Here is a 72,089-nt window from a genome sequence, read left to right on the forward strand (position 1 = left end):
GAAGTTGGGATGTGGGCAGTTCCTGAGGGATTTTCGACGGGATTTTCATTCGAAGATGACTTTGGCACATCGCAAAGCAGTTTCGGCAAGAAAAGAAAAAGCAAAAGAGAAGCAAATGAAAATTGCTTTTTTTGGTAATTGTGGTTCTGCCCGTTAGCCCCTTGTAATTGGGAGAAATGGCTTTCAGCCACATCCTGATTGACAATAGCAGGCTTTACTAATGTTCAAGGAAATCTCGATTGCTTGGTTTTCACCATTGCTGAAAATCCGAGTATCATTGACTGTAGGTCAAACCACAATTCCGTAAATAGAAATTCTTTATCTATGCATGTTTATCTGAGAAAAGCTCCATCATTCGATTTGTATGTCGAAGAAACAATATTGTCACATCCAATCTACTTGCATCATCACCCTCGATTGTTTTAAGATGTTCTTTGTATGCCTTAAAAAACACCAAAAATCTATATAAATTGTAATTATATACAAATTATAAAAACTGTTGATTTCTAATAATATATCAAACTTTACAACTCCTTTTTCATTCTCTACCTGATTTAGGTATATTATGATCGGACCCCAGTAGGTCCGATTAGCAAATATGATACCCAGTGAGACCGTATATTAAAACTTTCAATTATTCACCAATATTTATTTTTGCAAATATGCTTGCAACAAATGCTACATAATATAGATAAGCTTTATTCTTTTTACTGAGACTATAGCAATGCCTATGGGTTTATTGCATTGAATTTTCCTACGAAATTGGCATACTCCTGCAATATATAATTACCATCATTAGAAATAGCATCTTCTTGTCTAAAACATCCTCAGGCAATCCATTTCTCATCCTCAAACTAGAAGTGAGATTAAAATGGTCTTTCAGCCGCTTATGAACGGGAATGGAATTACTCGTCTGATCCCATGAATACGCTTCATTCCAATGACACCAAAAGATGTTCTTTCTATTCTTTGTAAGCATTCTTTTGCCATTATTTGAACTTTTCTCAACATTATTTTGCAATTTTTTAAGTTGTGCTACAGGGATAAACAATACTTTTAATTAATTAAAAAAAGTGTTTATGCAATTATTAAGTAGATGTCAGTATGTCAGTTTTAGGATCCATTATCTGGAGAATTTATACATGAATAAGGATATTCATGCAGACAAAGCATTTAATGTAGACCCTGAATCAGATTCGTATGACAAGTATGATTTGGAATTATAGACATTTTTAAAACCAATTAGCTTTTTAAAACCACACTGCATGTAGTTTCTGCACCCACTTTCTTTAATTAACTTTACTATAATCACTATATCATATACATACCAGATTTAATTCCCTCCATTGCGTTATGAAAACCGCTGAGTGCGACGATCCCGGTTAAATTATGTTTTCCACCCTTAACAGTCATTTGCAGGTCGTCCGATAGATAAAAAAATTTTTAGATACAAATTGTCATCTAAATGCATTAACAGCAATTGACAAACCTGGATTTTCATTTCATCAATGACGAAACCTCCCCAATAGCCATGATCTTTCAAGTTTTGCCATTCAGCTTCACGCTTGCACCATGAAATTATTTCGTCATGCCATCCTGGCACTTGATTCACAGAATTTTTGTATTATCTAGTGTAGGTTAATAAAAAATATTAACCTGTAGTCATAGTTATGATTGTTGTGAGCAGTTAAAACAAAACTTTGGCTCCCTGACAGAAGGAAAAAATCATTAAATTCAGCATGTAACAAATTGTTTTGACATTACAGCGCTCTCACCCCTGTCGTGACGATCCAGTATATTTGCAGTGGAGATCCAAAGCAAATATAATCCTAAAATTGTTCAACTAAGAACGTATCAGTAACATATCGTTTCTCTATATAATATGACAGTCACACAAATGATTGCCATTGGTGATACAAATGTTGTTAGTATGTCATGTACTAGACATGCATGCATGACAATGTTCAACTTTTAATTACAGCATATATAGTTAACTACACTGACACCACAAATCTGCCCTTTGTGATACAGTACCTTGGATCCCATCTATATCCCTTAGGAGAATTTGTTGCCAACTGTTTCATCTGCATATCCCACAACAATTTCATTTGTGAAGGCAAACAGGTTGTGTCGATGTTCTTGACAACTTCCAGGAGATCGGTATTATCTTCATCAACAAACTCCATGTGATCTTCCTCTCTTATTCTTTGGATCTTCTCTTTCTTCAACCTGTTTTTATGATCAGCCACTTTATTTTCCAAACCTTTTCTTGCCATAAAAGGTTAGTTGCACTTAGGATGAGGAGCCCGCTCATAGTTGTTGCTGTTATGTTGTTTCTACATCCTTTGTTTAAACAATCTGTAGACCATAAGAACACTCTTTGAAAGAGCATACCTCGGTGGTAAGATTAAAAAGTGAGGGGTAATAATGAACAAGACTGTGACATGGAAACTTTCTGTTTGTGTGTGCCAAACATAATCTCTGAATGTGGCAGCACACTGATACAAACTTGAGACACCACGCACTGCCATCAGCATATCTGTTATCGATTTCGTTCTCCCTCTTCATCAGAATGATGTGCTGCTTTTCAAAACTCTTGGTCGCAATAAACCAATTTGGATGCTTCATAGAGAGAAACTGTGAAATCGACTCCAATGCCATGTCATTAATCAGCCAAATGGCTTCCTCACTACAAGTCCGTTTTGCCAGACTCCGATAACCTGAGCCATCTTTGCCCCAGGAATTTTCTTTCGTCACTCTTCTGTTCCAAATCCGCTTTACAGTCTTTCCTAAAGTGACCAAGTTAACGATGTATCCAGCCTCAGTCGCGGCTTCCAGAATTGTTGACATAAAAATAAAATCCATCTCAACGTATTCATAGTTAGTTAGCAACCTTAATTAAAAACAATTAGTAATTAGGCTAATCTTTCATGCAGGTAAGATCTAGATGTACCAAGAACTAAGTTGGATTCCTATAGCAAGATAAACCACTGATTGACACCCTACTTTATTTCTAGTAATTTTTCTCAAGCACCTTAAAATTCTAGTAAAAGACCATGCACGTCTCTCTTTCATGCACTGTAAATTACAGTACTGGCTATACCGGCCACACATATCAAAACAAATGCATTCTCTCACTTCCAACCATCACCATCAATAGGTATCATTACATTTTTGAGATATCAAATTATTTGCTAGGAATTAGAATGGTGTGTATTTTTCAGATATCATGTTGAAAAATTTGATATCTATACACATAATACTGCATGCCGGATATATCAAGGAAATATATCTGGTGTGGCACTGCACTTGTGAAAATTGCATAATTTCGAAGTGGAAATTTCGATTGTGGCAAAAATCGCTTCTCATTGGCCCATAATTAATAATTATTGGATGAGGTTGAGCGTGATATTGAGAATTATTAGGGCAGAGGTTGGCATAAATGTCCAATACTGACGATCGGTATCCAATCGACAAACCACTCTTACAGATGGTACGGATGGATCAACTGGACAATCTTGCTTACCGTCGGACAATATTTTGCAAATATTTAAGTCTAAGCCTTCAAAACATTAAACGTTTAACTATGAGCGGCAAGAGACAATGGGTTTTCACATAATATTAAATATGGCATTAAACTTTGGCTCGATAGGCAATCCAATGAGCTTGGATGTATGTTAGTTATTTTTAAAAACATAAATCTCAAAAGATCATGAGCTTAGATAAATAACAACCCACTGTCCCCTGACCGTTCATGGTTAAACGCTTAATGGTTTAGGAGGGCGACCTTCATTGAATTAGCTGTAAATTAAAACATGAAACTGTATTATTATAATACATGCCAATGGACAAATACGTCATCCCACTTAGGCATGAGGCTTATGTGAACGCTTTGTAAATGCGTATGCATTGTAGCCTCGTTCTTGTAACACGCTTTATAAAGAATATATAATAAACAAGAAAGCGTTTATTAGGGTTAGATACCTAAAAGCGTGTTGATAAGCGAGGCAACAGCCGAGTTTTTTGGCACACTTCATTTGAAGTTTATTATCTAATGGTAATAAGCAGTTTTTGAGTTTATTATATTACTTCTCGAACGACCTTAAATTTAAAGAGAAATTTAACATGAAAATTGAGACCGTTTATTACTGTGTATCAAGACAACGAAGCGGTGCTGATTTTCTTTGTGTTTTTCTTATGAGTTATGAATTAGCAGTCTTTAATTAAAACGAAGGCGCACTAAAAATATTGTCATTACTTTCATGATTGTATTAATGGAAATACATTATATTTGCAGTGATGACAATTTTAAATGAGTCTCCGCAAAAATGTAATATTAAACGAAGTTGAAGTAAACATCATTGCATCATTTGCATGCTAGAACAATAATACTACAAGGTTTCGTCAGTATGCATCAGACAAAGAGCGTTGCGGCATTAGCGAAGGTGAGCTGAACTGACCAAGATGTAGGCTTACCGAGAGTCAGTAGCCTGAGTCACAGTAACGCTTAGTTTGTAACTTGTTAGACAAATATATCAGTTTAACATTGCAGGAGTATAACAAAATGATTTTCTACTTAGAACTTGAGTCTTGAACAATGGCGCGATGTTTAGCCATGAGTTCGGCTATCATCCTGTTGTTAATGTGACATTTCCGATTCTCAGTTTTAAGGCTAAACACAGCAAGCATTCATGCGGCACTGCGCACTGCTTTAATGTTTATAATTTCGGCCTTTAAACTTTGTAAATTTTTGTCCGACCGTAAGCACATTTATCCAATGGATCCGATCCATCGATCAGACCGTCTGACATTTCCACTTTCAATGAGGCATACCTTCCTTCCCAGGCTTTTTATTTCCTAACCGTTTGCTTTTCAAATGACCTCCTTTTCCCACTGGTAAAATTTTTGTCCGACCGTAAGCACATTTGTCCGATGGATCCAATCGATCGATTGGACCGTCTAACATTTCCACTTTCAATGAGGCATACCCTTCTTCCCAGGCTTTTTATTTACTAACCGTTTGCTTTTCAAATGACCTCATTTTTCCATTGGTAAAATTTTTCTCCGACCGTAAGCACATTTGTCCGATGGATCCGATCGATCAATCGGACCGTCTGACATTTCCACTTTCAAAGAGGCATAGCCTCCTTTCCAGGCTCTTTATTTTCCAACCGTTTGCTTTTCAAATGACCTCATTTTACCATCGGTAAAATTTTTGTCCAACTGTAAGCACATTTGTCCGATGGATCCGATCGATCGAGTGGACCGTCTGACATTTCCACTCTCAAAGAGGCATAGCCTCCTTTCCAGGCTCTTTATTTTCCAACGTTTGCTTTCAAATGACCTCACTTTGCCATCGGTAAAATTTTTCTCCGACCGTAAGCACATTTGTCCAATGGATCCGATTGATCGATCAGACTGTCTGACATTTCTACTCTCAAAGAGGCATAGCCTCCTTTCCAGGCTCTTTATTTTCCAACGTTTGCTTTCAAATGACCTCACTTTGCCATCGGTAAAATTTTTTTCCGACCGTAAGCACATTTGTCCGATGGATCCGATTGATCGATCGGACCGTCTGACATTTCCACTTTCAAAGAGGCATAGCCTCCTTTCCAGGCTCTTTATTTTCCAACCGTTTGCTTTTCAAATGACCTCACTTTGCAATCGGTAAAATTTTTGTCCGACCGTAAGCACATTTGTCCAATGGATCTGATCGATCAATCGGGCCGTCTGACATTTCCACTTTCAAAGAGGCATAGCCTCCTTTCCAGCCTCTTTATTTTCCAACCGTTTGCTTTTCAAATGACGTCATTTTGCCCTCGGTAAAATTTTTCTCCGACCGTAAGCACATTTGTCTGATGGATTCAATCGATCGGACCGCCTGACATTTCCACTTCCAAAGAGGCATAGCCTCCTTTCCAGGCTCTTTATTTTCCAACCGTTTGCTCTTCAAATGACCTCATTTTCCCATCGGTAAAATTTTTGTCCGCCCGTAAGCACATTTGTCCGATGGATCCGATCGGTCGATCGGACTGTCTGACATTTCCACTAGCTTCCACTGAGGCATAGCCAATCTCTCTACCCATACTCTTTATTTTTCGCCATTCACTTTTCAAATGACCTCATTTTGCCATCGGTTAAATTTTTGTACGACCGTAAGCACATTTGTTCGATGGATCCGATCAATCGATCCGATCGTACCCGCTTGTCTTTGAAAAATGGACACTTAGAAAAAAAAGTGCTTTAAGATATATTGGTCCAGCTTTTCATGCTGGACTGTTGTAATAGTCTGGATGTCATAAATGAAGTTATGCTGTATTTGTTTACGTGTATACATGCATCGTACAAACGTTTTCCGACGGTAAGCAAGTTTGTCCATCGGATCGATCGGTATTACATGTATGATAGATTTCTCCATCGGACACCGATCGCACTTATTGGACATCAATCGAGGTTGGCTCTTTTTGTGGATTTTTTTTATTAATCATACCTTAAAATTGCTTTCTTAAGGTAAGACAAAGATTGATATTGATAAAACAACACTTCTAGTTAGGTTTATAATTTTTTTTGTGCTTGAAAAACTAGTTTTTCTATGTTTTTTTTCAAGCATCTCGCGTCTCGTTTTCCACATGTATTTCGGCCCCTTTTTTTACATTTGTACAGATTTCACTAAATGAAAAATGATGAATCATTGCCTTTGCAGAGCGATGAGTATGTTGGAAAACACAAAGATTAAGATTAAAATACAAGAGATATAGCTACTTCAGTGGATCATCTACTGCATTATACCATAAAAAGCACATGTCACGTATACTGTTGCTGGGTTGGATGGTCTATATTGTTTTATTAAGACCGATAATATAGCGGCCGGATGCGTATTAATTTATAATATGGTGAGTTTTCAAATACAGCATTAAATAGTTTGCCTTTTAGTGTCCTACGAAGCTCAAAAGATGCCTGTGAGCCATACTCGGTTGTTTTTATCCAATTTTTTACTATTTTAATAGTTTCTTTTCACGTAACACACTAAGGAGAGTCATCATTCATCACATATTCAAGTTGTTTATATAACTCGTCCTGCCTATAATACTATAGGTTTATATATTTTTCATTCATGGTATTCTCAATTCACAGCTGTAAAGGCAGTATAAAGATGCATTAAAAGTGGTTGTAACATGTAAATAACATGCATTCACAGGCAAGTGAACAGTCACGACCTAAAACATCAGCAAAATAGCGTATGTGCACAATACTTTTAATATACCCCTTCACAAAAACGCTAGCTTACCTACTGAATCACTTCAAACTGTGTAGAATTAAAGCATTTACCTCTTATATTTAAATCTTCCTACATTGTCAAGTAATATGTATCCTCTTTTAAAGAAATTAAAACAAAGAAATACCTTTAATGTAGTTTTGTGTTTCTTTTAAAAGTTATGAAAAATATCACAAAAATGACAAGTGTAAAGGTTTTTAGCATAAAATAATACAAAATAACACTTACTTAACTCAAAATACTGCTTTCCTTGTCTCTTTATAAGCTTCCTGTTTGTCACACAGGCGAGGTAACAGTATACGACAAAAGCCAAAACACTGACGTAGGGCTCTATATGTATTTTTAATTTTTTGTCTCGCTGTCTTTAACATTTAACGATAAAATCCCCCCTGTTTATGCTTTTTTCAGTTAAAAACCTCATACACAAGAGCCAATCATCTCTTTATTTGCAATTCAAAATGATGAAGACACCCCAGGGTAGGTGCCACTAGCAGTTTTGAAAAAAATTTGTCAAAATCTTGATAAACATTTGTGTTTTTAGCATTCTTAAAAATAACCTTTGAAGTTAAAACTTCAGGAGAATGTAGTCAATTCAAAACCAGCGTTTAAACCAATGTAATTTTTATATTATTTTTACTTGTAATTAGCAAGATATTCAGGCCGTAGCAAACATTGTAGTATATTTTAGTAAAAAAACTTGGGAGCAATTGCAGAATACCCGTCCATTTTTGAAGATATATGCTAGTAATACGCAGTGAATGAAATAGTCTTACATATTCTAGCTGCCTAACAAATTAAAAAATAACAAGGGGTTTGTTATAAATGACGTAATTAGTAAGGAAGCTATATTTTTCAGTGGCTACACGGCTACGCAGTAAGTTTTTAAATAACGAAGGATTGATATAGATTACGTAATTAGGAAGGGATCTATGTATTTCAGTGGCTACACGGCAAAGGAGTGATAAAACTATTGAGAACGAAGCATTTGTACAATGACTTAATTAAAAGGTAGTTATATCTTTAGTGGCTACACGGCTACGCATGAAAGTGAGAGGTAATAAGAAGGAAGCATTTTATTTAGAAGAAAGAATACGTATTTTGCGGTATTTGTTGGGCGGTTTGATGAGAACCAGGAAAAAATTTTTTATAACACTGGTAAGTTTCTTAAAGATCATACTGTTCTTGCGTGATTAAATCTTGCCGTAAAAGAAAATCCTTTATATTTTTTTAAATGGACTTGTTGAATAGGCAAAGCAAGACAAAGAGTTATTGGCACAGCGACAAGAAATCGATCTATCAATCCTTGGCCCTGATCTTTGCAATTAATTTGGCACCATTGGGCATTTGGGTGCAATCAAGAACTGAAAAAGGCGTGTTGGTGGGGAATCTCTCAGGTTTGTTCTGTAGAATACGTATAAGAAGTAGGCTCTCTGGAAAATAGTTTGCATAACAACATGGCATCACCACTAGCGTTTTCGTTATAATTTTTCAGTAGCTTATTCAAAACATTGTAGATTTCAGGCAATACAAGAAACGCGGCTTGTTTGGTAGCGAGATGTTTCACAAAGCCCGAGGAAGTGCATCTGTCAAGTACTAAATTGCCATGCTCATCTTCATGTAATGAAGCAATTGGTTGTAGGTAGCCATGGTGTATGGCCGATGATTTTCCAGTCCCAGGATGACTGACAAATATTGTGAAAAGATTAATTCATTGCTCGCGAGTTAATGTTTCAACTATGCAGCCATTTTTTGCAGATAGGAACACAGTTGTAGTAAGTAACAATGGCATTATATATCCAACACAGCTATTGAGGGAGGTAGCTTTATGACGAAGGAATGTTTCGATTTCTTCAGGGAATAGTTTGTCAACAGATATTCTCTTGTGTAGCTGGGTCCATGTAGTTTCGTGTTGTCTAGTGATTTTTCTGATGGGATTTTTCGTTGCAGACATAGCTGAAAGTGTCACGTCAGTCTTGTATGCAGCGTAGAACAGAGAGAACTTGGCATACAATGCACGCCGCTTTTGCAGGTTGGTCATTAATAACACCTAACTCATATTACGATTGATGGAATTTTTTTGTGATCTGTTTTTTTTTTAATTTTTAGTGGTTAGTTATATTTATGTAAAAAGTAATTGTAATTTTGTCTTGTATTATTTTTTTATTTATGAGGATTGTTGTAGATACACATCAAAAATGGTAAACAATTCTTCAAAATTGTATGCCTAAGTATCAATTTTAAATACTTAGCAGGAGCCATGTAAGGTTGTAACAAATTGTATGTATTCATTTTTAAAAACTTCGTAATTTTAAAACTTTTTAACGTCCGAAATGTTAGCTTTTTTATTTTTTGTCATAGTTTTATTATTCGTGTTTTTAATTTCCACGCGCGGTTCGCGCATTTTATGCTTCGTGGGGGACTGGTTCGGTACCCAAGCAGCCTTCATGATCCGCCATGTTTGGCTTCACACTTTGAACTGGAGCGAGCCTTCCATATATATAGAGTTCACTGGGCATTTCTGATTACCAGCCCATTTTAAATTATCTCTCTTACTGGATTAATGATCATTAAGTGAGAACGATGTGTCTAAAATGACATTTTTCATTTAATTTTACTACGCTATATGTTATGATCCGTCTATATTATTATACTTGTATTACTACGCTATTATATGTTATGATCCGTCTATATTATTTTGTTACTGTTCGTCCAAGAATGATGTATCGAAGTTCTCGATGGCATCCCAAAACCTCTGTTCAGGAGTACCCACGTGGATTTCCTCAAATTTAAATACTAAATCGATGTTCTCCCTCATCATGTATAGGTAAAAGTCTATGTATTTCTGTAGTTTTTCTTTCTTTTTCTTCTTTTGCCTCAACTCTAAATATGCCTAAACTAATATTAATGAGCTAAAGTCTTTCTTTAACTTCCTTTGCATTCAATCGGTATATAAAATAGGGGTTTTATGTGACCATACATCCCGCAGGTCACGAAATTAAAAAATTTTAGCAGTGTGATACCTAAAGGTAAATTGTGTAGAATCAAAAACGTTAGCGGGACGAAATAGTTATATTTTAAGCGTATTTACGCATGGGAATGACGATTTACATGAACAGATATTCTGCACGAGTGACAGTGTATATACGCGTTAAATTAAAGATGCATGGCTGTTGATCATCATATCAATTGTCAACAACCATATGTGTCAGGGTGTGTGTGTATATACGTATTAAATTAAAGATGCATGGCTGTTGATCATCATATCAATTGTCAACAACCTCATGTGTCAGGGTGTGTGCGTATATACGCATTAAATTAAGATGCATGGCTGTTGGTCATCATATCATGTCAACAACCTTAGGTGTCAGGGTGTGTGCGTATGTACGCATTCCTGTGATATTATGTACAAACAAACTGCTGATGTTTAAAAACGGATTATCACGAACTGCATGATCGTGAGAGTATAAATTTAGGTTACAATATTAGCAAAATTGTCAGTTACACAACATTAGAAGAGGACATTGAGCATTTTCATTTTGCGCTTAAAGGTACGAGTCTTCCCTTTTTGCATTTTTTTTTCTGCTTGCATTTATCATTGTAAATAAATCAATTAAAGATTGTTTCATCAAACCACACCGCTTGTTTTCTGTTTAGATATGAATTTGATAGATAAAATATACGAGAGTCAAACGGTTGATCAACTTTCGGAGTTGGAGAGACGTTATACCTTGACTGATTTTGAGAAGGATATTCTTTTTAAAAAGAAGGCCGAGATTATAAGTCGCTTGATGCGATGGAGGTTAGAGAGTGTTCGTCTCGGTATCGCTGTGGACCTTACAGATTCTTGGACCCTAGAACAACACAAAATGACATTGGGGAGCTTGCTTCAGGGCTTACCGATACGCTTGAACAAGGAGGGAATGCATTGACAAATTGGCAAGATGACAGATATTTGTCACAGATTGGTCGCAGACAGAAAAGAGCCGTCGATGTAATGAATCAGGGCGCAAGCACATCAAATGAGTTGGCGATAGTAATTATTTTACCCTGACAAATGTGAAGCAAGTATATGTTAAAAAGTTTAAAACCAGTGGTGTCGATTACGCTGTGCAATTTAAGGATACCTTTGCTAATTTGGAACTCTATCAATTTCATAATCAGCTGCATGACATTTTTGGGAGTTTGCTACTTACTCAGGATATTCCAGAGCAGGATCAAGTTCGTTTTGTGTTGCAATCGCCTCAGCTTGAGACTCCTATCTCCCTTCCATTCATGCCACGTTCTCGTCTTACGACCGAACGCGTTTTAGCCGAATTCGAGCATGTCGTTCAATCTAATAATCGTTATAAAAGTATAGTCGACCATCGCTGGCCAATGCAAACACAATTGGCGTACAAATTGCATGAAAAAGCTGGAGTCCCAATTGGCGCATGTGGTTTAGATGAGGTGAAACGATATCAAACCTATTTGTCTGATTATCAGATCAATATCGTTTCGAAGAAGCATCAAAACACCATAATCTATTCCGGTCCCGAGAAAGAAAAACGAATTTATCTGTTTTTGCACGATAGCCATTACGATGTAATCACAAGTATGCCGGCATTTTTTGCTCGGAAAAAGTTTTGACATACCTCTGTAAAAAGGGGTACGATAAATTGACTGATTACTCGTGTCCCGACTCGTGTAAATTGTGTTATTTTTCAAATTGTCCAATTGTTTCGTGGGTTCCCTGTGCTTGTTGCATGCGTGTTTTTAAAAGTCAAGAGTGTTTTAACCGACATAAGCAATATGTAGGCAATGCAAAATCCATATGTGATGTACATCACAGATATTTGAGTAAAGCACAATTTTTCTTTTTTTTTCCTTTTTTTTTTATTTTTGCTATTAATGACATCATTTTTTATTGTGACGTCATAAGTATGTGGATTCCACAAGCCTATATCCCTGGGCAAATAAGACAACACGAACGGTCGTCGGTCATCCTCATATCATCACAGAGAATTTTAACGAAGATATCTCCAACTACTTTGTGTTGATCAAGTGTACAGTTCTGCCACCTCATGGTCTCTTCCACCCTGTCCTGCCTTATTGTACACGGGGAAAGTTGATGTTCCCCTTTTGCAAGTCATGTGCAGATACGTGTAACCAATCCCCATGCACCCATTCCGACTCCCAAAGATCCATTCAAGGAACCTGGTCCAGTGTGGAGTTGCAGAAAGCCTTGGAGAAAGGTTACATAATTCTGAAACTCCACGAAGTATGGCATTTCCCACAACAATCTGATGAACAGTTTAAAGATTATATCAATACGTTTCTGAAAATCAAACAGGAAGCAAGTGGTTACCCAAAGAATTGCACTACAGAGGAACAGAGACGCCTTTATGTTGAGGAGTACTACAAGCGAGAAGGAATCCGTTTGGACCCGTCCAAAATTGAACATAATCCCGGGCTTCGTGCCCTGGCAAAACTGATGCTTAACTCATTTTGGGGTGAGTATATTGCTGCAAACTTTGCTGTACCCTCTAAACGATTTTTTTTCTCTCTTTTTCAGATCAGTAACCTATTTTGTCTTTTAGGTAGAATTAATCCCAAGTTTACTTTGACTACCTAACTTCAGATGAAATCAATGTTCTTGATGCAAATTTCGTCAATGATGAAGTGATTGAAATCCACTATGAAAACGACGAAAATTTCATCGCGCCAAATTCAAAAACAAACGTGGTCATCGTTGCTTTCACCACTGCCTACACTCACCTCAAACTCTACGATGTTCTGGATCAACCTCAGGAAAGAGCGTTGTATTACGATACTGACTCGGTGATCTTTGTCAGTAAACCCTGTGATCCAGAGCCTCCTACGGGTCCGTACCTCAGCGAACTTACAGATGAATAAAAAGGAGACTACATCACCACGTTCATCTCCCATGGCCCAAAGAATTACTGTTATCGCACAAATTTGAACAAAGTTGAGACAAAGATACGCGGTATCACGCTGAATTGCACCGCTAGGCAAAACGTTAACTTTGAGGTGATTCGTGCTTTGGTATACCTTCATGCAAAATGTTATGTTATATCATTTTGTGTGCACACTTGGCTGGCATATTGCAAACTGAGGATTTGTTTAAAATCATGTCATTTTATACATGTGATTATCGCAATCACAGCACTTATTACAAATACCTAAAAGTCTCTTCTTTTAGCATCTGTGCAGCATCCGTTAGCAGTCTCTTCTTTTAGCATCCGTTAGCATGTAAAGTACAAATTTAAGATTGGTGATCAAGTTAGAATTAGCAAATTAAAACGAAAGTTTGAGAAAGGTTACTTGCCAAATTTTTCCAAAGAAATATTTACTATAAGTAAGCAGGTACCTTGCAATCCTCGCAGGTACCTCGCGATCGAAGTTGAAAAGATTCTTAAGAAACGTGGGAGGGGTGATAATATACAATACTTTGTAAAATGGTTAGGGTACCCGAAGAAGTTTAATTCATGGGTACCTGCTTCAGAAATAAATAAAAACCTTTAATTGTGTACTTTCGTTGTTATATTTATCTGTATTTCACGATGAGCAGAGCACATTTTTATCTTACGCTTCCCAACAATGCATCCTTAAATATCTTTCCTGATAACAAAACTACCAGTTACCGTGTTAAATTACCACAATCTGTTGATTTGAAAGGTGATTGGGAAGTTGGTTTGTACTCCATTTCCTGTATTCCAGATCTAAACTTTGTAATAGATATTTCTTCTTTCAAATTAGTTGGTAGCAAGTTAAAAAGTTTTGCTCCTTGAAACATGAACGATTTTCTGCCACACTCAGTTTTCACCTTAGGTAGCACTATATTTTTTCCGTTATTTCGTGTATTAATGTTGTGATTAATCCGTTTAAAGTAGTCTTTGTAGGTTTCTGGAACAGTACCATTCAAGTATTTCCATACATCCAAAATGGATAATCTATCGCACAACGTTTTAATTGAGATCCATTTACTAATTGATTTTTCTCCGAACGCAATTTTGAAAGAACGATCTTGTATTTTCTGAAATCTATTTACCACTGTATCAGAACCGAGTAGCAAGGGGTGGCAGTAAAGGAGAATCGATTTTATCATTACTTTAAATATCGACTCCGCTACATGTGTTGTAACCGTTGATCTGATTAATGATAATAATCTAACCCTTGACATTGCCTTCTTGAACAACTTGTCTGTTTGTTGTTTAAACGTCAAAGAGTTGTCCATTAAGACACCCAAGTATTTGTAAACTGTTTAATTTTCTACTTTTGTTTTTTCGGCCATTATACTTATCTCAGATGATATGGATAGTTTCTTTTTAGTTCCATATAGAACAGCCTCGGTTTTTCCTTTCTTCAGGTTTATAGTTAAGTTATTGTGTTCAAGCTAATTTATTACACAGTTGAATTCTTCATTTATAGTACCTTCTATTTTCTTGGGATCTATATCTGAGTAAAATATTACCATGTCATCAGCATATAATAACATTTTACATTTGTTTATTTCCATTCCAATATCATTTATATGAAGTAAAAATAACAATGGCCCCAATATTGAGCCCTGGGGAACTCCACTTGTCACGAGTCTTTCGTCAGAATCTACACCGTCGTATTTCACATATTGTTTTTGATGAAACATGTAATCTTTGATCCATTCCAATTCTTCATCCTGAATGCCATACGCTGGAAGCTTGGATAGATGCCTTCCGCAGATCTACATATACCACTCCTGTATAGTTGCCTTTATCCATATGCATACGGATGTGGTCAGATAATAAAGTTACGGCTTGGGTTGTACACCGACCCCTGCGAAAACCATATTGACTTTGATTGAATAGCTTGTTACTTTCCAAGTATTCGTAAATTTGTCGATGAACTAGTCGTTCTAGTACTTTCGAGAAGGTTGGCAGCACAGAAATCGGTCTGTAATTGTTGAATGAGTCTCTGTCATCAGATTTGAAGATTAGTGTTATTTTGCCACACTTTTCAGGTGTAGGAAATAAGGATTGTTGAAGTGACATATTAGCAAGGTAGCAAAGGGTAGGTGATATCTCTTCTGCCCCATCACGGATTAAATTTGAAGGTAATTTGTCATTCCCAGCGGCTTTACCTTTCTTTATTCGGCACAGATCATTGCGTACTTCCCTCAATATCTGAATTTGAATCTTTCTTTGTTAATATTCACTGAGTTTTCCAGTTCAATAGAGAAATCCCCATTTTCCCTCCATATACTGATTTTTCTCAGTTTTTCACTTACAGAGCAGAAGTAAGAGCAGAAACTATTTGATATCACCCTTTTGTCAGAAACCCTGATTCCATCAATTTGAAACGTTTTTACATTATTCTCAGATTTCGACATTGTTGGAAAACAAGCCTTGATGTGTTTCCAGAATTGTTTTGGATCGTTCACTTGCTCATACAATATATTTTTATTGTACCTTGATTTACTATTCCTTATCATGTTTGTTACTGTGTTTCGTAACCGTTTATAAGTTGACCAGTCATTTTCCGCATTTGACTTTCTGGCATGCTTAAGATAATAGTCACACTCTCTCATTTTGTCCCTTATTTCAGTATTCATCCATTGACAACCCTTTCCTCTCACTGTTTTTTGCTTAACTGGTGCATGTTTATCAACAATTGATGTAAACAAGTTCTTAAAAATACACCAGGCATTATTTAAATTTGACTCGGAAAGTACGTGGTCCCATGGGGCATCATGTAAATCTTTCTTGAACCCAAGTTTATTATATTTAGAGTAATCGCGACAATGAATTTTTCTTGGCTTAAACTTCATAGCATTTAGTTTTCTTACAACCCCCCGTTAGATCGTGATCGCTGAAGGACTTTGCTTCTACTATGGTTTTTTCTATTCTGTTCGGGTGAGTCGTTGCTATAATATCAATTAGCGTTTTGGAAGTTGACGTTATTCTGGTCGGCTGGTCAATTAATTGCTTAAATCCATTGAGATTTATAGCATCTTTAATTTCTTTTTGGTTGTTCTTTATCCGGTAATTACAATTTAAGTCACCTGCAATTATCGTTTCCTTATTTTCATTTACCCCAGCTTCTAACATTTCCCTAAACTTGTTAGCGAAATTGTTATCTAAATAGGTCGATGATTCCGGGGGTTTGTATGCTATGCAAATTAGGATAGGCTTCGATAAAACTATAAACAGTTCAATCCAAATAGATTCAATTCCCTCAACCTCAAGGTCATAGCGCCTTTGCCAGTTCAAGTCATTTCATAAATAGCACAAAACGAGAATGCAAGACCTTCTCAAAGCCACCAACAAGACTCTGAAAAAAGAAACCCGTAACGATAACATCAATTTAACGTTCGATGCTGTAACCGGAAAAGTGACAGTTCACTTAAAAAGTGGCCATTGGTTGGTTTTGGCAGGAAGAATGTCTATTATCTTAGGATTTTGGGGAAAGGAAGTAAAATTAACAAAAAGACCATTAGTCCTTATGTTGCAGACTTGTTTGATATGTCAACAATATACATTTATTGTGACGTTGTTCAACCTCAGATTGTCGGTGATTCCAACGCAAAGTTACTCCGAAGCATTCCAGTCGAGGGAAAGTCTGGGGACATCATTACCAAAACGTTCACAAATATACAATATGTGCCAGTCCAAACTAAATGATTTGAAGATGTGGAGATTCTTTTAAGGACAACACAGGCGATCCCATGCCATTTGAACGCAGAAAGGTGGTGATAACACTACATCTCAGACAGCACAGTTATTTCTAAAAATGAGTAACGCGTATGTTCGTTACTATCTTGATCAGCAACAAGGGCGTGGTATGGCTGTTTTCAGAGGCAGACCATGGCAGATGGGTCATGGACAAGTCGGTTTTGGACTAGGTGGTCTGTTTAAAAGTGTTGCTAGGGCAGTCATGCCAATTGTAAAAAGTGGAGCAAAAGCTCTTGGTAACATTGCCCTGAGTACTGGAGCTAATCTATTAGGAGACGTTGCCTATCGGGAAAAAATCTGAAGACCACGATAAAAAGTCGAGGGCGTGAAGCCATAAACATTGCTAAGGGAAAAGCCGTTAATCATCTAAAAACGTACGCTCAAACAGGAAGTGGAAAACGGAAAACAAAGAGAAACGCATCAATTAACATGAAAAGTCATCCTAAGAAACGCAAAACGACTAAAAAGAGAAAAGCATCAACATCCACAGCCAGAAGCAGACAGACCAAGAAGCGGAGAACAACTTGTGCGGAAGATATATTTGGTTAAATGTGAACCTTGTGCATTCAAAATCTCCTGAAGGAATGAAAAGTGAACTTGATTTATTTGGAATACCAATTACATTGATGCAGACGAAAAAGTCGGAGTTGTGAACAATTTTCTGAACAGCCTTTTCAAACAAGTTGACGTCTTTTTGAAAGAAAAGCAAGTGACACAAGCTACGGGAACGTATGCATACCGCTTGTATTTGGGGACACTGCTTAATTTCGAACTCACCGCGGCTTTGTTTTATAAAGATACAGCAGGAAAATTTGATGTGTCCGATCCTACAGTAGCGGTTGCTGCTAATACCAACTATGGTCTTAAAAAGAGATACAAATTCAGCAGCGCGAGTAAAACAATTGAAATGGCTGGACCTATATTTAGTGATGTGTTGTTTTCAGAACGTCCCCTGTTAAGCTTTGTAGACCTAAAAGTAATTCTGAATCGCAATATTAACGAGTTTTGTTTGATGGCATCTGAAGATGGTGTGGATTACAGAGTAAAATTGATGGATGTCTATCTCAAAATACGTAAGGTGAAAATTAGCCCAACTGTTTCCATGGCCCATGAGATTGCATTGAAAAAAGGTCCTGCTAGCTATCCTATCCATCGTGTTGAATGTAAAAGTTTCATTATTCCAGCTGGAAATCCCTCCCTAAGGAAAGATAACATTTTCAACGGACTTGTCCTGAAATCATTTGTTTGTGGCTTGGTCGAAAGTGCAGCATTCAATGGCGCGTACAAACAAAACCCATTCAACTTTCAACATTTCAACATGTCGTTTATTGGAGCGTCTGTGAATGGCGAAGAAGTACCTTTGAAAGGTATGCAACTCTCCTTTGCCCGTGCAAATCCCAGATATATTGAAGCATTTTACACAATGTTCCCTGGCACGGGAAAGATGAACTACAACACTGGAAATGATATCTCACACGATTAATACATAGAAGGAAACGTGCTTTTTGCATTGGATCTAACGCCAGACATGTGTGGTAGTTCAACGCACTTTAATGCTGTTCAAAAAGGAAATTTCGCAGTTGACGTCAAGTTCTCTCGTGCGCAGGCAGCAGCTGTGAGTCTTCTTTGTTATGCAGAATTCGAAAACCTGATACAGATTGACGGTGAGAGAAACGTCATATATGACTATACCGGCTAGATGAATACCGGACAGATAACTCGCGCATTGGAACAAGATTATTTCACAAGGAAAACATTTTTTGGTGTATTTCACATATGGCACATTTTGGTGACAAATTACCTGAAAAAATTGAAAATTATCCTTGCGGTTTTGTTGCAAACACAGATCCAAGCACTGAACCTGGAACGCATTGGGTGGCCTTTTACTTTCCATCAAAACATAACATAGAATTTTTGGATTGGGTTGGAAAATAACCATTCATTTATTTATTAGAACATGCAGTTACAAAATTCAATATTTAATCCATTGTTTTGGAGTTTTTTCCTGTGTATCATGTCTCTTCAACAGTCTTTCAAAATAAGCTGATGATGGGCTTGATTGTTTGGGTGCACTGACAACAGATTCTCCTCCTGCAGACAGAGTATCCATTTGCTTTAATCTTTCCTCATTCCTCACAATGTTTGTGAGCTCGCAGTAGAAGCAAGCTCCCCATGTAAACATTTCATCGCTTAATCTTGACTTAAAAGATATGAAATAAGCTCTCCCAAGTGAAACTCGCAAACACTGATGATATCCAGCGTTTATGCCCCCAATTTATACTCTGAAGACAACACTGAAAACCAATAAGATCATCTGATGACAATCTTAGATGTCTCCTCAGACATCTGACCCTGCATATCTTAGTCAGATTGTGTTGTGAGAAAACTTTGAATTCAGTTGAACACAAACCTTGACAATGGAAAGTTCGAACAAGGTATTCCATTTGCTGGAAGTAATGTATGCCAATGCTGTAGAATGCGAGGTTCAAAAAACGCACAGTAAACTCTGCTGTGGTTGTAAAGTAAGAGACCAAGACTGTTTAATGTTAGACGAGTACGAGACATGGCAGTTGTATGGTTTTGAAGCCATAGAGCAAGTTAACAATACATGCATGATATGGAGTGAGTTTGTCAAAGTAACAAGAGTCTTAGACCTTAAGTGTTATGATGATGTATTTCAGCACTGGAAACAACTTACAAAAGATCAAGATTTTATACTGATTGAGTCCTTAATGAACGTAAAAGATCCTAAAGTTCAAAGTGCATTGAACCAGCTGTCTTATTGGAAAGGAGATTCATACCAAACTGATCCACTAGAGTCAGGTGTCGTTGCCTTTTTCTGTAACCCAATTATCTTTAAGTACACGGTTAAAACAACAGGAGAACAGTTTACAAGTGATGAGAACAATCATCACAAAGCATACACAGAATATTTAAGAAATTAACTCTTAAAATGAACATACAATTGTGTAATTCTCAGTAGTAAAATAAAATATACTCTTCGCAAACTCTTACTGTGTGATAAATAAACCGGCATTTGTGTAATTTGAGTAAGATGCTGTCAAACAAACATATCCTGCGTATTTACGCTATTATGCATATTTACGCTTTATTGTTTACCCCGCCCTTTGCTCCCGCACATTATCCTACTCGAGCGTGGAAGCCACTCACATCTTCCGGAAAATCCAACAGTTTCCGACGTCCCACGTGGGGTCCACAGCGTTGCGTGTTTTCCTCGCTATATGGGGGAGGCTACCTACTATCTTAGTTGGCCAAAGTGCATAAGAACAACTCCAGCTAGCTTTGCAGCTTCTTTTGGATCTTTAACCATGACTTCCAACACAAGGCAAGCTTCGTACTTTGTGGTGACAGTATAAGGAATATACTTGTCTCTTTGTAAAATGTAAAAATCTTGTGTCAAATACTCAGCATAAACTCATAAATATTCATTTACTACACAGCCAAGAATCAAATATTCATTTACTACACAATCCAAGAATACAAACCTGTAGAGAGCGTTCAATTCAGCAAAAACCCTTGTCAAGAACTGTTTCGTTTCATTGCCGTGAAACAGGTTAAACAATTGACGTGCTTCTCAAGTGTGCTTCTCCTGTTTGAACACTACTTCTGGGTGTTTTACCTGATAATGTTGGGCTAGATCTTGAAAAAATACTTTTCCAGCCTCACTCCTACAAGATGAATGCGGACATGGAAATTTACCATCTGGATAAGCATCATTGAATGGACGCATTTCAAAGTTTGAATTTTCAGCAAAGTCCGCCATTTTTAAAGCAGAAAATGCCAGTCGTCTCTTTCCTTTCCCCCTTCCCAGAGCCCCTAGCGCACCGCAACATGCAGCCCACCCAAAGGCTTTTTTACCTTTGCTACATTTGCACTTTAATATTTTATATCACACAGGAGACTAGGGACGAGTCAGTGCATACACTGCATTTAAGTTATATGAATCAAATAATGAGTTGGAGATGCTATTCGATGGTTTTACTGCAGTGGAAGGCCAATTGCCAGTGAACATCGTGGACAATTGGTGACGTAATTCTGAAAATTCAATCTCTAGCACAATCTCCAACCCATACAAATTCCTATTCTCAGGAGTACCAGGATTTAAATAGGACAGTTTTAATTTCTGCAAACAAAAATTTGCACTAAATTTCGTGCGAGAATTCAACCTGCACACTTGACGAGGTACTTTATTATCGCACTGACAATATAATATGATTCTGATGAAATTGAACTATAACTATTAATTATGTGTGTTTTAAGAATAAAGTATGTATTCTCTATTAACTTGGACGGTTCAGTGCTGATAAGTAGATTCGATTCTATAGGAATTTTTAAACAAATTCAGATGAAAATTTTAGGTCATGTGTATGGTGCTCAAGATGTTTGGATCACCATCTTTTGTACGGACAATGAAAACTAATATACTTTGATTGGTTATTTGATATTAGATTTTTGAGTACCTCACATCGCATATTTTTTAATCAAATGTAAAATGAGAAATTTTTCTTACTTGTTTTCCACATTGCATGGCAAATTGCTGTGACGAAATCATGCATGATTAAACATGTTTTGAATGTCACCATTCCATATATTAAATGCCAAAGATTTATTTCAGGCATGCCTGAAGGACTTAAAACAGTATAATCTGCACGATAACAGCATGAAAAATTTTAAAATTTAAAAAAAAAATGTTTCAATAGTTTTAATGATGAAGAACCGTTGTCATTTGGTTTTCTTGTCTTATGTGACTTTTTGTTGTTTTTGTAGCTATAACAAAAAATCCTGTTGTTAATGCCACTAATGTCGATTTCTTATGTAATTGAGACACATAAACCGCAAAAATTTCTTTGTCTCTTTTCGGCGTAAAATTTACCCTAAAATTTTTTCTGAAAATTTAATAAGACAATATCAAAGTGATGAAAAACAGCTGTTTTATGTATACCATTCCAAAAAATTAGTAGCCACACCATCATGAGGTTCATCAGAGACTCATCATACATATTAACGTAAGTATGGCTCATCAGGATTTTGTTAGATTGCAGTGAGTCCCATTTATTCTATAACCATAGCAGGGCGGAAACAAGAATGATAAATGGGGGCAGGTATTCATATATTCAGTTCTGCCCGACGGATTTTTTGCCTGGTACGATAAGTATACACTAATTTTTTTATCATGAGACCGAAGGAATTTTCTATTAAAAATTGCTTGTTTTAAGTTCAGTAAGAAAAATGGCTTACTTGGAACTGTAATTTTGGCTGTCCTCTGAAATTCTTTGTGATCTCTAAAGTAGACCCTTTCAATAACACGTCACAACATTATCGTCTCAAGTTTATAACTGTAAGCCGGCTGTGGCTTAAGAGCCTCGTCTTAGTGTTACGACTTATTTCCACGTAAAATGAAACAAAAAAGATGAAAAATTCTTTTTAATTGACGTGTTGAAACGGGATGTTTTGTATCTTGGCACGTTGCAAGGATAAAACTTATGCATCTTATTTAGGTAGTTCTAAATTTAAAGCAATAATGTTGTGATGTAATTATAGAAAGGGTCTTTTTTGCATTCTCTGAAATTGCAAAAATCACTGCGATAGTTTGTTAAGAGTTTGATGAATTTCCTGCTCACATTTCCAACAGCCGAAATTACATTTTTGGAAATGAACTTTTTTAAAATTTTAAAAAATTTTTTGGAAATGAGACTTTTTATTTAGACCACATTACATCATCAAGATTTTTATCGAAACGTTTTTTAAGGAATCAATTTTTAGACAAATTACTAATTATGTGGACTAATGATTTATTGCATCTAAGCCTTTTTATTTTAATTGGTGCATGAGTATATAACAAAGCCGCAAATTAAGTAAGCCATACTAGCCACATGTTACTAGGATTGTCAAATGAGTGTATACTAGACCAGTTAATTTCACGTAAGTGAGAATTTTTCAACTGCATCTTGGTTACTGACTAAATACCAAGTCATTTACATCAGCTACTTTTGTATTAAATAGATCCGAGAATGATCACTCATACCCAGGGAGTGAATCCTAAGGCCTATATTCTTTCACTTTATCAGGATAATTATATATAGTAAGACAAAGGTCAATAAGTGATTTCGTTGTATTAGTAATTCCATGTAGGCTCCGATGTGACCTGAGATAAATATTACAAATATTAAGATTTTGTTGAATTGTGATTGGGGGGCTCGCAGACATAACATCACAGTTGATGTCCCCTACCAGATAAAATCACTGCCATCAGCATCAATCTTATCTATAACATCCTGAAAAGCAGTACCAACTTACTATACCAAGAATGGCCTTGAACAAGGTTTCTAGATTCTCTCTGTAAATCGTCTTGTATAATCTGAAGTTTAAATTTTAATGAAAATACCAACCCCGCCACCAATAATAGGACGATCTTGTCTTGTGTTATGATGTCGCCATCATAGCCTGGAATATGAATCTCATTTGAAGTTATTGTACGATCCAATTTAGTTTTATTGATTGCAAGCATAACAATTTTATGAGTTTCAACAAGATCCTAGACCAAGTCGATCAATACATGTGCAACTAAGATTAATATTTACCTCCTGCCTACATAGCAATTGTTGAAGAGAATAATTGTTAAGTTGTTTAGTTGCATGGCCATTGAAGAGATTTGCATGGTTTTGAATGGTTTTTTGTTTCGACTATGATGGAATTAGTCTTAAACTCAGCTAAGACGTTTAGACTGAGTGCCAAAGTCAAAACTAAAGTCAAAACTTGTTCATAAACCATGCTGAGCACAGTGCCCTTGTTGAGTGCTATAGCTCTGGAGGTTGAGCACCATGCCCAATTTCATTTGGAAGCGTCATGTTCAATGTAGGTGCCAAAAAAAGAGTCGGGCCCCTGTGCCGGGCCTTCAGTCTGAACTAAATGAGCTGATTCAAGTTGCCGATAAACAAATTTAATTAACAAAACAAGTTAGCAATGTGCAATCCTGACAACAGCATTTGTACAAGCGATACTATGCTATGCATGTTCACTTTCTCTAAAACCATTTTTTGGGAGTTTATGACATTCAGCTTTGCAAAATCGTAACAAAATATTTGCTCGTGATTGTTTTTGCATGTAAAGACTTGTTTAAGTATGTACACATATGTATGATTTGCGTAACTTGGCTTTTGGCATTTCCAAGTGGAGGGTGGTGTTCCAATTATTTTAATTTCACTGGCAATTTGGGTATTCTAACTTTTGTCAATAGTTTTAAAGTGCCCATACCATGGTTGCAGATTTTGAATGTATCAAAAGTTTAAGGCATTTTAAAATTGTCTTGATTGATTTATATACATAAATTTCGTGAAATTAAAACAAAAGAAATGCAATTCTCGATTTGACGTCATGTCCAGTAACTTTAAATTTCTTAAATAACTAAATAATGTTTTGTGCTTGTTCGCATATGATTCGCAACAACAGTATAGACTAAATGTTAATTCACAAATTTTACAAGCACTGAAGGAATGACCCTTCCTGTTTTATACAACAGTTTTATACACATAATTTGCATACTTCTATTTCTTAAGATAACTAATACTGCAAAATCCTCCTTTTTGTACTATTTTCCCTTGTGTTATCAACTTGGAAATGCATAAAAAACTACTATTATCATGTTCAGACTACATTACTTAATTGTTCACTCACTCACAAACACCTTTTTTCGAATCACCCTGTATCATGGTCGGTCGATATTCCAGCCTGATTTTGTTCTTGTATCATTTCCAGCATCACAGCCATTGATGTTAACATTTGTGTTGTCTTTAAATGTTGTCGATTTCTCCTCAGCGCAGCTCCTCTCTCTGTACAAATTCCATAAGATCTTACTCCCCCTTTCTTTGCACTTGAGCTTTCTGCCACTGCTTTTTAGGATGACCCAAAGGGTGTAGGCATACAATGTCACGCACCTTTGTTCAACAGTAGTGGATCTCGAGCATTCCTGTTGCAATATTGTGTTAATTTAACTTTCCCTCTTTGTTTCTCCTCTATTATGTCCGTTACAACTTGGCGGTTCTAACAGCATACCTTATGACGGCAGCGTTGTCCTCCGCATGTTCAAAAGGCAATGATTAATATATTTCAATCGCTTCGTCTCAAGCCTATGTATGCCTGCAATGGAAGTTGGGCAACGTTATTCCGGTTCCTAAGACACACCCAGTTCAGGGCATTACAACTGATATTAGACACATATCACTTACACCATGTTATAAAAAATTTAGGGTCCTTTAACGTAGCATGGATCTATGAAAGTATTTGTACAAAACTCGACTCAAAACAGTTTGGTGCAATTCCTGGCTCTTCTTCAATGTTCTTTATAGTAATTTACTCCGCTTAACTCGAACTCCTCACTAACTCCAACTAAATCAAATTCCCCTTGGATGTGGTAATATTCTTTATAGTAACTTACTCCGCTTAACTCAAACTCGCTTAACTCAAACTCCTCGCTAACTTGAATAAATTTGTTTTCCTTTGGTCGAATATTTCCGGCTAACTCAAACTTTGGTTTCGAATCACTGGAATCATGGATCAGCAAACTTTAAAATGTGAGAAGATATAATTTTGAGCACATATAGAATTAAGGTCGATTTGTCTTCAGCAGAATGGTTTACGTTTACAAGATTTGAAATGTACTAATGTCCAGTTAACTTTTATGGTGTTGCTGATTAAAGGATCAGTATTTCATTATTAAATCAAGAACGATTTTGAGCACAAAGTTTCATCATCTGAAAACTAAGGAGGCAATCAATCTCTTTGAGCTTAGCCTTCATTGCTGTTGCATCGAAATCTCTTATGTCATATTTAAATGTATATTTAAAGATCTATTTCAAATGTGTACTTGACTCGAACCAGCACTAAGTCAGCCTGACACAGTGTATAAATTTTCCTAGGGTACATTTAAAATATGACAAATACATTGACAAAATGGAGCAATTCAAATAAGTAGTTAATAGAAAAATGGAACAGGAAATATCAAGTTACATCTAGTAATAGAAATTTACAGTGATCTAACATCACATGGATTGTTAAATAATTGTTATCGGGTTTTGGAAAGGTCTTTAAAGTGATCAATTTCTTGCACCATCACTGGGAAAAATGTGAACAATCCACCCCTAATTAGAAGGTGATCATGAATCTTCATCTGCTTTACCTAATTAAGTGTAGTTAGCATTAATGAGTTGCTGGAGAAACATGCATGCTGTGCTACTTACTCTATCTACTTATCAATAAAAGGGCATTCAAAAGCTTTACAAAGCTGCAGCGATCAGTTTTAGCAGCTGTTTGTCTCAGCTAGCTACCTTCTGCATATTTGGTATCAGCTGTAAATAGCCAAAATTGAAATGGAATCAGGCCCTTATAAAATTGTAAAATTCTGCCTGGTACAGCTGAATAACTCCTCGCACCTTTAGCCTCATTTCCTTGTTTTTCACGTTCTACATTTCCTGACTAATGGGAATATTGAAGATACAAGTTAAGCTCTAAATGGTCAAGCCTTATGCAGATGATAAAATTTTAATTACACCCGGGACCCAGGAGAAAATAGCGGAATCCAAAGTTGCCCATATGTCATGGACGTTCAATGGTCATGGTGCTTTGTGCACACGCACAAAATTTGAACGACTAAAAACTGGCATTTAACAACTTTCTGATTGGCTAAGAGAAGAAGTTTGTATTTAAAAGCAAAACATCAGATATTTAACTGTCTTTTTAAAAAACTTTCTTTAAAAAGATATTTTAAAAATTTCAAGTCACTTTTTTAAAACGAAAATAAAAAACTTTTGATCAAACTTTAAATTGATCACTTTAAAATGGCGAATAGAGAAGGCGATAAACCAAAAGACGGGGGAAAAGCAGGTAATGACAAGGAAAGGTTAGAAAGAAGAAAAGTAAACAACAGAGCCCTGTTGAATAAAGAAACGCAGGAGGAAAAGCAGTGTGGTTAGCAAAGCAAAGGGCTGCATACAAGAGAAGACTTGAGGTAAGTACAAGCGATGAAACAGAGAAGCAAAGAGAAAAAAGACGGCAACAGAAGGAATGTCATTTGGCGAAGCGTAGGGCTGCTTGTAAACGTAAGACTGAAGCAAGCACAAGTGAACAAAGGGATATACAAAGGGAAGCAAATAGGGCTTATGCAAGAGAGAGAAGGCAGCTTTAAAGTGTTAAGAAACGAGCAGAACAACTTGAAAATATGAGAGAAAGAACGAGAAGATCCTACGACACAAGAGCAGAACAACATTCAGATAATGAACAGGAAAGTACAATGTGTGACAATGAGTTAACAAATGTCAATGTTGTGAGTAGTTCAGACCAATATTTGCATGAAGGTGGTTGGCAAAATGTTGACAACCCCTTGCATGAGCAGGAGTTTGTTCAGAATGAAATGCACAGTTTTCATTTAGATCAAGAACATTTAGAGCATTGGCAGTGTGCAATTTGTAAAGAGGCCTGGCCAACAAGGCAAAACTTGGCAGCAGATCCCTTTCTTTGTTACCAGTGCAAAAGAGACAAGAAGTCCCCAAAGAATTTTAGTGCTGGCAATGACATGGACCAAGGTATTGTTCCTGAGCAATTGAGAGGTTTGACACAGGTAGAGGAAATGCTGATTTCAAGGGTTTGCCCTATCATGCAAGTCTACAGAAAACATGGTGGGCAAAGGGGCTACAAAGGTCATGTACTAAACTTACCGCAGGATATTCAAAGTTTTTTAAATAGGTTGCCTGCACAAGTAGCTGACTTGCCTGTTATGATTGGGCGTAGACAGGGTGCTGATGAAACACATAAAGATTTTACAGTTCGTCGACACAGATTGCTGGAAGCTGTATTGTGGTTGAAAACAAACAATCCATTTTTCAAAGAGATTGAAATTGACAGGGATGTTATCCAAGGCTTACCAGAGAATGGTGTCCCTGAAGAGCTAAGGTATGTTATTGATGACAATGAACTTTCAGTTAATGTTGAAAATGAGGGCCCCCGCAAGAACCTGTAATGAGTGCTAATGCAACAGTTGAAAAATTAGTTTTAGGAAATAGCAGTACATCATTTATTCCTATGCGTCAAAGACAAAGAAAGGATGGTGCAGCTATCCAAGATGCAGTAAATGAGGTTGACCCTTTGGACCTGCCATGTAGAGAAGGTAATGGTGTTAATGAATTTAAAACAGATGGTTTGGCAAGCATGGGATTTCCAACACTATTTCCCTATGGGAAAGGTGACATGTGCATATAATTATAAGACGTTTAACATGTGCAGATAAATCAAATCAGACAGCAGTGAATCATACAAAGTCAAACAGTGAACATCTCATTCTAATATTTATAATGATCAAAGTTAAGTTAAAGGTTCAACGGACTTGCTTCAAGCTAGAAAAGGACACAGATGTACGTAACCTTGTATTTATTACTCTGCCTCTGTGCATTCACATAATATTTGTAGCCTTAAGCACATAGTTTACCATGTATATAATTTTATGTTTTTAGTTTTTTTTACCTATCCTAATACCGAGCAGCAATGGTAAACGGTTAAACGGCCATAATTTGCTAACCGTGGATCGAGTAAAGAACGTCTGTTTAAATAAAGTTTTAGCTGTATTGAATTTACCGGTGTCTTTCTGTGAGCCAGATAGAACTCAGCGTAGATGCACTCACATTGTAACAAAAAATCTCGATCGTTTTACCGAAATACAACGAAACGTTCGTAATCAGCATTTATTTAATGAGGTTGTCATTGACGGTATGGTTTCAAAGGTCGACGAAGATACGCAGCCTGAGATATTTGCGGAGGAAACAGATATTCGTATACAATCGACAAACAGTCAACAACAGAATGATCATACGCCTACAGTAGAACAAACAAGATCGAATGGCGATGATGAGAATCAAGGCCAAAGGCATGAACAGTCTGATACACTGGGACCTCGGCGTCGGATAGCGACTGAAAAGGGGAGATCAGAAAAGATCGATCGTCTCAGACAGCGACGAATAACAACTTTACGTGTCGTGACACGGCAAAGGAACATATTGTCACCTCTAATGACAGACAGTAACAATTTACATCTTGTAAAATTTGAGTTATCTCATTTGGAAGAAAGTTTTTCAGAATACAGAAAAGCGTGTGAATCTCATCTAAAAAAATTAGTCGATGGCGAAGTTAAACAAGCAGAAATTGAACATAACAAATTGAAAGATACAGAGATTGTAATGTACTTAAGTCAAGTGTCGTCATAGATCACTGAAGCCGAGCATAATTTATCTGACCGCTTGGAGTCCCTAAGCAGCAAAGCCTCTGATCGCACTCGAGCATCGCATTATTCTCGTGCATCTAAGACTAAGTCTAAGACCAGTTCAAGATCGTTGAAGCTCTCTGCTAGGAAGCAAGAAAAGGTTAAATTGGCCGAATTAATGGTCGAAAGATCTATGTTAAAGAAAAAACAAGCTCTTAAGAATGCTGAAGAAGATCTAAAGTTGGAAATAGAGATAGTTAAGGCGGAAGCGAGAGAGAGAGCTCTGGCTGAAGTGAGTGATGACGAACTGTCTGATAAGCCAAGACTTCTTGAGCAAGCTTCCAATGTTCCTTCAATCTCCAAGACGTCCGGATCATCCTTTCAACAGCTTCCAGTTCAAAGACTCCCCCCTACACTACAAACAGCAAATCAACCATGTGAAACATCGCATAACGTAACTGAAAGACGAAGTGTAATGCATGGTCATACAGCGTCATGATCATCATCCAACACCAAGTCAGGAAGTACGATCTCCACTAAATGCTCGACTGTTTGGAAAGGAATATTCTACGTCTGTAAAACCTACATCACTGTCAAAGGGTAACAATGTAAATAATGAGACAAAGAGCGTGCTTGAAGGTATGATGCTGCTACAGCAAAGGCAGACAGAAACTTTGATATCAACCCATCAACAGCTCACCGCTTCAATGACTTTACCGCAGTCATCTATAGGCATATTTAGAGGCGATCCTTTAGAATACAGAACCTTTGTCACGTCTTTTGACGTTCGAATACAACATCAAGTTCATAACAAAGCTGACCTACTCTATTATTTAAATCAATATTTAACAAGAGAACCGAAAGATCTGATCGAAGGCTGTTTACACATGGACCCTGATGAAGGTTACACAGAAGCAAGACGGTTGCTGAAGAAGGAGTATGGGGATCCATATAAGATATCCATGGCATATATCCAGAAAATCTTAAGTTGGCCAGCTATAAAATCGGATGAAGGAAAGGTCCTGAAATCATTTCCTCTTTTTCTGATCAAATGTAAGATCATTTGTGTGTACTTGATCATGCACCGAACATGCAAGCAGTGGTATCAAAGTTGCCGTTCCATCTGCAAGCAAAGTGGAAAGATCTTGTAGCCAAGATCAGAAGAGACAACGCAAAGATAGCAAACTTTGAGAACTTGACTGATTTTATTCAATCTGCTGCAGATGCTGCAAATGATCCAGTATTTGGGAAAGATGCTCTCAGTAAAGGCAAAGAAAATTCCAAAAGATTTGAAAGAGAGATGGTAGTCAGTCAAAGAACAAGAACTTTAGTTTCGTAACGAACCCTACGTTAGTAAACGGGGCCGGGTCAGCAAAACAGAACATTGTCTGTCCGTTATGCAACTCTTCTCACGACTTGGACGATTGTCAAACTTTCCTGAAGAAAACCGTTGAACAAAGAAAAGAATACCTTAAGCAGAACAAGATGTGTTTCGCGTGTTACGAGAAGAACCATATATCAAAGGGCTGTTAACGAAAAAGGAAATGTAAGAAATGTAATAAGCCACATCCATCTGCACTTCATATTGAGGATTTCAAGTTAGAGAATCAAGATCATCAGAACAAGGAAGAAGCTACTCCTGGAATGATAAAACAGTGGCAACACCTTCACGAAATTCATAGTTGATTCCAGAGTTTCAACCAGGCCTTGAAATCGGTTTATTAATCGGTAGTAATTGCCCAGCAGCACAAACTGACATCTCGTGTCATCGAATTGTTGTTCGTGAAGCAAATGATACAGTTAAAGAAGTTCCTTCACCCCAGGCAATTCGTAGTATGTTTGAAATGGACATTAACGACTGCAAAGTGGGTCCCGACGAACGTAGCCTTTCTCAAGAAGACAAGCAATTTCTAACTAAGATGGATGATGGCATTCGTCTAATCAATGGTCATTATGAAACCCCCCTTCCTTTTAGAAATCCAGAGGTCATATTACCAAACAACAGAAGTCAGGCATTGAAGCAAGCATTGTGGCAGAAAAAGAAAATGCAATGTGATACCAAATACCACCGTGATTACTGTGAATTTATGAACGAAATCATTTGCCACGGTTATGCTTGTAACATGCCCGAAAGTGAAGTTTGTCCAGCGTCTGGTAAAGTTTGGTACGTACCACATCACGGCGTCCATCATCCTAAAAAATCTGAAAAGATATGCATCGTCTTCGACTGTAGCGCTGACTATGCTGGAACATCATTAAACAAATCATTACTACAAGGTCCCAATCTTACAAATTCTCTCGTTGGTGTTCTTACCCGCTTCAGAAAAGAACCCATAGCCTTTATGGCGGACGTGGAGCCATGTTCCATCAAGTTCGGGTGCCAAAAGAACAGTTGAACTATTTGAGGTTTCTTTGGTGGCCAGAAGGGGGAATTTTTCGGCGAAAATTTTTATGTCGATGACTGTTTGCGTTCAGACAAAACTGTAGAAAGTACCACGAGCTTAATGCAAGACCTAAAGATAGTGTGCGCAAAAGGAGGATTTCATTTGACCAAATTTGTCAGTAACAGTTGTGCGGTTCTTGAGACAATCCCAGCAGAAGAACGTTCAAAGGAAACCAGAACATTAGACCTAGACCATGACAAACTACCTATTGAACGTGCTCTTGGAATGCAGTGGTGTGTCGAATTAGATGTTTTCGAATTCCGCATTGTTCTTAGCAACAAACTGCTTACTAGAAGAGGAATATTATCAACTGTCTCCTCCGTTTATGATCCTCTTGGTTTCGCAGCCCCGTTTTTACTCCCCGCAAAAAAGATACTTCAAGACCTTTGCCGTGAAGACCTTGGCTGGGATGACGAAGTTTCTGAAGGGCACAAGATTCGGTGGGGAAAATGGCTAAAAGAGCTCCTTTCACTTCAGAAGTTGCAAGTGCTCGATGCTTCAAACCCACAGATTTTGGGAAAGTAGTTTCTCGACAAATTCATATCTTGTCCGATGCCAGTTCAACAGGCTATGGAGCGGTAGCATACCTTCGTTTATGTGATGAGAATGATCGTATCTATTGTTCATTCCTACTGGGTAAAGCTTGTCTAGCTCCCATAAAGATAGTTACGATACCACGTTTGGAACTCACCGCCACGGCAATAGCCGTTCGTATCGGAGAGCTGTTAAAGAATGAGTTGGACGATATCTTTGACATGAAATACCATACCGATTCCACAAACGTTCTTTGTTATATCATGAATGAGCAACAAAGGTTTCACGTATTTGTGGCAAACCGTATCCAATTAATTCGTAACTATTCAGATCCAAGTCAATGGAGATACGTTTCAACAGATGACAATCCTGCCGATGATACTTCACGAGGAACAAATGGTGAACGACTATCTCAACAGCGACAATGGTTCGAAGGTCCAGAGTTCCTTTGGAAACCAGAACATGAGTGCCCACAACAGCCAGTCGATATGGGTCAAATTAATGAAGATGATCCTGAAATTAAACAGCAAGTTGAAAGTAATGTAACTACAATTAATGACCTACATAACCCTACGAACAAGTTAATTCTCTCTCTTCTTGGTACCGATTGAAGAAAGCTGTAGCTGTATTTCTCCGTATAAAGAAGATTCTACAAGATAAAATACAAGCTCTTTCAAGTGGAAATGATGAAAACTTCAGCGTGAATAGTTACTCCATACCCCTTTCTGTTAAAGAACTAGCTCAAGCTGAAATTGTTATCATAAAGTTCATCCAGTCAACTACGTTTCACAAAGAGATGATGTGTCTTCAGTTTCAGAAAAGCAAGAAAAGGAATATCAAGAAAATCAGGTCGATCTATTGTCTCGACCCATACCTTAAAGACGGAATCCTAAGAGTCGGAGGCTGGCTTAACCGTGCAGAACTATCGCCAGAAACTGCCCATCCAATTATCTTACCTCACAAGAACCATGTTACAACCCTTATCATACGTCATTTATACCGCCAGTTGGGTCATGTTGGACGTAATCATGTTATCTCAGCCATTCGAGAAAAGTATTGGCTGATAAAAATTAACGCCGCAGTACGGCGAGTCCTCTCCAAGTGCGTGTTCTGCCTTTTCTTGGAGTCCTCTCCAAGTGCGTGTTCATCATGGAAAGGTCAACAACCAGAAAATGGCTGGTTTACCAGAAGACCGTATTACTCCAGCACCTCCATTTACTCATACAGGGGTTGACTACTTCGGTCCTTTCATTGTAAAGAAAGACGCAAAGAGCTGAAGAAATATGGAGCAATTTTTACCTGCTTAGTGAGTAGAGCCGTGCACATCGAAATTGTTAATTCTCTGTACTACGTTTAAGAAGTGATAATAGTTCAAATTTCGTCGGTGCAAATAGGGAACTTAAACGAGCCTTAGAAGAAATGGATCAAGATGACATCCGTATCAAACTTTGCTAAGAAGGAATAGAGTGGCAATTCAATCCACCATCGGCTAGCCATATGTTTTTACTTTTAGTGCAGCTGATAGCCATTGGCCAGACTTGCAAAGACTGTTGCAAAGTAATGAGAGTGCATCAAGAACAGAAAGAGCACAAGCAGTGATAGACAATCCACACCTGACAGATTTGTTCTTCATGCAAAGGCTACAGGAGTTTATCAAACATTGGCTTCAAGGAGTCTTGGATGCTGAATGGTTTTGGTATAGGTTTGAATATCAGGCCAGAAGAAGTATACATGCTCATGGATGTGCTAAATTAAATAATGATCCAGATATTCGGTTATTACGTAAACGTGCATGTAAACAGTGATTGAGAAAAAGAAAGAAAATTAAATGTCCCCTGACGATTTTGAATTCTCTTGCCAGAATATTGTCAGAAAGGGTCAAGATGCGGAGAGAAAGCTAATTAGGTAAGTTTAAATCATCAAGTATTAATGGTATGTTTAAATTACACTCACCATGCATATAGATTGCACAAATTGTGTCCAAGGTGAGCTGCGGAACACTTATAAGACTTAAGTTAAATTCTCAGTTAAATTTGATGCAGTTTGCATCTCAGTTCACAAAAGTCAGAGGTGAATTGACAAAACGAGTGAATCCTTACATTGTCAGGACATTTCCAAAGGTTACGGCCAATCCTGGCAACCCTACCTTTGGAAAGTGAAGTTTTGCATGTCTTATTACAACTTTGCCTCCATCATTGTGTTTTTGAGGATGATCCGACGACGAGCACGAGTTTCAACCGCGTGGTTAAATGTAGCATTAGTTGTAAACAATGAGTACGAGTTAAAGAGATTTATATATACTGTATATAATTATATGTATATAATTATGTGGACTGTCAATTATTCGTCTGCATAGAAAATTTGTATGGTAATTGTGTACCGCCCACCAAGTGCCGCCATGAGTGTATTTTTTAAGGAATTCTTTGATCATCTTGAATCGCTGTTATTATGTAAGGAGGCCTTAATGATCTCTGGGGATTTTAACATTCATGTTGACTCCATTGAAGATCTTTAAGCAATGAAATTCTGTGATTTACTTGAGTCAGTTGGTTTGAAATAGCATGTCCAAGAAGCCACACATCAGGGCCATGTCTTGGATTTAATTATAACGCGTGTTTCTGACTATATTATTATTGGTCAACCGAAGGTGGATCGGTATATCTCAGATCATGCATCTGTTGTCTGTAGTCTAGCCACAGCTAAACCTATCCCAAGAAAACGTAAAGTTAGGTATCGGAAAATAAAAACTGTTAATCGTAATGCCCTGAAACGGGACTTAGTGGCCTCTGGTTTGTGTACAACTTTATATATGGCGGTTCAGACAATAAGATGCCTGAAGAAATTGATGCTCTTGTGAATGAGTATAATTCTATTCTGACTCGACTGACTGAAGATCATGCCCCATTGAAAACTAAGATAATCAAAGCAAGAACATCTGCTCCTTGGTACAGCGCCGAAATTGACCTTGCAAAGAGACAATGTCGGAAGGCAGAGAGGAAATGGTGAAAAAGTAAGTCGTTGACTGACTTTAACCTGTTTAAGACCAAAAAAAATTATGTGACACACCTAATAAATAAAGCACGAAGAGAATATTATACTGATTTTATTAACCAAAACGGTGACAGTAAATCCAAACTCTTTCGTGCAGTGAAAAGTCTCTTCAATGCGAATGGTGAGATTTGTTTTCCCAATTCATCAGACAGCACTTTGCTTTCAAATGATATTGGTTCATTTTTTGTCAGTAAGGTTGTGAGAATCAGAGCTGAAATTGACGCCATGCTTCTTAAACCACAGTTAAATAATACAGTAGCTGATGATTTAAAGTTTACATCACAGGGAGGTAATGCCTTGACTTGCTTTCGGGAGCTTAGTCAGGAAGAAGTGAAAACATGAGTTATGAAATCATCTAAGAAATACTGTTCTCTTGATCCAATGCCAAGCCATTGGTGATGGATTGCCTGGATACGTTATTACCGGTAGTTACGTATCTTATCAATTCTTCTTTGGTTAATGGTTACTGCCCTGAAAATTGGAAAGAGGAATTGTGGAATCCATTTCTTAAGAGAGCAGGACTTGGTGCTGTATTCAATAACTTACGCCCGATTAGTAATTTACAGTTTATCTTGAAACTAATGGAGCGAGCTGTATATGAGCAGATATATGATCACTTGGTCTTGAATGGTTTATTTCCAGAATTATAGTCCGCCTATGAAAAAGGCACAGTACAGAGACAGCACTCTTAAAGATACACAATGATATGCTACTTAGCATGGACCGCCAACATGTGACACTACTTGTATTGTTAGACCTTAGTGCGGCATTTGACACAATCGATCATACTATCCTTCTTCATCGATTAGAAACATCATTTGGAATTGAAGGAAAAGCCCTTGAGTGGTTTTCGTCGTATTTGTTCAACCGAACGCAAAGGGTAGTATTTGGTGATGGTCTTTCAGATAGATTTCATCTTCCATGCGGTGTTCCTCAAGGTTCTTGTTTAGGACCGTTACTTTTTACCATGTATGCTAGCAAATTATTTCAGGTTATCAGGGAGTATTTGCCATCTGCGCATGCGTCTGCAGACGACAGTGAACTGTATTTGTCATTTAAGCCAGACAGTAAAGAAAGTGAGACTGGTTGTGTATCTGCTATGGAGACATGTATAAAGGCAATCCGAGCCTAGATGATTGAGGATAAGATGAAGTTGAACGATGGCAAAACGGAATTCCTAATAATAGGATCCAGACAACAGCTAGAGAAGGTTCATATTAATATGCTGTCTGTTGGAAATATTGATATTTCTCCTGAAGCAAAGAGTTTGGGAACAATTGTTGATAGTACTATGATTTTAACTACAAGATACAAGATACAAGATATTTATTTACCCATAATGTTTGAACAGAATTGTTACATCATCATAATAATTATAACATAATATATGGTCATATAAGGCCTCCTGAAATAACTATTAAGGTAAAAATACCAGGAGGCCACAATAGATTTGGAACCATATACGTCACATATCATGTACTTTTACAAAATAAATTCACACAAAAACTGACAAAGATACATAAATTATTAACACACCAAGTTTTTCTTTTTTTTTTTAAAGAATTCATAATTTTAGATAGAAAAAGGAGCTTGATATTTACATAAGAGCTCCATTTGTAGATTCTTTTTAAATTAATTTATGGAAACTAACTTTTTTATATTATCCTGAATTGAATTTCATACTTTTGGCCCTTTAAATCGAATATTAAAGAGACCATAATTTGTTCTTACTTTTGGAAGATAATAAGATTGTTTTACAGAAGATTGAGTTTCGTAGCTATGTACTTGACTGACTGCAGTAATAAATGTATTAAAGATAGGAGGAAGGAATTTATTATGGATTCTCATCATAAATAAAACAATATGAAATGTGATAAGGTCATTAAACTTAATGATTTCCAATTTTTGAAATAAAGGATTTGAATGCTCAGCAAAATTTGAAAACGTTATAATTCGTATCACTTTTTTCTGCAATATAACAAGTGGTTGAAGGTTTGTCTGATAAGTACAACCCCAAATGATCTGACCATATATTAAAAATGGATAAATTAAAGCATAGTAAAGGTTGGTAGGTATCTTTGTATCAACATAATATCTAAGTTTAGATAAAATTCCTATATTTCTTTTTATTTTTTTTGCAATATAATCAATTTGGGATTTCCAATTCAAATTAGAATCAATAAATATACCAAGATATTTTATACAATTTTCTCGTTTCAAGAGTTTATCGTGTATAATTAATTGTAAATCTGTATTTAATTTTTTTTGAGGGGGATGAAAAATAACATAATTAGATTTATCTATATTGAGTAAAAGTTTATTTGCACATAACCAATTATGTATATTGGACAATTCTGTATTTATATTAGTTTGTAATATCTTTAAATTTCTATGTTTATAAAATAAATTTGCATCATCAACGAATAAATGAAATTCGATTAGATTAGAGCAAATATAGAAATCATTTAAATATAAAATAAAAACGGACCAAGAACTGATCCTTGAGGGACACCACATGACATAGTTGCAGGATTTGACGTAATATTATTAACTGTAACAGTTTGCTGCCGATTACTAAGGTATGATTTGAACCAATTATTAGGAATACCTCTTACACCATAATATTCTAATTTCTTGATTAGAATTGTATGATTGACTGTATCAAATGCCTTGCGGCTAGATTGCAGAATACCCGTCCACTAGCTGGAAATCACTGCGTAGCCTTATTTTTAGTGGCTACTGGCTACGCAGTCGAATCTAAAACTATGCCGGATCAAATTACTGCGTATTATTGCTAGGTAGATATCATTGTGCAAATTACTGCATATAATTGCTAGGTAGATATCATTGTGGCTACAGTGGCTACGCAGTAATTCCACTAGCCAGGCATCAATACTTAGCCGGTATATTTTAAGCGGCTACTCGCATATGCAGTCCAATCTAAAACTATAATCAAACTCAATTTACACTTCACAGTATGTCAATGCATATTTCCTGTATATTTAGTACTACTGCCTACTAAAACTATGATCAAATCTATATACTCTACTACCTCTATACAGTTTATTGCGTAGCCGTATATATATATTTATAATAGTAGCATCTAAATGACCCAATTCAATATTGTTGTAATTCAATATCATAGCACAGCCATGTTATTTACGAAGGCATGTCTACACAGTCATCTCATCTGAGAATCTCACCTATGACCTATAGCAACAAACTTCTATAATTCTTTTTACTCCTTTTAAATAACTATACAAACGAACACTTTAATGAGTATACGATAGGAATTAATGTATTTAGTGAAAATTTCAATTTAAATCTAAACAAGATGTATAAAAATTCCATGCATATAAATTTACAAATTACAGTTATTGACAGACTTCAAAATATACTTCAAAAAATCTTTTTCAAAAATTGAATAAATATATAAATTGTTGTATATATGCAAAATTTACATTAGCTTAGCATGCCTACTAAAAGTCACCATATATTTTTTTAATATCATTAAGAAATATAGAAAACAAGTCTTTACCCTTATTTTCATATCTCCAAAGAAATTCTGCCAGGTAAGATGAGAATGCAAGCTTTCGCACACCAAAACATGGTAGTTTGCTTTTTGCTTGTCTCCAATGACCCTCTATTTTGTTTGTATGAAAACCATCTTTGTTCACAAACTTTTTTGAATGATTCACTAAACGGTGCTGATAACCGTTTAGTTCAAGTTTCGAATACGCTTTCCAGCAGTCAGAAACTATGGTGGTTTCTTTAGCAATATGTTTCTTAATTAAAGGTAAAAGCGTTGCTTCGTCTCTTTTGTCAACTGCTACCATAAAGCTTCTTCGAGATTCTTCTTCAATGCCACCAAACACCCATTGTCCTTCAACACGATGACCACGATGATATTTCCTCTTGCCAAACTTGCTTTCGTCAATCTGAACAGTTTTCCCATGACCACCGATCTTCTCGCTCAATAAGAGTTACTTCGCATGTTTCGCGACAGAACGAGTCCCAGTCTACTGCTGTATTAGAAGCAATGTTAAGTTCATGACGTATTTCATTTTGTTTCATATCACGGCACCACCAGTACGTGAATTTCAACACTTCATCTAATGTCATGTTGCTATTTTCGAACCAGCTGTCTTTTCTTATTGACATTTCAACCTTGTGCCGCTTTCCATTCTCTTGACGCCGACATTCCCATTTGAAACCATCTGAACGATCATCACATTGTACCAGTTTCATTGATTTCTTGCAATAACCGCAAAGTCGCTCTCTTGCAATTAATCCCTCATCCATGCACCAGCGTATTGTTTTCTCTTTTCCTTCTAGTACCTCGAACTTTAATCTATCATACGTCCATGCCTTAAACCTTTCCTCACGACTGTAACTTCCATTCTCAACAAAATCTTGTTTCCCACACTGGGTTCCAACACTTGTTAAATTAAACAACGAAATTTCCGATTGCGTCTCGGCGCTTCTCTTAGCCCTTTTCTCGAATTTAACGCACACCTGAACACCTTTTTCCATGTTGGTGCACGCGAACTTGGGTTAGTGTTTATGAATAAACACAGCAAAGGTATACTGTGAAATCCCCGTCGCTATTACTCCTATTACGCTTGCATTTCCGTTCTACATTCTCACATGCTTTGTCATGCGTCTCATAAATCTTTTTACTATACTTCGCTTAATTTGCAAATCAAACATGATATTGACTCACTGCAATTGTCCATCACATATAGTAAGTAATGTAGTTTCCTACTTTCAGACTTTGCATATGCACATAGATATATTTTTTTTCCATTTGCAATAAATCACCTACTAACATATCACAATAATGTGTGACAATAATGTCATAATCAACATTTCAGGTGCAATCATGAAAACGTTTATTTACGCTCTACACCTTTCTAATTTTTCTAAATGTATTTTAAGATACAATTATTTTTCCATTTTTTCCCAAACCCAACCTAAAACACACAAAAGCAAAATCATTCAGCAAAATATTTCACTTCAAGTTTATTTCCGCTCACGCTATTCAATACTCTTATTGCGTCAAACCTCGCTTTTCCGCTAGAAATTCCACGTTGTCGCACTGTTTGGTAATTCTATTCTCTCATGGCATGATTCACACAGTTCACACAAACAACACACACGCTGTATTCATTCTTTAACGCTCAAAGCTTGATCAAGTCTTAACTTATCGTTATGGCCGCGAAAAATCCTCTTACAAAAATAGCAAGGCAACACGAGACAACGTGGACGCAGCTGCACAAAAGACTATCCCAGATGACTCTCCAGTTTGATGAGATTTTTCCTGAAGAGATTGCAACTTTTCTTCGACACAAGGCCACTTCACTCAACAGTTCCATGGGGTATCTTACGCCTGCCTTACTTTCCACCACAGCATTCCTCTCTGCTAATAATGGTTGTAAAGTTCATACCATAACCCACGAGCAACCCCTTAATCTCTACACCATATTTGTTGGTTATCCTGGCACTGGCAAATCCTCGGCCATATATCACGGATGTTTGGACTTGCTGCAGTCAATTATTGAAAGCGACCAATGCAACTTTTTCATCGATAAAACTACATCATCCGGTCTTGTCAAACACATTGGAAATAACCACTCGGCCTTTCTAGTTTCACCAGAGGTTTACGACGTTCTAAACAAACTCCTAAAGAACGATGACGAAAACGCCAGCGGTGACGCCATGCTGCTTTGCAAGCTTTTTTCCGGAGAGGCCAGTTCCTACGCTTATTCTACCGAACGAACAAGAGAAATTCCAAGCAATACTCCATTCTCTATTCTCGGTTGTACCCAAATGCCAAATGTTGCAAAATTAATCGGCAGAATGGACCAAGGTCAAGGTTTGATCGACCGTTTTCTTGTGTCTGTCCCTATGGCACTTTGTCCAACATCTACAGAGATTGACAACGCGAGAGACTTTCTCAGCACAGAACCCGATGATGCTCTTAAACAAGTATTCCGTTACATTAATCGATGTCAACAGAACTCACCGACAACGTATGTCTTCGACGAAGATGCCAAGCAATTTCTTCGAAATAGGAAAGATGCTTTTATCGCTGAAATGAACGACGCAATTCAGGACGGTTTGCTTATTCCACCAAAATCCAAACAGTTAGATCTAATGCCACGTGTTGCAGCAGCACTCCACGTCTTCACTTGTGCGTTTTCCAACGTATTTGCTGGACATGAGGACGACCCATTACCCTCAACGATAACTTTGGATACTCTACAGCAGGCTGTAAACTACGTATCTCACCTCGAGGCACAAAAACATATGTTATGTCAGGTAATGTATAATATTTAGTGTGTAAGCGTTTTCCACTTGTCTATAAATTAATGCGATGAGCCTTCTTTGTGTATAATATTCACGAAATTTTAATAACGACTTTTTGGGTTCTTTAGTTCATCAAATCGATAACTCATGACATCTGTGATGCCCCAAGACCCTAACCAACAATTGCCAACATCAAAACAGCTGTTTTGCTATTCCCTGGGCCAATTGTGACCTACTGCGGTTTTCGGCAGTGTGCTCCTCGACTCGTTCGTAGCTCCACGAAAACAGAGTATGATGAAGCCGTTCAACAACTCAAGCCACATTTGGGCTCCATTGTCTCCATTCGCGTAGCCAGAAGTGCACAAGCCACGAATGTGTTCATCAAAAAACCACCTACTTCATTCACATCATGGCTGCACTCCGCTCTTTGTGAACTTACGGCCACACAGGAAAATTCAACTTGCCAATTCATAAGTCTACCACCAAACACATTAAAACATTTCTTTTAAATCAGCAATTCATAACTCAGGAACAACTTAATTTATAAAAAGGAAAACTTGTAAATTGTAACATAATTTCAGTCTATCCCATGTGCAACTATTTTCTACTTGATTTACAATGATTTATGATAAAAACGACTGCTTGTAGTTCGGATTTAATACGTAATTTTTCAATTTCTCGCTATAGCCCTAACCCTAACCCACTGCGTAGCCAGTAGCCAGTAGCCACTTCAACATATATGTTTCCAATACTATTACGTAATTATTCAATTTCTCGTTCTTTAAAAACTAACTCACTGCGTAGCCAGTAGCCACTTCAACATATATGTTTCCAATACTATTACGTAATTATTCAATTTCTCTTTCTATAAAAACTAACTCACTGCGTAGACAGTAGCCAGTAGCCACTTCAACATATTTGCTTCCAATACTATTACGTAATTATTCAATTTCTCGTTCTTTAAAAACTAACTCACTGCGTAGCCAGTAGCCACTTCAACATATATGTTTCCAATACTATTACGTAATTATTCAATTTCTCTTTCTATAAAAACTAACTCACTGCGTAGCCAGTAGCCACTTCAACATATATGTTTCCAATACTATTACGTAATTATTCAATTTCTTGTTCTTTAAAAACTAACTCACTGTGTAGCCAGTAGCCACTGAGATATTTATGTTTTGTACGTGGACGGGTATTCTGCAATCGCTCCTGCCTTGCTAAGATCTAGAAATATTTCACAGGAAAATTCTTTCTCATCGATTGCTCTTTGAATTTTATCGACTATATTTAAAACTGCATCTTCAGTTGAATATTTGTTTCGAAAACCAAATTGTTGATCAAAGAAAATATTATTTTTTTCAAGGAAGTCCAGAAGTCTTGTACTAACCAATTTCTCCAAAAGTTTATTAAAAATTGATAGCAAAGAGATTGGACGGTAATTGTTCAAAGTAAATCGGGAACCTTTTTTATATACTGGAATTATATTTGCTCTCTTTAAACTATCAGGTACTACACCAGACAAAAAAGAGGCATTAAATATTGTCTCTATTTGAAATTGTTATATCATTGCGTATTAAATAATTTAAATTGTCGTCAATGTAAAAACCAACACCACCTGCATTTGATAAACTGGGTTGAAAAACAAATTGATAACCAGGAATGTTGACATTACAAATGATCCCTATCATCTCTAAATTTTATTTCTGACAGTCCAATTACTGAAAAGCAAATTAATCTTGATAGCATATGCAATAATTTATCATGATTTGCAGCTAAACTTCTAATATTGCAATTTAAAGCCGAAAATGTTTTCTTGTTTGATGAGCATTCATTTATTTCATGACTACCATGAAAATCATTTATACTATAATAATTAAAGTTTTGATCCATTGGCATGTTTATATCTGCATCTAAATTAGTTAGATGTGGGATATTAATAGCAGGAGAAGATATACTAAGATAGGGAAGCTCAGTATATTGTTCCATATTATCAATGTTATAAGAATTATCTAGCCCTATATCAGGGGAATCTATATTTATGGTGACAGACATTTATAATATAAAGTGAACTAAAATGTATATATATATACATACACATTTGGTAATTGTAAAGCTGCTTTAAACCATCTTCCCAATGTCATTCTTTGACTTTATGTATATAATTGGACTGTGTTCTTCCTTCCGAACATAGATTTTTCCATTAGAAGTCCATATAAAAGCATAATTCAATTCTCTCTTTGCTTTCATACATTCTTTAAATAATCTTCTTAGCTTCAGTAAGACTTTCATTAATGTATATTTTATTTGCTTTATCATATCCCAAATTTCGAGTTGTTTTATCCTTCAAGTGCTTTCGAGCTCGATAGAACAATTCCTTTGTGTTTCAAGACACAAATTTAACAACAATTGTGGGCTCTATCTCTCTCCCTTGATATAACTTACTAACTGGCATACGATGACTTACAGAAATATCTTTATGCTCGATATTCACACCCATCAATTTTCATGACATGATTATTCGTATCTTCCCTGCCAGTATTAACATTAGGAAGAGGAATACCTTTAATTTCTATACATTCACGCCGTGAATATTGTTCCATGTTGTTTATTGATTCTTGCATTTGTTTCACTGAAGCTTCAAGAGTTTGAACTGTATTTTTCAGGATTTTATTTTCGTCAACAATTTCTCTGTGCTCTTGTTCATGCTTTGATAAGGATTCTCGTATTTCTTCATATTTCGTATTTGTAAACTCAAGAAATTTGTTCATTTCTTGGAGCTCAGCCTTCAATTCGACAACTTCAGTCTTTAGTGGTGCTAGTTTTTCATCCAAAATGAATTTAAATTCTTCCGATGTAATGTGTTTTGCATCCATGATAAAGTATCAAGTAAATAGTGATAGAATAGACCAAAAAATGTAATCGTACAATATTAAATCTTATAATTATTAAATAATTTTGAGAGGATCGCAAAGTCCGCCATCTTTCCTCTCTAGTCCCAGTCTCCACATATTAACCACATAGCTAAAGCTGCATTTTATCAACTTTACAATATAAGGAGAATTCATAAATTCCTTACATTAGATGCAACAAAAGTATTAGTACATGCTTTTGTTACAAGCAGGATAGACTATTGTAATAGTCTCCTTTATGGGCTGTCTGCAAGGTCATTGAGTAAGTTACAACGTGTCCAGAATGTGTCGGCAAGATTAATAACAAATACACACAAGTTCTCTCATATTACTCCAGTGCTACATTCCCTCCACTGGTTGCCCGATTAGCAACGAGTACATTATAAGTTACTTATTTTGACTTTTAAAGCTATGTATGGTCTTGCGCCTACTTATATATGTAAGCTAATTAAAGTAATGAAGCCTAGTTCTTATTCCTTACGCAGGAATAATGATATTCTGCTAGATGTTACCCACACGAAAACCAAAAAGACCTTTGGTGATAGGACATTTTCTGTAGCAGCACCAAAACCTTTTAATGACCTTCCTCGTGAAATTAGACACGAGACAAATTTTAATACATTTAAGACGCTAGTGAAGACATTTTTATTTAGGATAGCTTATGCTTAATTATATCATTTTTATATTGTAGATTTTAGTATATTACTCTTAGTAATTTGTGTAAAATAGATTATTTAAACTGATATTCTGTAACGCACATTTGATCATATTTGAATGTAAATTTGCGTGTAATAAGTATTAAATTATTATTATTATTATTAAACAAGGTACACATAAAGGGTAAATTGCAATGGATTAACATAATTTAATAAAATGAGTATTAAGAATTTATAATTCTGTTATCAGATTATAAATATAACATTTTTTAAAATTTTAATAATATAATAATAATTGTATAAATACAGTATAATAGTAATATGTAAGATTTTATGATATAAAATATAAAATTGTGACCAGAAATGTAACAAAATTGAAGCCAGAGAGACTTTCTTTTTAATGTTTTTAACAAGTCCTGCAAGAGTATTTACAATGGCCATGGTAACAGTTTGTTGTTGAAATTGTTGTTGTTGTTCCATCATGCTTCTTTGAAACTCTTGCTGGGCAGCTAATTGTCTCTCGAACAGTCCAACCTCTCTTTCTCTTAACTCCTGTGCACTTTCATCTTCCTTTTTCTTTAATTCCAATGATCCCTTCATAACATCCATCATCTGAGTTTGCTTACTTCTTTTCCTCTTTCTTCCAGGTGTCACTACCGCATCATCATCACTATCATGGTTGTCATTATTAAGTCTCTTTCTCGTTTCACCAAAACTCTCTGTTGCTCTTTTCCTCGTCTCTTCTGCAGCTGCTCGATCATTCAGTTGGTTTTGCTTCTGAGTTTCAACGGCCATTTCAAATTCATTCATTTTCTCCACAATATCTGTCATTGCTTTATCTCCTTCTGAAAATTCCACTTCTATACCACTTGCTTGATTTTCCATAGCTTCCTTACTTTGAAGTCTCTTACCAGCTTGACGAACTGCTCCCTTACTGATCTACCTGTTACTTTCATGGCAGCAGCTTGCAAATTTTCTGCCACTGTTTTCCAAGCAGTGCCCCTTTCCTTCGAGTTGGCCTTAAGGTGGCTCGATACAGTTTCTCGAATTTTTTTGGGCTCATTTTAAACAGGGATATTAAGCACCTAAATCTTTCACTATAAAACTAAAAGTTAATATACTTTGCAGGAAACATATGTAGAGCGGAAATATTCTCAGAACCTTTGCCGGGCACCCGTTACCATGGAAACAGAGACGTTTCAAAATGGCCGCCAAACAAGGTTTTATCATGTTTATATCACAAACGAGTTCGGTGACCCCCAATTTTTTTTGCATTAAACATTTACGCTATAGACTAGAAATACATGCATGCAGCAACCCCTCGCTATTTCAAACCACGTACACAATTTCCTGAGTTGACCGAAACTTATATTATGAAATGACACAAAACTCAAATCAGTCTTATTATATTTTACCGAGTATATTATAGCTAATGTTTCCATCATTCAATACAAAAATAATCATAAAGCTAGTGTAAACATTGCCCAGCAATTAAGTAACGGTTTATAATCGAAGTTTCAAACGATTAAAACAGTACAAAATCTTCACAGACAAAGAAAAAACTTCAAATGTTATTTTATTCTGTATTTTGCAGTCGACGCTGGCGGGTAAAAGTTTTATATAAATATAGTGTGTATTTTTGATACCAAAATTCAAATTACACTTTCAAAAACACTTTTTGAAGTTAAAGCAAAGGTGTAATAGCCTTTCACAGGTTTATGCGTTTGCAAAAAAAGCTGAAAATTTAACAAATAAACGTCATACAAAGCTGAAAAGTATACAAATACAGTTCATCCTTAATGCGAAACAAATACGAAATAAACAAAGTAAACACGTACCCTTTGTCTTTGCAAACACTTATAAGCTATCAGATTATGAATTATTCCTCTTACATGGCTTTGTCTTGACTGTATCTACGTTCATCTTTGCTATCTGTCATGCTTCATATACTGTATCTTGTTTCTTCTCGTTTTACTTTCGTTGCACAAAGTTTATGAAACGCTTTTACGTATACAACAATGTTTACGAAATGACAGTTAAATTGCTGACGTTCTCATTGCAATACAAACTTTCTGTCTTAGCCAATCAGAACGTTCGTTGATTACGAGACGTTACTCGCGCATGCGCATAACTTACAAAACCACCCAACGTCGACCGTCCATGACAAAGAATTTGGGCAACTTTGGATTCGCCTATGTTCTACCGGGTTCCGGGTGTAATTCCTAATCTCCGAGCGGAATTAGTACCCTCGCAGGCGCTCCGCGCCCGCTCGGGGATTATTTATCTATGAAAAAGTTTTAAAAAAATTCTAACATGGGGGAATTTTTTAATAAGCAAAAATAACGTTTTTGTAAATTGAAAAAATTCCCCATGTTCGAATTTTTTTAAAACTTTTTTATAGATAAAGCATTTATGGCGTGAACGTTTAATGAAAAAAAAATTGGGGGTCACCGAACTCGTTTGTGATATAAACACAATTAAACCCTGTTTAGCGGCCATTTTGAAACGTCTCTGTTGCTATGGTAACAGGTGCCAGGCAAAAGTTCTGAGAATATTTCCGCTCTAGATATGTTTCCTGCAAAGTATATTAACTTTTAGCCTTATAGTGAAGTATTTAAGTGCTTAATATCCCTGTTTAAAATGTGCATCTTAAAATTTCGAAAAATTGTATCGAGCCACCTTATTAAACTGGTATGGCTCTATCACCAACACCTCTCATAAAAGATAATCTTTGTGATCTGGTTTCCAAATGAAAAGTTCTCTCTTACGTTCACTAATGCCGCTATTTCCTTGTTCACCTGCCATCTGAAAAGAATAATAAACAACCAAATTCACAGCACAGCCAAGTAAAATACTAAAGATACAAAGAAACCAAAACTTCTGTGATTTGCATTATTATCGGTGGCACTTGTTTTTGCCTAAATCTTCTGTGTTTAACTATAATTCATCAATGTAAATGGATAATATAAGGTAAATTGCCCTCAAACATCGCACAATTTTCCCTTGACACGAAGAGTCCATTTTTAACTACAATCACACAAAGCCAGTTAAAAGCTTTGTGGCTGTGTTTTCTCTCTCATTTCTGGTTGATGTTCATTGCATCTATTTAATCCATTTACCTTCACTTGTCTTGAACACGACCAGTTTTGCTGGAAAAATCACACAAAAACTAGTGACTACGATGACTTTTTTCATCAGGACGAGATTGTGTGAGCAACTTAAACCGTGCGGCGGGAAAATTACGCCATCTCATACTCGTTGTTGGATCTAAAGCTTCCTATTGTCTGTTACTAGACATAATATCAGGTATTATGCTTTTGAGGGTGGCTGTTGACATGTACACTATATCAATCAGGTAATCAGGTAAGGCACATTACAATAACAATCAATCAAATGAAGAACACAGTACTATCGCGCGGGGATGTTTCGCAATTTGCCTGGAAACAATAATAAAGTACACGCAAAATTCACATATAACATAAATTTCAAAAATAGCGGGAAAACATCCTGCCGATATCCTGCTGTTTTTGCACTGCGGTACGTCTTTTTCAAAATAAAAAACTTTATAAAATATTAAACATTTCAAAGTTTGCTCAAATAAATTATAATATACTACTCCACAGTCAACATTTTAATTTGCCAATTGAGTTTTGTAACTGTGCGAGTCAGTGAGCCAGAACAAATGCATGCGAGCCATGCAAGCCATTTGACAAATCTATGCGAGCCATTCGCGAGCCATGCGAGTCATTTGGCAAATCCATAAATGCATAAAATTCATGCATAATTTATCGTTAAAGAGTGACACGAGCTACAAGATTGAGAAACATAACTTCAATAGTATACAGGGTGTATCAAAAAAGATGTCCCAAATGTAAAAAGGTATTTTCATTAATGGCTTGTTGTTCAATCATTTTCCCTTCTTCTCTGTGTCTACTGGTTTGTTAAAAATGATATTTAAATAATCAAGCTTCATATTCTATAATCTTATCAAAGGCTCTTTTTGTCTATCATCAGCTGTTTCTTTTCTTCTCTCTAGCTCCCCAATATTAGTCAAGATAGTTTGTCTTTCAGCCTCATAAATCTTACTCTTATCATCCCTTGACAATTCCTCATCCATCCAACCCCTATCTGAAAACTTCAAAAGCATAGCATCAACTACCTCCTTAAAATCTCTCTCACCATCCTTCTCCAAATTATCCCCAAGGTTTAGAAACTCTTCTTGAATCCCTGTCTCTATTTCTCTCATCCTCTCCCTTATTGAGTCTCTTTTATCGAGATAGAGTCCATATTTGTTGATAAAAAAAAGGAAAGGAGTACTCTCATCATCATCTTGAAAGTCTAAGTTTGTTAAAACGTTTTTATTAATTGAATCCCTAGGTGTTTGAACCTCCTCACTTCTCGCCTCCTTAAGTACTTTTAAAAACATGTTTTGTATACTCTCTGTTTTCTTACTCTTAAAGCAGCTTTCCACTAGGCGAAAAAGTTCGAGCAAAACAAAAATTTTCGACGGTAATTCCTACTGCGCATGCGTAATACATGCTTGACAATTTTGACTGCAATACAATTCTCTTCACCATGTAGTTGAAATCTCTGCAACTTTTTTTTATTTTGTCGAAGACAGATTGAACATGGCGGACATTGCAGAGGATGGCGCTGTTTGCATGCTTGAAACCCAGGAAGATGATGAATATGTGAATGATTTTGAAAGGCTATGGAACACAAGTCTGTCATCCTACAAGGCCAGAAACTGCAAGCTGAATGCTTGGCAGCAACTGGCTATTATGTTTTGACAAAGATGGTATGTTTGATAGACTTCACATTGTTGATATTGCTTAAATAAACAGTGGTGTGTTTATTTTGTCCAATGGAAGTGTCTACAGTCATTCATGAATTTTAAAGATCATTTTGAGATTCAATTAGTAAAATATACAAAAAACACAAAAGCTGAAAAGCATGCAACTATGCAGAGTTAAGCATGCAAGTTAATGCTTTTGTCAAAGAACTCAGAGGCTGATAATACCAATAGTCAGCAATTACAGGATGATCAAGATTCATTGTACTGTAGAAGCCTTAAACCAATACTTAAACAACTTCCTTTGAGGAAGAAAAGATTAGCCAAGCTGAAAATTGATCAACTGCTTTTTATCATAGAATTTGAGTCTTTTGATGAACATCTTATTTGAATATAAACCTTTTTTGTTAAAAGTGTTATGGAATAATAGCATTACTGTTCATTGCCCTGTTTTGCATTACTGTTCTTGCTTTATTTAGCATTCCTGTTCATTGCACTTTTATCTTTCTTCTATCAATAAAATTGCTCATCTGTTTGGAAATATATTTACTTATAGTTAATTATGTTATTAAAAAGTTGATGTTAACTATATAATGTGCACTTGTTGTGTAGTAACACATAACCATAAAATAATCATACATTTGTTCATTATCTGTCTTGATTTAATATGGTCCTGGTTGCTGAATTAATTTGCCAACTAACTGATCCCTTGGTTGACACAAACTTTCTGAACCCTTCTCTAACATTTTTAGCATCCAGAGAGTAATTATAGCTTTGCGCATCCCAACCATACCATCACTTGACTCTTGTCTCCATTCTCCTGGACTAAAGCCATTCACTGTTTCCTGGTCAAGTAAATTGGGTGGGCAATAGTTACTAAGCTCTTTTGGAGACTTACTAGTAATAAGGCAATTGGATTACTCTGTCTACCGCTGCAATTAATTGGTCGTCGCAAAATTCTAAACTCCCAAATATGTTTTCAATTGTTTGTCGTCCCCTTGACAACAGATAATTGAAGATTCTTTGAGTAATATCTGATGTTGCTCCTGGACAAGGTTTCATCATATGTTTTTTCAGTCATCACCCAGAAAGACATAAGGCAATGTAACATCAGAATTTCTTATTATCTCAGGACCAGGGAGATTCAATAAATTATTTTTAATAGCCCAGAGTCACCAATGTCTATCAAAGTGAATCTGTAATGAGCATCACAAACACCAATTAAAACAATACTGTGTGTCTTCACCTGCTCTTGGTGGTGCTTGAATAACAATATGTTTGCCATCGATTGCCCCCAGTGCATGTGGAAAGTTCTAGTAGCTACTGAAATCTTCTGAAATCTTTTTCCATTCTTCCTTGTTGTTGAGAATCTGCAGAAACCGCTTAGTTTTTAAGATTTTCCAAATTACCCGACTAATTTCATGAATTATTCTACGAGTGGTTCGTTCTAGGTGACATCCTGAATCTTTTAGTAAAGTACTCATGGTCGAATAACATAATTTATTTTACTGACAGATGGTATTCACCTTTTTCACATCTTTCCTGAGAGATTTTTTGAACTCAAAACCTTTTCTTATATTTTTTGCCAGGTCTCCTGAGGTGTAATCTCAAGCATGACAATAGCAACAGTCTTAAGCCATTTTAAAAATTCGGGATAGAATTCATATTTTGATTTAACTTTATCATCTTAAATTGTTTGTTTAACCTACTTGTCTCCCCACTATCCCCCATGTTTGGAAAAATAAGCTGATATTCCCCATCTTAGTTAACATCAGTCCAAACATCCTGATCAACTTCACCAGCTCTTCTCAATAGGAGAAAAACTTGTTTCATGTACTCCCTAACATCCTGATCAACTTCACCAGCTCTTCTCAATAGGAGAAAAACTTGTTTCATGTACTCCCTCTTGCTCAAACTCTTGATAATTTCTCTCTCTCATTGTAATATCATGTATGTTATCCATTTATTCTTTGAATTTCCCATGAATTGTCAGCAAGTATTGATTTTGACATCGCTAGTAGCTCTGATACATCTGAAAATGTTGCTCAACTTGTGCCGCAAGCAAGTTTGCTTCATTAGTGTTTGTATTGTGTATTATTAAGTTCCCCTAACTTAATTATATTTGTCTGATTCCTTTATATGCCTTTTGGCATACTTCACTGATGCATATATAGGTTATCTAATACAAAATATTTTATAATACAGACATTCAATAAAAGTTGTGTTTTACAAGTCAAATCCTATACAAGGCAAAACAAAGAGCTCATTAGGGTTGCTCAAGGAACAAACCCCTCTGTTCTAAGGAGAGGAGTTATGGTGGTATGGCAGCAGGTTGGATGACAAAGGTTGAAATAGCTACCAGGTGTCCAGTGGTCAACAGCATCCTGTCTAACCTGTTAGAAAGCAGCATAGACATCCATAAAAAGAATCCAGTCATCTGCCTAATTTATGGGATCATACTGTTTTTACAATCATACTGTTTTTATGATTTACATTAATTAAGTAGTATTCAAAGGATAAATTTAATTTTGGTAGTAGAAGGCCAGCATCCCTAAATGTAAGTAATAATTTGACCTATTATTGAAGCTTTATCATAATGATCTTTTTCAAATATACCATTGAACCCAACCTGCTGCGTTACAAGCAAATTAACCCCTCTCTTAATACAACCTGGGGCAGGATCACCGGAAAAGATTTTTCACACAAGTTAACGAGATATATGATGAAATAACTAAGTGGAGAAAAAATTTCCTCCTTGTACCTTCAGGGAAACATGGAAAGGCTTTTATTTCAGAATTAACGTCTTGGCTATCTAAATTCAACTCAGACTCATCTTATCAGTGCATTACATTGAAAGCTTTTATGATTCTTCCCAGCATTCTCCTCCAGAAGCCATCAAAGAAAACCAAAGCCAAAGAACACTCGCACTAGAACGTAGGCTGAGGCAGTGGCACTTGGGAGAATTAAAATTAATCATGTGCAAATGCAGAGATATTCAAAGGAAACCTAATAAATCAACGTTTAGAAGAGAGGACGATATTGCAAGAGTGTTTTCTAAGCTGATGTTCCAAGGGAAAGTTCAGCAGCGTTCAGGGAAAGCGTTCAGGGAAATTTCAGCAGCAATGCGTTTCCTCAAAGGAACCGATGGTATCGTCGGTCTTCTTTTTTAAGCTTAACTTGTAAGAACATTTGAGAAATATCTGCGTAAAGTCCTACTGGGGCACAACAGAATTAAATAAGCACATCAACAAAGTCTTGTCGAAGCTTTGGGCCAGGTAATATGGTGTTGTTTAAACACTTTCCCTTGTCTTTTGCTGCGGGATCATACACGATACAAACTTTAGTTGTTGTTCTATCTTCTTTGATAACTGGAAAGTGAGGGAGTAACCATTGTTCCTCGTCTTTCAAAGGTACTTTATGAACATAATTCTTACCGACATAATCCTTGATTCTTTTGTTATAGTCCGAGGCAACTTGAGGACTCTTCTTCATCAGCGACTCCTCCAGGTTCTTCAATCTTGAATATGCCATTTCATAATTGTTGTCAAATTTCAGTTCTCCTTCTTTCCAAGGTATACCAATCTTGTACTTTTCACCATTAATTGCCTGTGTCTTCTTTGCAATTTTCATTGCAGTCAGTTTGTCTGGGGCCACATTTGGTCACCACCATCTTTGATTCCCAAGGACTCTAGCTCCCAAAACTTCCTAAGTAAATCACTTGTTTCTTTTAAGTTCACATCTGTGGTATAATAGGTATGAGTCGAATGGTGGGAATGTGTTTTGTACTGCATGTCAGACTGAAGAGTAGGGCCGAAACAAACCCAACCAAGGTTTGTTTGTCTGGCTATAGGATCATTGGGATGATCACCAGGGACTTCTCGCAGGATCTGATGGAAAACAGGATGGTCACTGCCAACGAGCACATCAATTGGTTGCCTCCTGGAAACTTTCTCAAATGGATGTACTTTAGGTGAGACCAACGATCTTTCTTTCACTCCACTGAATTGCTGGTGTATCACCAGTGATGTTGTCCAGAACATTGGCTTCAAGTTTTACACAAAAGCCACCATTCGTACTAGCTACTGACAAGTTCGACTCTACAGGATAGCTTCTTCACAACAGTTCCAGCAGTTCTGGAAATGGTTAGATTCTGCATTCGACCTTCAAGTTGTAATTCTTCAGCTGCATTTTCTGTAATAAATTATCCTGTCGACACGGGTCTAGCATTACATTAACCTTTAATTTCTTTGATCCATTCACAATAAGGGCTGTTAGAACCATCAGCAATACATGTTCCACTTGCAATATATGTCTTGGTATTGGTCACTTTGGTCCTGTCCCCATCGGTTAGTGCTGTTTTGTTTATTTGTTCCCCATCTGGTTTCTTGGGTTCAAACTCTTTCCTAATTCAGTTCAGGTTAGAGTCATGTAAATAACTGCTGTGCCATGTACTCTTGCAGCCATTGATCCCACATTCTTGGTTTCTAGGACAGTTTTTACTCAGGTGGCCTGGTGCCAAACATTGAAAGCAACGTCCATGTTTGGCAATAAGTTCTTTGCATTGAGTCACTGAGAGTTGCTTAAATCTTTGACACACCCACAGTGGGTGATCTTCTGAGCATTTCTCTACTACACACCTTCTATGAGAACCTTTAATAGTGAAGCCTCAGTTATATCGCCTGTCCTCAGGTTTGGTGTTCCTCTTTTTGTTAAATTCCCCAGTCTCTTCCATTATTTCCACCTGTGTCTCGATCCACTGTACTAGGTTTTTTAAAGTGTCATTTTTGGTGTGTTCAAACATAATATTTATATGCCTTGACATCTTCGTCTGGAATCTTTTCTTCACAATGAGGTTGAGGTGTTGACTTTTCATCTCTCCATCGGGGTCATCATCTTGGAGAGCAGTACGTATTCTGTTGATAATGGCTAACAACTCTTCTAGGTCTGCGAGTTTATGTCGACGAACCTTTGGTAAACCCCTTAATGCTGCTAAATGGGTCAAGGTTTGTCTTTGTTTACCACCATATTTCTTTTTCAGTTTCTCTTTTGCATGCTCATAAGCCTTTTGAGAATCACCAAGGTCCCTCACCGTCTCTAGGGTTTTTCCTCTTAGACATCCCTGAAGTTTTAGCATCTTCTCTTACAGGGATATCAGCTTCATCCACCATTGGGGTGAAGGCAGCATTCCAAGGCTCAAACTTGGTCTTGTCATCTCTAGAGAATATGGGTAGCTCAACTTCTTTTAGGTGAATTCTGTTTGACTTTAACATCTGGACTGTCACAGGAACATCTTGCAAAGTTGTACTAATCCGCTGACCCTTGTTCAGGTATTTTGTTTTGCTTTTCTTCAATACTGGCAGATTTTGCTCTGGTTTCATTTAGCATGGCAATGGAGCGAGCATTTCCAATTCTTTTTTGGTTCAGTTCAAACAAGGCTTGTCTTCTCCTTCAAATCTTCTTCTAGTGCTCTTTGTTCTTGTTCAAGTCTACTCAGTCTTTCTTGAGCATCCTTGGCTCCTTGGCTTGTTGTCGCTTTACTCTGGCTGATGAAGACAGTTTTGAGGCTTTTATTTTGCTTGAAGACACACTACTTTATCAATTTGAAAATACGTCTGACTCTTTCTCCATTGAATAGTCATTCGTCTAATTGTTCATTTGCACATTTGAGGCTATTGTGTACTTTATTACCCAATCCTGCTAGTTCCTTATCGAACATGTCAATAATGTTGTCTATATTTGTCGCTTCCTCTTCGTCTATCACAGCGATCGTTGTTTTCATGCATGTTATTAACTCTTCAACAACTGTATGCTCCGACTTTACCTTATTAATCACTCGTAAAATGCTGGTTTTGCTGCTGGTTTTCCTTTGCATGTTTCTTGGTCGTATACTGAAATAAAGTCTTCAAGCTATTTTTTAGCGTTAGAAAATCAAATTATCCCACTTTCCTTTCGCTTAAAAAGCATTTGATATCGTTTGTTTCCATTACTGGCTTTAGCTGGCTCATTTCCCGAACTTTTAGGAACGTTTTTTTTTGTATGCCATCCTTCTTCTTGCCTAAATTAGCTCCCAAGTCCTCTACCAAGTCCTTGTTTACACTCATTGTATAGTCAAATTTATGGCTTTTTACGCGTTCTGTTGTCTTAAAACCTTGTTTTCACTTTGGATTGAAACCTATTTTTCACTTTCACTGAAGGACCACTTTGTTCTCATACAGAACTTGTCATATCACAGGTCAGAGAAACAAAAATTAAGGTATTTTTATGCATTTATTCATGAAAAACTTTGAAAAAGATATATTACAAAAGCACACATTGTCTCCTCAGTCTTTTTGCATTGCCAAGTCGTATTTTACGTCACACTAATACGGGGGGGCAGTCAAAGGTAATGTTCGGAAAAAGATGCAGTGAAAAAGCATGTTGAAAATTGTGATGCCCACAAGGAAGCTATAAGATTGAGCAAACTAGCTGATATGGAGGATATACGCAAGACGTTGTAGACAACACACCAATAGGAAGAGGAATGAAAAACAATATATCTCCCAATGACAAAACATCCATGGCAATTTAATTCAACACAGCTTATTACTTGACGAGACCATTCAGTGGCTTTGAAGGCCTCCTCGCACTTCAGGACAAGGAATGGCCTAGGCAAAAAGATAACGAAAGCTTACCGTAATGACAGGCAATGTGCAGTATTCACATTGCTGAAATAACTAGAGACAATCTTGCAAAAGACCTGACAAATGCCAAATTTTTTCATGCGTGAATGATGGTAGCACTGATGCTAGCGTTTTAGACCAAGAGTTAGTCTATGTTTTGTTTTTGTCTGAAGGAACACTGGAAATTGAAGTTTTTAAGCATGGAGTCAGTGAAATCAGGTGATGCTAAAGGAATTTAAGCTAGTATTGAAGAGGCTTTCACAAGAATTGGTTCAACATCCATTACAGACACATTAACCAAGTTGAATGGGGACAGTGCGAGCGTAAATACTGGAATTTATTGCGGACTGGGGAGCATTGCTCAAAGAATGTCCTCCATGGCTGCAAGTCATACATTGCTTCAACCACCTTGTGGAACTGGCTCTGAAAGATGCTTTCAACACGACCAGCTTTTCAAAAATTGATGAAATGTTGATGAAGTTCCACTACCTTTACCAGAAGAGTCCAAAACAACTTCGAGAGCTATGCGAGTTGGCCACAGCATACGAAGGAGGAATCCCAAAACCATTCAAAGCAACCGGCACAAGATGGATCACAAGCACAAGTACAAGGTAAGAAGTTGGCCCGGTAATGTTCTATTCAATGCATGTTATGCATCCTCTAGATGTGTAGTAAGATGTCAAATTTAGTTGTTTGGCCAATTTTATAAATTTGATTAGGAGACCAACCACGTGCACTAATCCACAATAGGTGCGGGTTGAGCAACTATTTATATCGGTTAATATCGCTAACTGTTAACATATATATAAATATATATATATATATATATATATATATATATATATATATATATATATATATATATACATATATATATATATATACATATATATACACATACACATACACATACACATACACATATATACATATATATATATATATATATATATATATATATATATATATATATATATATATATATAAATATATGAGAAAGTTGCTGGAAAAATTTGAGCTTATTAAATTGAATATTTATTGTTCATATGGGTCTGATTTTGTACAAAACTATGCTCCAAAATATTCTTCAAGGCTTGGAGGAGATAACTCAAACACACTGGATATTGTATTTCCATGAAGGCAAGAGTGGGCATTTTGAAGCAACGCACATACTATATACATTTTCCCAGTTGAGCTCAAATTTTTTTTTTGTTCTGATTTTAACTCCATGAACTTAAAATAATTTCTAATGCACCTAAACATCCACTCTACAGATACACAAACTGCACTCATTTCTTTTTGTACTGTTGCATTTCTGGTGTGGGTTGGCGATCTTTAAATGGACCCTGAAGATAGACCCCCAAAGGGTAGGCTGGATCACCATACAAGCAGAGAGGGTTGCCATGATGAAGGCATGCTGCTGTAACTAAGGTAACAGCCCAGACTGATACAACATGGTGAAATGATGACGCTTCCCTTCAAATGGTCCAGCCAAATTGGCTATCAAACCATTTGGAACAACCACACTCTGAAACTTCATACCATGCACACTCTTATGGCCATTGTACATAGTTTTTTTATTTACTTTTGGTCTGGCTATTCTACGTAAAGTTCCGTCAATGAACCCAAAACAATTGTTTAATGGTGCACCATGGTTGTGTATTGCAGTAGCATAAGAAGCAAGGAGAGAGGAAAGGTTGTTCCCAGCTTGATAAAAGGTGACTATGGCGTTAAATATTAAACACAGTTCTGTGGGATTTTGGCCAAATCTCGTTGCCATGTCCATGCATGTCGCATTCCGCTACAAACCGTTCTCTGCGCACAAATTATCCTTTTAGGAATTCTCAAACATCTTAGCAAAGATGGAAGATCATCTTTTCTAAACCTTAATTCAGTTTGGCACTCTGTGTCATCCCTACTGTCGAGGTCAAATCTATCAAACTTCCAGTAGGGAAAAACACTCGACTGATTGTTGCAATACATTGCTAATTCTTCAATATCCAAAAGGTCAGCAACATACGGTTGAACCAGAACTTCACGAAATGTTTGCAAATTTGGGACAGCCATACTGATAAAAAAACTTTGACAAATGCAGCCAGAAGGTTTGTAAAAATTTGTTTACTTTTCTCACATCATGATTTTATACAAAATCAATTTTGGTTTTAAATATTTAACCAAAATTTTCATTCGATTTTAAAATTTATTCAAAATCCTTTTGTTGATTTGCTTGAGAACAGCCTTTCCTTTTTATGTATTTAACCTAAAAAATGCCGTTACCATAAATACAATAAATTGATAAGCCTACCTTACAAAAATATAGTTGATTTGTCAAACATTGTGGTATAATGGCTCCTCTGTGACTTGTTCCACCAGCCATTGCACCAAAAATTACCTCCTCAATGTCAAGAATAAAACCAATACTGCCTTGTATGCATTTAATTATAGGACACCAATCGAAGTGGAAAAAGAAAGCTTTGAGAATAATTTTTGAGAATACTTATACAGTCATCATCACGTCCTGAAAGCCAGCTCACATGCCTTGCTAAATCTAATTTTTAAAACAATGTGACGCTGTCCTAGACCCAGAACCTCGCGCGATAACTGACGTCCTGATTGACGTTGTGTTATGTTTGCTAAATCAGTCCAATACGAGCCACACATTTCTGCAAGCGGAAAACTTAATCAAGAGCTTTACTGCTACACAATGACCATAAAGGAGATCCATATAGCATAACAGGTTTTATAACCGCTTGATAGAAAATTAACCACTGTTTCTGTTTCAAATAGGGGCTAATATGACGCAAAAGCCCATTCCTTTTAGACAGTATATTACTTAGCTCGTCAATGTGCTCGTCATCAATGTACGTACATCATAAATCGTTATGAATCTTTAGCCCAAGCAGTTTGTAGGTTTTCACAATGTCAATTTGTTTGTTTAGATTAAGCTGAAAGTTTATGGGGTCTTGATCTAATTGCTTACAAAGACATTTTCCTACTGATATTATGGCTTTAGTTTTTGAAGTATTTATAAAAATTTTATTAATTCTTGACCAGTTTTCCACAATCTCTAAATCATTTGTCATTACCTGTTGAAGCGCAGGTATTTCCTTCCAGCTGGCACTCAAGGATAGAGTGGTGTCGTCAGCATAGATGAAACAGCAGGAAAGGAAAAAAACTGGTCCTAGAATTGAACCTAGTGGTAGTCCATTCTTTATAGGCAGCTGGTCAGAGATTATATTTCCTAACTTGGTAAATTGCTTCCTCTCACTTAGATATGACTTCATCCAATTGACAGTCGAAATGCTAGCACCATAAGCAGATAGTTTTTTCAATAAAATTCATGATCGATTATATTGAAAGCCTTCTTAAAATCAATGAATAATAAACTGGTCACCTCATCCATGTCCATATTTAACAGAATTTTGTCTGTTAGTTTGATGAAAGCAGTCTGACTAGAATAACCTGGCCTGAACGCTGATTGTAGTTTGTATATTAGGTTATTGGTGCGTAAATAATCAAAAAGCAATCTTGCAACATGTTTCTCAAGAACTTTCAAGAGAGCAGGCAAGATAGATATTGGGCGATAGTTGTTTGTGTCATTACGAGCACCACTCTCATATAAAGTTATGACTTGTGTCATCTTTCAGTTATCAGGAAATGTATTTGATTCAATGGAAAAATTTAACAATTTATACAGCGGACTTATGAATGTTGGAATAATTTCCTTAATGTTGTATTAACATCCAAACGAGAGGAAACAAATGTCAGTAGTTTTCTATCATCGTACTGGTCGTCACAATTATTATCTTGTCTGATATCTTCAACAACATTAGTAAAGTCATAATTTAATGTGTTTGTAATCACATTCCTATCACTTATTGTACCATTTTCAGTTTATAGTTATTTAATATTTACTGACGGTTTAGTTGTCCCGCTTAATGATATTAATGCCTTCCAAATGCCACCCAGGTTTCCTTTATTTTCGTCTATTTTATCGCAAAAATATTTCCTCTTTGTTTTCTAATTAGATTCGTGGTTTTGCACCTTGCCTTCTTATAATTAGCCCAGTTAACTGGTCTATCTGACTTACGTGCATTTTTCAATAAATTATCCCTTTGAATCATTAATATCCTTTGTCATCCAGGCAGGCTGGCTTGGTTTCTTAACACGTTTACTTTTTAATGGTATATGCTTATCGAGGACTTCATTAAGCATTTTTTCATTGTTCAGGGCAGCATTTACGTTGTTAGTTTCAAAAGCGGAATATCAGAGGTATTTCGTAGATCACACGTTGGGGATTTTTTGCTGGAAAATCGCTTGCTTGTGCCAGTCCCCCCTAAGGATATTTTCCGCGTGGCCATTTTATCACCACTTAATATCCATAAATCAAGGAGTGTGTCAATTTTCGTAGTTTGTCGGTCATTTGATAATGTTTCTCTTTCAGTGCTCGGTTGCATCTTTCTTTTCTTTTTAGGAATTCATAAACTGCAGGTCTTGGGTCAAAAACAAAAGTCCCTTTTTCCATTTAATGAAACTTGCATGATTGAGTTGATTGTTTCTGGTTTAAAGGATGCTTTCCCAGGTGTCTTGATATTGTTAAAGTGTGATACAGCTCTCTCAGTTGCCATGCTGTGTGGTGTCAACGTTAAGAATGTTGCTAGAGACTTTTTGTGAAGTCCACAGCTAGCCTGCGTCATTTTTCTCAAACGTAAAATGATATTGATAACTGATAAATTACCAACCCTTTACCAAAAGGGCCTATTCTATCAGGAAATCAAGGTTCACTACTGGGGCCTACAGTGGTGATGGGGGTTTATACGAGACAAGTTTAAATGTTTTTATACCTGTTGTGTTCCAGATTCATTTGTAAATATACTAGGTAGGATTTTTTCATATTTATTTTGAACCCGCTATAAGTATTATATTATAAACATTTTTGACATATAAGAGGGGAATTATATTATAATCACAAGTAAAAAAGTAAGTTGAAGATTTTGCGATTCCATATTATATATATGCCGATGCATTTGTTACTTCTTACTGGTATCTGCATCTGTCAAACAAACCAAAACTATTAATAATACATACAGACACCATCTTACTGTTGGTTTTACGCAAATGAATTGAGGCCAACAAGGCCACTTTGCCAAAATAACCTTGCAATTGTGCAGGTGTGAAAAGATCAAACTCACTTCGGATTAAAGTGCTACTGAAACAAAATTTTGGGTACTTTTTTTTTTCTTTATCGGATAATTCAAACTTTCCTGATCAATTTGGTATATCTTTTATCAAAATCGAATAATGGAAACACGAATAGATTTTGCCTCAAAGTTAGGTTATGCATGCAAATTTTTATTTCTGATATATGATGCTGGTGTGACGTAATTAAAAGGACGGAAGTCGAAGTAAGAGCATAGCTTTGCTAGTGTTTTGATAGATGCGCTGAATATATTCATGAATAAACATGAGTTTATCAAGCAGTGAGAGCGAACGCAGTTTCCAAAGCGAGAAATCTGACGCCGAAAATGAAAATTTGCATTCGGATTCCGGCGATGAGGATACACTAGTTGTAAACTCGGTTGTGAATCCTCACGAAAACGAGCCTCTGGCAAACGACACAGAGGAGAATTTCGTGTCTGTCGAAGACGACGCAGATGGCATCGACCCTCGGACGTTGGAAGCGAGATTCGAAGGAACGGCTCAATTGGAAGAATGGTAAGTTATCAAATTGAATTTTTTTCTCTTATTTCGTTGTGAAATAAATTAGTACTTCTTGTTTTATAGGCGCGCATGTAGCTTGTGTCGAACGGAATGCTTACAGATGCTATTGAATACCGATGTTGTAGAGAGGTAGGGCCTGCTTTGCATCAACTGGTGTTCGATGGCAGCATTGAAAAAATAAGCTGTGTCACCCTTCATGAGGAATATACGATGATGACCCATCCAACAGTCTTTAAAAATGTTGGCCTACTTTTGAGAGACAAAGATGGAAGGTCATACAAGCGCTGTGGGATCCATGAAAATGAGTAAGTCAATTTGACTCGGTCAATTTGACTTGGTCAAAATAGATACTTTTTGATAAGTGGATATTTTTTGTAGATACTTAAGAGCAGTTGCATACCGGTAGATTATTCGATGGCTGTGTGGATGCCTTGGTTGGGAAAATTCTAGACCTTTGCCTGCATGCATCTACACAGACATTAGAAAGAGATTTCCACTAGGAAATCCCAATGAATTTGCTGGTTACAAGTCTGCACAGCAAAGAAACTAATGAAAGTATGAAACATTCAACACATAATTATATTATATATCTTACACTGTAGTATTTACAATTATATTTACATAGAAAGGTTGCTTTTAAGACTGGTTGTCAGTTGATCCTTGTGAACATTGACTTTTTGAATGACCCCTCATAGGCTGTCCACATTTTCTCTAGCAAGGAGTTTTCCTTGGTTTAGTGGGAACTGTTGAAGCAGCTTCTTTTTCTAGAGCCAAAGCTCTAGCTTGCATCGCATCTTGTTCTTGATCTGCAAATATAAGGTTAACAATTTTTTTTGGAATTTTTAGAACATGCTTGTTGTATATGTTTGCATGAACAACCTACATGAAGGAAACAATGGAGTTGAAGGAAGTTGCTTTATATCCAACTGGCGTTTGATTGCTTCAGTTTTGGACAGTCGACCTGGGAAACTTGTATTCAAGGCTTCTGGGATGTTTTCCTTATATTTCCTTGTCACCTTGTCCAGGGTTTCCTCAGAACTAAACATCACAACCATTTTTATCTCATTAACATAGTCTGGAAAGATAATATCAAAGTACTTTGGTTAAACCTGGGGTTGATTATACATTCCTCTTCACATTGCTCAGCATCACCACACTTACTGTATGATGGAGCTGAAGAAACTGTTCTCACAACTTCTTCCCCAAATTTATATTTCGGGTATGTCACACTATAATACGGTGTTCCATTTTTGGTTGTTTTCGGTTGGCGGTTAAGGTTTTCATTAAAATGAAGTACTGCTAGGGTGTCTAAATGGAGCAAATCAGTTATATTATAATTAAAAGTTACAAGTGAAACAGGAAAGATATTCAATATCTTTGATATGCAATATCTATTGCATTAAAGATACACTATTTAAACTACAAGTGCAAACTGGTCATAGTGCAGCATTGAAGTAGAATGAGACAAACGCGACTGTCAGATATTGCCGCAGTCACTTAAAACTCAACTACTTCCATTAGGTATGGCTTAAACTAAAAGTAACACACACAAAAAAGAAACAAACGGTAAGGGAAAACATAATCATGGGAGACCCTGGTGTGGTAGCAGACTAGGCATCAAGCCCAAGCTGACAAATCTCTGGCATTGTTAGTAATTAACAGCATAACAGACCTCGGGTTTGTGCATAGTACAGCATACCCAATAGCTTAAATCTTTACTCCGCACAGCAACAATCGATCCAATGTGGATTGGACAACTTGTTGCACCAGAATGTTACATGTAAATGTTAAAATTCTAAAAAATGTTTATTATTCAACACACTTTCGTGTTCAATTGAACCTATTTGTGCAATATATATATATATATATATAATGCAATAGATAAGATATACAATATCTGATATTGTATAGATTTAGCAATAATTCTTTTACCTGCAGTAGGTGCCAAGCCATGAAAAGTGGGTCATCTTTGGATGCCAGCCATTTAATGTTGAATGAGAACCTTCTAGGCAGCTGGTTTGTGTTTCAGAGGATAGTCGTCTAACATCCTTTAGCATTGTTTTTTTTAGCCAAATGGAGGAAAGCTGCTGGAAGGCTTTTGTTCCTGCAGATGAAATAAAGAAAATCATAGAAAGAATAGAAGGTACAAAACTATCTAAAAGTTAATACATACCATTTTGAATCCAAAGACGATCATCAAGTTCGTCATGAGCACATTGTGGAAACAACTCATCAGGGTGATTTTCATGCTTGTTTGTAATATGCCTGACAATGTATTTCCATTTCGCTACAATCATATCCCCATATCCCATCTTTGTAGACATAACGCTCCAATACAAATGGGTACGGATACCTTTCATCCACAATGCCAACAACTCGCATCCTTTTTCTTTGCTAGCTTTCAAGATCTTTTTGGAAAGTCCTTTGGAAATATGCCACAAATCATTGAAGTGTTGGGTTTCCTTTTCAGTAGTGCTGATCCACTTTGCGATCCCTTTATGCCAATCACTGATAAATATTGGAATTTTCAGTCCATTATCCTTCAGAAATTGGAAGCACCGTTGAGCTCCATCCAATTCCATGGCATTGCTGCTACCTGACTGATTTGACTATACAAAAAGAAATGGAGGGTGTGCAACAACCTGTTGTAGTCAACATTGCTTATGAAACTCCAAACCAAGTAAATTGAACTAATTATGTATTGAATTAATTTGACATTTAATTTAAATAGTCTATAGTTTACCTGTCTGATTTCAAAATGAACAATTTTGGAAATACTATTGCAGAACATAGAGTAAGCACCATACTTGGCACTATGGCCCATTGAATCAAAACGACCATCGCCAGACCAAGTAGCATCCTTTATTTTCTTCAGTTCCTTAATAAGAGTTTTTGGTACTTTTCCTAATGCATCATCACAGAGGGGATCAGGAATTTGTTTTGGTGTATGTAATATGCTCTACTGGTAATTGAACAAAGGCCCAAATGCTTGAAAAGTAGAAACACCTTGCTTATACTAACACCTGACATTAAGATAGCAAAGCTTGTCATAAGGTTACCAGCTGCATGCCTTCCTAATACATATGGCTGACTGTTCCACTGAAAACTTTTCATAGGTCGACAGGCTGAACAACATTGAGTTACAACAGTTATTGAGCCATTCCTCTTGATATCTACTTTGGGATTTGGACCCTTGCAATTGAAGCAAAACATAGTAAACAGCAATAGTAGCATGCCGTAAAAAACAATAAATTTCGGTTCATCGCACGGCAGGCTACCAGGTTCCATCCTAAACATGATTAAATATACATTTCTGTAAGTTTAATTTTGTTTGTAAATCATTCATGTTCTCTAACTTACATAACAGTATTTAGTGACTGGGAATCATCAACATTTTCCGCTTCTGATTGAAACTGTTCGTATTCATACTGCTAGTCCATATCTGTATTATCCTGATCACTTACAATCTCCTGGATGTCATCAATATCAAAAAACTCATTTTCTTCTGTACTCGATTGACTATCCTCACTTTCAGCATCTGACTCATCACTTTCCTGAAGTTAATTCACAATAGAGGATTACAAACACTTGTTGAAAAAAAGGGTGTGAACTCTATTCAAAATACAATATAAGAGATTGTTAATATTTAGTATTGAGGTTCTAGAAAGAAGTCAATATATCTACAATGTTTAAACTGCCATTTAGCTTGTTTTTAGCCAACTTGTTTTTACAACTGTGTTTGCAAGAACGTCACATTTGCTGCACCTTCTATCTTTTTCTTCTGTATCATTTCTAGGTCCAATACCAATACTTTCTGAAATGTCCGAGACATTAGCATTTCGTTCGGCCTCATATTCAATATTTTCAACGGTAGGATCAACACCACTTACAATGCGAGCCACTTCACGCAATGCCTGTTCAAGATAATAAGTGATATTTTTAAATAACATGGTATTTTGCACTTGCGCTGTTGTTTATTTGTATTAATCTATACACACCATTCTGCGGTCCCTGTTACTCAAATCGGTCTCCGTAGAATTGTTTTCTATCGAGTCTATTGTTGGAACAGTGTCAGGGCATAGTTGTCGTCTCATATTTAGCGCTTTAGCGACCTCTACGTTCACAGTAAATGCGGAATTGGCAAAGTGCATTGAACACAGCACAGAATACTGTTGAGGAATGAATTTTGGTCAATGTCTTCTTACAAATGTTGTCCATTTATTCAGCCTCTCTTTGTCTTTCATAGGGAAACAATGTACAGAAACACCTTCTGTATGTTGGCTATTCGTGCAGCTTTTCTCGTTGGGCCATCCCGCAACACAGTATTGTCCTCCGCAAGGTTTTTTTGCATAATCCTGCGCGCTCGCCATATTTAACTTGCAGTGAATCGTTTCGTTCAGACTACCTAACAGAGTACAGACTAACTCCTCGGAAATTTATTCTTCTTATATCATTGCCGAGCAAGCAAGTTACAGTTTGTCTCTGATAATACTTGCGTGGGAAATAACCACAAAATGCGACAAGGATGCTGCGCTATTTCCCGAAAATTATCTATACTCAAGACCTTTATAAGTGACTGTGAAAGTGGGTTACCTGCGTGCATTAATTGTTTTGCTAATTTACACAATCTGCATGAAGGAAAGTTAAGACTAAGCTACAACTCGAGTTGAAAAGCAACAATTTTGTACATATCTTTATAGGTTTATAGCTTATCAAATTTAACCTTCGTCCTTTTAATGATGTCACGTGCGCAAGGTCAATTTCGCATCAAAACAAGCAAAAATACCACATTTGCTTGCAATTTTAAACACGTTCCCGTCTTCAGAATTCATTGTGCGATAGCTCAAAATGATCAGTAAAATGTGAAGAAACCGATCATGTTAAAAACACAAATATGAAAATTTTGTTTCAGTAGCACTTTAACTTACTGCACCTAAACCTAAACTTACTATATTAATTAAAGATATTCTACAGTAATAATACTTGCTTACAACTTGTGCGATCGGTGTGGGTAGGTTTTTTTTACTACACTTATTTTGTGCCATATAAATATAACTTGCACAAGATTAAAAAATGGGAATAACACTAGATCTTTATCAATCAAGAATTGGTTTGTTTAAAAATTTCGTGGAAAGGTGTGAAAGTTAAATGCAAATCAAAGGCAAATTTTGGAATGAAATATTATTGTTTTTTGTTTTAAACAGTTATTTTCCACATTTTATAACACAGTTGAAGAAAGCCTAAAAAAGTAATAAAGTATGTATGGGGTATTTGCAAATGATGTGCTATCAAGTTGTTTTTGTACCAGTTATTAAAATGATCGAATGATGTTGAGGAAAATCCTGATCCCCAAACCATTAGTGATATAGTTGATGCAACATTCACTGTATGTGGTGACTATAATCAGGGCAACTTTTTGGATAGAATGCTGGTAAGCAATGTGTTGCAATGTCACTCTGTGCTTTTATTTATAAAGAAATTAAGTCAGTCAATATTTGGGATAAATAAGTTCTTAACACTATATTAAATTATGGTAATGATTTATATAGTATAAATAGTAAGAGCATCAATAAGAGTTATGGACTATTAATAGATGTCCCCATGTTTGTTAGCATAGATGACCAGTGTAAAGGTTCTAATTTATTGCTTTGATTTTGTCTTACATAAACTCACATTAACGGTATAAAAACTCTCTTTTGATCTCACATATATAAAACGTTTTCTTCCTCCTCTTACGCTGGCTCGCTTTTACCGCGTGGTACTGGACACTACATTTCTCCCTAAAACTAGTTAGGTTAACAGAACAAACCAAATGTCAACAATAACTACACTTGTATAAACCTGTGATGTGAAACTTTGCAGTTCGAATGGTTGACCCACGTTTCAGTCACTTAACTACAGTGCTACTATTATTTACATATATATATATATATATATATATATATATATATATATATATATACATATATACATATATACATATATACATATATACATATATACATATATACATATATACATATATACATATATACATATATACATATATACATATATACATATATACACATATATACACATATATACACATATATACACATATATACACATATATACACATATATACACATATATACACATATATACACATATACACATATACACATATACACATATACACATATACACATATACACATATACACATATACACATATACACATATACACATATACACATATACACATATACACATATATACATATATACATATATACATATATACATATATACATATATACATATATCCATATATACATATATACATATATACATATATCCATATATACATGTATCCATGTATACATATATCCATATATCCGTATATATCCATATATATCCATATATATCCACATATATCCATATATATCCATATATATCCATATATATATATATCCATATATATCCATATATATCCATATATATCCATATATATACATATATATCCATATATCCATATATATCCATATATATCTATATACTTATATACACATATACACATATACACATATATTAATATATACATATATACATATATACATATATACATATATATATATATACATATATATATATATATACATATATATATATACATATATATATATACATATATATATATACATATATATTACGCTCACTGCGCATGCGGTTAGAGCGCTCTAGGAATTGTGTGGAGAGTCTCATCGTGAGACGTTCACCGTAAGCTTTATGCAACGCTCGCTTGTTTAAGTTTGAGCGCTCTGGTGACTCTACTATTCAATTCCAACAATATGTAACCGTACGTCCTGTGTCCCAAGTGCAGGAGTCACCATTGCGCTCTGGTGATAGCCGGGAGGGCACATTGTTTTACACATGTTATATATATACATATATATATATATATATAATTATATATATATATATATACATATATATATATACATATATACATATATGTATATACATATATACATATATATGTATATACATATATACATATATACATATATACATATATACATATATCCATATATACATATATCCATGTATACATATATCCATATATCCATATATATCCATATATATCCATATATATCCACATATATCCATATATATAATATCCATATATCCATATATATCCATATATATCCATATATATCCATATATATCTATATATATCCATATATATCCATATATATCCATATAATTATATACACATATACACATATATCCATATATACATATATACATATATATACATATATATATATACATATATATATATACATATATATATTATTATATATACATATATATATATATATACATATATATATATACATATATATATATATACATATATATATATATACATATATATATATACATATATATATATATACATATATATTACGCTCACTGCGCATGCGGTTAGAGCGCTCTAGGAATTGTGTGGAGAGTCTCATCGTGAGACGTTCACCGTAAGCTTTATGCAACGCTCGCTTGTTTAAGTTTGAGCGCTCTGGTGACTCTACTATTCAATTCCAACAATGTGTAACCGTACGTCCTGTGTCCCAAGTGCAGGAGTCACCATTGCGCTCTGGTGATAGCCGGGAGGGCACATTGTTTTACACATGTTATATATATACATATATATATATATATATATATACATATATATATAATAATATATATATGTATGTATATAGGTAGGTAGCTGTTTCGTACTAATTTTCAATCTCGCACGAAGTCCTTTAAACGTGCTGGTTCCCTCCGAGTATGTGCAGGACGCCATTGGGACTCTCGGACATTTACTTCTTTGCTTGACGCTGCTCTTGAAGCGACTGTATTAGATTTACCACTTGGCAACACAGACTCGCTTAGTGATGGTCTACTATCTTTGTCCCTGCCGTTGTAACTTTTTGAAGACTTTCTGTCCGCCTCTGTTGGTTCTCCCTCCTTTCACGGAGCTGGCTCGGGGGCCGTCTTGAAACAAGACGTGTTGCGGGTGACTTGCTTGTCGTTTGTCTCGGCAGTGATCATGCTACCATTCTTAGAAGTAACAATATCTGGTTCAACCTTGTAAAACAGAGCTAGTTTACTCTGCCTCTTCTCGTTCTTGACCAATACTCTGTCGCCAATGTTAAGGTCGCAGGGTGTCGCATGTTTCCTTGCATCTGCGTATTGCTTCATGCTGGCCTTGGCTCGGTTGTCATTCTGTTTTGCTGCGTGTTTGATTTCTTTAGTGGAAGGTGCAATTTGAGGTAGTCTCGTTTGGGACGTGCCACTGAACATAAGCTGATGTGGACTAAATCCTGTGGACGGATGTGGGGTTTTACAATATTGACGCAAGAATTTGTTAAGTTCTTGCTTCCAGTTTTTCCCTTCAATGACTGCTGCTCTTACAGCTTACATCAGCGGTTTATTGAAAGACTCGGCATTAGCATTGGCCCTCGGCCAATGTTGAGTTATCCATCTATGGGAGAAGCAGCTGTATGCTACGAACTGCGCGAATGTATTTCTCTGATACCCACTTTTGAATCTGCGAGAGACTTAATTTCGAACCACCGACCGTTTCGTACATATTCAATGGCTTTCATTAGAGTTTTATCTTGACTTGTAGCGTTCTTCACTTCCTCAAGAGACATAGCTGGAAAGGTAGCAGTTTTGGCAATAAAATTGAGGTAGTGTTCTGCGAACTTTTGCTGACGCGACATGGCTTTCACTTCAGATTGGTCCGGATGTCTGGACATGTAGTCTGCCGGGTTTTTTTCACCTGGGTGATACTCAATGGAAAACTTGTATGGTTGCAACCTTAACCCTCATATTTCAATTCGCAGTGGCAGTTTTGCCTTTTGCCAGATGCGTTCGAGTGGTTTGTGGTCGGTGATGACTTTAAAACTCGTGGCTCCTCTCACATACATGTTGAAATGTTCACAAGCCCCAACAACCGCCAAAGCCTCCCGCTCTGTCTGGCTGTATTGGGATTCGGTGTCAGTGAGAGCTCTACTTGCGAACGCTACGATTCTTCTATCTTGTTCCAGCATTGCACCTAGACCAACGGGACTGGCATCCACAATTAGGTCTATCTCTTTACTGGGATCGAAATATGCAATGACGGTATCAGCTGCTAGGGACTTCTTTAGTTGTCTAAATGTATTTTCTTCTTCAGTGGACCAGTACCATGTGACGTCATTACGTGTAAGACGTCAAAGTGGTTCGCTCGGCGTGGCATAGTTGGGGATAAATCGTGCAGAGTAGTTCATCATGCCGAGGAAGTTCTTCACTTCTGATACATTTACTGGTGCTTGTATTTTCTTCATAGAGTTAACCTTCTTTGGGTCTGGCGATACACCGCTCGCGCTGAATACCAGGCCGAAAAATTCGATTTTAACTTTGTTGAATTCGCATTTATCCTCATTTAGTGTTAGTCCTCTTTCTTCGAGTCCCTGGAGTGTAGCCTTTAGTGCGATATCATGTTGTTCCTGGCTTGTGCCGAAAATTAGGATATCGTCTGCAATGTTCTTCGCTCCAGGAATATCCCGAATAACATTGTGTATAGCTTCTTGAAATATCTCTGATGCCGAGCAGATTCCGAAATTTAGCTGCTTATATCGATAGAGCCCGATATGAGTATTAAAAGTTGTGATGTATCTGGAATCCTCATGTAACTCGAGTTGATGATATCCCGCACGTAAGTCAGGCTTACTGAACATTTTAGC

At 36.3% G+C, this 72,089-nt stretch overlaps 2 protein-coding genes and 2 pseudogenes across 2 annotated transcripts; 3 read left to right on the forward strand and 1 right to left on the reverse strand.

The window, feature by feature from the left end:
* Positions 1 to 17,041: 17,041 nt before the first annotated feature.
* On the forward strand, positions 17,042 to 18,466 carry LOC114531391 (uncharacterized protein F54H12.2-like). Its single transcript, XM_028553010.1, has 2 exons — positions 17,042 to 17,219; positions 17,616 to 18,466. The coding sequence occupies exons 1-2, from the start codon at positions 17,042 to 17,044 to the stop codon at positions 18,464 to 18,466; spliced, it is 1,029 nt and encodes a 342-aa protein (XP_028408811.1).
* Positions 18,467 to 32,141: 13,675 nt separating this feature from the next.
* Positions 32,142 to 33,460, forward strand: LOC114531393. Its single transcript, XM_028553011.1, has 2 exons — positions 32,142 to 32,768; positions 32,840 to 33,460. The coding sequence occupies exons 1-2, from the start codon at positions 32,142 to 32,144 to the stop codon at positions 33,458 to 33,460; spliced, it is 1,248 nt and encodes a 415-aa protein (XP_028408812.1).
* A 5,296-nt stretch (positions 33,461 to 38,756) lies between these two features.
* LOC114531394 lies at positions 38,757 to 39,399 on the reverse strand (annotated as a pseudogene).
* Positions 39,400 to 68,675: 29,276 nt separating this feature from the next.
* Positions 68,676 to 69,601, forward strand: LOC114531395 (annotated as a pseudogene).
* The last annotated feature ends 2,488 nt before the right edge of the window (positions 69,602 to 72,089 follow it).

The sequence above is a fragment of the Dendronephthya gigantea genome, unplaced genomic scaffold, assembly GCF_004324835.1.
Source record: "Dendronephthya gigantea isolate DGI-Jeju-01 unplaced genomic scaffold, DenGig_1.0 000071F, whole genome shotgun sequence".
NCBI classification, from domain to species: Eukaryota; Metazoa; Cnidaria; class Anthozoa; order Malacalcyonacea; family Nephtheidae; genus Dendronephthya; species Dendronephthya gigantea.

Excerpts from the sequence above, each read along its gene's own strand:
- LOC114531391 (XM_028553010.1), top strand. The coding sequence starts at position 17,042 with ATGAGTAACGCGTATGTTCGTTACTATCTTGATCAGCAACAAGGGCGT. Across the intron at positions 17,220-17,615 it reads AAGTGGAGCAAAAGCTCTTG|ACGAAAAAGTCGGAGTTGTG; the intron begins GTAACATTGCCC and ends ACATTGATGCAG.
- LOC114531393 (XM_028553011.1), top strand. The coding sequence starts at position 32,142 with ATGGCTAAAAGAGCTCCTTTCACTTCAGAAGTTGCAAGTGCTCGATGC. Across the intron at positions 32,769-32,839 it reads AACAGCAAGTTGAAAGTAAT|AAAGCTGTAGCTGTATTTCT; the intron begins GTAACTACAATT and ends TACCGATTGAAG.